The 72,089-nt window shown below is 42.4% G+C and overlaps 4 protein-coding genes across 4 annotated transcripts; 3 read left to right on the plus strand and 1 right to left on the minus strand.

Moving 5' to 3' along the window:
- Window positions 1–8,147: 8,147 nt before the first annotated feature.
- LOC141576305 (histone H2B-like) lies at window positions 8,148–10,986 on the plus strand. Its single transcript, XM_074359178.1, has one exon. The coding sequence runs from the start codon at window positions 10,498–10,500 to the stop codon at window positions 10,984–10,986; it is 489 nt and encodes a 162-aa protein (XP_074215279.1). The 5' UTR covers window positions 8,148–10,497.
- Window positions 10,987–32,099: 21,113 nt separating this feature from the next.
- Window positions 32,100–35,752, plus strand: LOC141576321 (histone H2B type F-M-like). The gene has a single exon (XM_074359238.1). It carries the CDS (start codon window positions 33,404–33,406, stop codon window positions 33,830–33,832), a length of 429 nt encoding a protein of 142 aa, XP_074215339.1. The 5' UTR covers window positions 32,100–33,403; the 3' UTR covers window positions 33,833–35,752.
- A 13,072-nt stretch (window positions 35,753–48,824) lies between these two features.
- On the minus strand, window positions 48,825–49,313 carry LOC141576239 (histone H2B-like). Its single transcript, XM_074358987.1, has one exon. The coding sequence runs from the start codon at window positions 49,311–49,313 to the stop codon at window positions 48,825–48,827; it is 489 nt and encodes a 162-aa protein (XP_074215088.1).
- Window positions 49,314–55,002: 5,689 nt separating this feature from the next.
- LOC141576240 (histone H2B-like) lies at window positions 55,003–57,841 on the plus strand. The gene has a single exon (XM_074358988.1). The coding sequence runs from the start codon at window positions 57,353–57,355 to the stop codon at window positions 57,839–57,841; it is 489 nt and encodes a 162-aa protein (XP_074215089.1). The 5' UTR covers window positions 55,003–57,352.
- Window positions 57,842–72,089: the final 14,248 nt, after the last annotated feature.

The raw sequence follows: 72,089 nt of genomic DNA on the forward strand, positions 1-72,089 counted from the left end.
CCATGATAGATTCAAAAACCTCTGTATTTGCACAGTAATCCAGCACAAGATTAGGCTCACCTCAGAGGGCCTAAAGGAAAGAATGAATATTGTCAGGGGAACTGGGGGTTGGATGATAATTCCCATTGTTCAGTAGCATCTGATAATCAACCCTTTCATTGCCATATTGATTTCATCCTGAACAGTGTAAGTATTAAACTGAGTGGTAACAGATGAGAGATACATGGTGGCAGATGAAAGACTAGTAGCTGCTAAATGAGCACTCATACATATATGAGACAGGAAAAACAACTGCTCACCTAGAGTAGTTATTCAGCATTTTTTATATATATGTGGGGGCTACACTTCTAGCCTGTCTAACCAGAGAAATACTTCCCCCCAATAGCCCACTATTAGCAGGGATTGAGATTTAGAGCTCTTAGCAAATGACAGACAACAAAACAAAACAAACCAAAACAAAACAAAACAAAATCCACACCAATTTCCTCCTCAGTCTCCAAGGATGAACACTAAGGAAGGCACTTATTGGTTCAACTCAGGTCACCTGCTCCTATTTTGAACCAATGGCTATGACTTATGGTATGCAGGTTCTTCATTGGCTGAGTCAGTGGAGGGTGGGTCTTGGGCTGCTCTGATTGGATCTCCTATCATCTGGTGATGCACATTTGCAGGTCATGAAGCTTTGTATTTTTGTTCAAAGAGTATAGACCAGAAAATAATAGAATTAGATAAATCTGAATGTGTTAGACTAGTTACTCCAGTTCCTAGGAAGCCTGAAAAAAATACCACTTCATGAACCATTTCATGATTTAGTTATTTCTGGACTCTGTTTGAACCCTCCATTATTTATTTAAATAAATTCCCACAATAGAAGTTACGTTGAAAAAGGTTTGTTTGGAGTATACTGTTTTATGAATAACATGCTCCTCAGTTTGATGTTTGTAATGTTATTTACAGCAATAATGCTATTTCCCTTATTCAGTCTTTTCTGTAACGCAACACCAGATTTATTCAATACTATTTCAAGTAAGATCTTTGTATCCTCATTTATAAATGAGACTGCTCAGAAATTTGTTTAGCATGCTCTCTTCAATTGATTTTATCATCATACTATATTTCTTGAAATAAAAAAAGTTTTTCCCTTCATAATCTGGAACATTTTATTAGCAGTAGAATTAACTCTTCCTTGAAGATCTGACCAGATACACCCTTGGAAGCTTGGCCATTTTCTTTCTTTCTTTCTTTCTTTTTTTCCTTCTTTGTTCTTCTTAGGACGTGTTTGAGCCTACATGACTACCAGTCTAAAGCTGAACACTCCCTGGTCACTTTCCACAACTATTTGAATGTTGAGCATTTTTATTTTGATCTTTTATTTCTCCTTCCTTTCTCTGTGACTGAAGGAGATACTCTGATTTCAATCCTTAGAAAGTAATATCATTGCTTCAAAAATAAATATTTTTTCAATTTTATTATGTTTTCCATTTGTGCTTTTAAAATAAGTCGTAATTTCCCCTATTGAATAAGATGTAGAAAGTGTAAAGGATATCATTCTCAGCCGAACAATTAGAATTAAACCTGGGTAAACTACAGAAACCAAACAGTTCCTGAGCCCCTCATAAGAGGGACAGGGCTCTGCAAGAGAGACAAAGCAAAAAGACTAATATTAGCACAGCCTCATGAGCTAAAGAGAAGGAGTGGGAACAAAGCAGGAGAGCCGAGAGAGAGCTTCCCTGAGTAATGAAGGCATGAAGAGGGTAAAGTCTTTTCTGGGACATTTTGTAAATGTCTCTGTTTATAGTCTAATGGGGAAGAACTCTAATGGGCCATTATACCTCCAGGGTTCTCCATGATATCTTTAAAGATTTAGGATTAAGGAGTCCCCTCATTAAGAATATTTATTATTATTCTGGAATATTAAAAAACTTTTATGAAAAGATTTAAAAAAATCTGATTCCCTAGGAGTGCAGTAAATACTACCGCAAAACCAACTACAGATAATTCTCTCTGGGGGTAGCTTGCTATGTTCTTATATATCCAGAACACAATGTTAGCTGGGAATAACTCATTGTAGAGACATCTCATTTTCAAACATAGAAATGTTTTCATGATAGGAACCATTTTTAGCAGTAGAACTAGCTGCTACTTGTAGCCCACACAAAATAGACCTGTAAGCCTGAATATTTGGATCATACCTCATTGAAGAAACATATTTCCTCAAATCTTCTTAACTTCTTTTTAGTTCAAAGTTTGTAACTTGTTTTTGTATACATACAATAAAAAAATGACTTTGATTATGTCATCATGGGTTTTTGAAAAAAATATTTACCGAATTTTAAATATTTAATTATCATTGATTATTCTTCTCTCATTCTGGTGATCTCTTAGAGAATCAGAGTAATCAATTTTTCAACTGACAGTTCAAGGAATTCTACACCAATTCAAGTATGTGTGGTAGTTTCAGGGAGCCTCAGGAATTTTCAAAATGATTTAAAATTTGGCAAATGTTCAATATTTTTAATATTTCTGTACAGGTATCCCACTTTTGTCACGGCCAATCTGCAGATCTGATTGGATAGGATGAGGGGCAGGGAGCCGTGTCGCTAAGGCAGGCCATGTCACGTGTCCTTGGTTGCCCCGCGGCTTGGCCGCACATCAACCAATCCGAGTGGCAATCTGGTGACCTTTAAACTTTCCGTGACCCCCACCAGGTGACCTGTAAACTTTCCACGACCTCCACCAGAAAAGCTTTGCAACACGCAAGTTCATGTCGAAAAATGACATCCGTTCCCCTCAGCTGCTTTATGCCTGCCAGTTATCCGCGAGAACTTTACAGAGAGGTCAAACCCACGTCTCCTACGCGGACGGAAAATCACTTTGATCTCCCTGAGAGGGTCTGACCTCCGCAACCCAAGTGAGTGCCGCCTCAGAATGAATGGGCCCCTGGGGGCCATTTGACTTGCACCCAGAACCTGCTCTCTCGGCGGCTGAGTGCGCGGCGGTGGCTTGAGGAGGAGCTGTCCGACTCGGTGAGCGGAGGGCGCCTCAAATTCGTAGACACGACTGACCAGCTCTTACCTGCAATTCTTATCAAAACCTTCAGTGAATCAGAAGAAAGAGAACGGCAAAACCGCATTCTCCACAGACGGAACCCTACAAAAGTGGGATACCTGTACAGAAATATTAAAAATATTTAGTATTTGCCAAATTTTTAATCGTTTTGTAAACATTCTTTAGGTTCGCCCCAAATACCACACATACTTGCATTGATAAAGAAACATAAGAGCTGTTAGTTCAAAAGTAGGATTTCCCTAATTCGCTAAAAAATCAACTTAGGTGGAAGATTGGAATCAATAAATGGAAATAGATTAAAATCAAAAGCGTATTTCTATGAAGGATACCTGACAATGGAGACAGAAGCATTTTTAAAATGTGTTTCCATACCAACAAATCGCCGAAATTGAGACAGAAAAGGGCTTAAGGGGAATGGCCAAAAACGGGGTCATCAACGTGGTTTCACCTGAAGTGGTCAGGATTCCAAATGTATTCCCATTTGGCATTTATGGGAATTTTACTTCTCATAAAATGGTTCCAATGATGAAGGGGGAAGTGCTCATTTTTATTACCGGAGAACATTGCGTGATGATGAAACCAGTCAAACCTTGGTTTTCTTGATTTTTGAAGAGTCCCATTTACCAGTGTGAATACAAAAGTCCCACCTGATGTATTACTATTTAAAGCTTTCCCTTTGTAGGATGCAATTTACAAGAGAGATATACCATATAATCTCTGAAATCGTATCATTAACTTAACCATGATTAAATCAAGGTAGCACACAAACAAACAACAGGGAAGGAATTCCTACAGTTTACTCCACCGTCTCCAGGGCTGAAACTCCCAGGAATGCTCTCACTGGTTCATCCTTGGTCACTTTCCCACACTTTGGGCCAAAGTTGTGGCTTAGAAGCTACCAGTCCACCACTGGCTGAATCAGTGCAGAATAGGACCTGAGCTGTTCTCACTGGGTATTTGCATCATCCAAGTGACGCATAACTGCAGTGTTTAGCTACGTCTTGTTTACTTGATTATTCAAAGGAACTATAATCATTATTGTCAACTTTTGTATACAGTCATTGCTTTACATTTACCTTTATTTGCTACTTTATTCTATTACCATTCCTATCTGCATCTCATATTATCTGTTGTGATCTTTTTCCATCTTCCTAAGTTACATTCTTTAGAAGTTCCTTTAACATGGTGTCAGCTGGTGTAAACACAGTAAGATATCACTTTTCTCAAAACTCTTTATTTCTGAGTTAAGATCTTGAGGGAAACCAGCCTTGATACGGGGCTAATTTTGCGGGAGTGTTGATCAGAATTAACATCTGAGGATGGGATGAGCCATATAGTTATACTTTCTCCTTGATCAGACATTGGATGTGACCATCTTGGGAAGTCCCTGACCTTGGGCACATTAGCTCTCCAAAGCTGAGGAAATACCCAAAAGGGCCAATGGCTGAGGACTGGCAACTGACTGTACTCTCAGCAGCCAGTGGAGCAATTCTTCCCTTGAATATGGTTTGGGCAGTCCATCTTCGTGTGTAGCACAGCTTCGTTATTAAATGATACTTTGTCTAGATACGCCACACTAGGATGACAGGTACTTTCCCTCAGCACTTGCTTTGGGCTTGAATTTATTCAGAAAAAGAGGTCTGCTGTCCCACTATTTGGTATTCTTTTTTTAGCCATCGTGTCTTTTTGTCGGCTATTTTGATCTCTAGGGTTACCTTTGCTGTTTACTATGATGTGTCAGGTCTGCTTCCTGAATGGAGGAACTTATGGCTTTCCCCAGTTCTGGGAAATCATCAATCATTTTTCTTTGATATTATTTCCCCCCTAGTTTCCCAATTTTATGCTCCTGGAATGCCCATGAGATACTTAAAACCTACTATTTCATTCTTAAGTCTCTTTGCACCACTTTAATCCTTTTTTTTTCTTTTACTTTCTGTGAAGAATTCTGTATTATTTCTATTGTTTTTTCTGTCTTCTACTTCACCAATCTTGTATCCAGCTATAACTCACTGGTTCTGTAAAATTTCTTTAATCTTTTTTTCTAGTGGTTATGATTTTTAGTTTAGAAAATTCATTTAACACTTTGTTGATAATTAGCTATTTCTACCTCATATTTTATATATCTCTTCATTTATATAAACATGCTAAATATACTTCTTAAGATTAGCATTTGGTAATACTTCTTCATTTCCATCTGGGTGTATTGTTTGCTTTGGCTGAGAGTGGCTTTTTTATTTTTTTATTTTTGGGGGATGATGTGTCTGTATATAGGAACTTAATCCGTAAGAATCTTGAAAAAGCCTCAATTAAGGTTAAAGCCCTCCAGAATGGATTAGATTTGCGTTTTCCTTATGTGTGGGTTGTGACTAGATATTATTTGGACCATGCTGATAGTGTTGATTTGAACCCCAGAGTTACATGAGGGAACTCTTGTGATTGCAAATTCTCAAGGAGAAACTTCTCTCATCCTTGCCGGAGCTAAGACTTGGAATAGAATTTTTCGTGGCATCTCTTTTTCCCAATAGAAAAGGTTCAGCTTTCACAAAGGGGGTAGTCATTCAATCATCTACAATTATAACAAAGTCTATTAGTTTCTGCCGCTGAATGCATAGCTGGGCTTTTGATGTTATGGGTTTTATCTTGTGAGAGCCCTGTGGTTAGAGTTTTGTTTTGCTTTGTTTTCAAACTGACCATTCAAATAGCCTGAGTTAAAATATGGGGACTAAGTCAAGGAAAATCATTTTAATGCTATTAATTTGTATTATTCTCTGACTTGATGAAACTGACAGGAGATATGTCCACTGACAGATCTGGATTCATATTTTTATGATCATGATTAAATGCATACAACTAATCAAAGAAAGAAAGAAACAGCAGGTAATGTATGATACCGGCTTCTCCCTCCGTCTCAAAGACTGAGTATCCAGTAAGACTCGTCACTTCAGTTTGAGTCACCTGATTGATCATCCACTGGGCCAAAGGCTGTGACTCAGTGGCTGCATAACCCTGATGGGTAAATTCAGAGCTAAATGAGGGTTGAGCTACTTTGATTAGATGCTTCATCAGCCTCACGAAGCCATTGTTCATATCGTGAATGTTTACGTTTTCAAACAGAATAGATTACAAACTTGGAAGGGGTAGATTCAGATTAATCTGAACGACTCAGAGTAGCAACTCCAGTTCCTTGGGAGCCTGGAATGGGTATTTTTTCCTTGAACTTTTAAATATTTTAAATGTCTGTACCATATTTGGGTTTTCTCTTATGTTTTCCAATAAATTCTATAACAAAGGTAATGTTGAGTAGATTTGACTGTGATACGTTTGCTATATTAATACTATTTTCCAGGGCTGTTGCTTTTAATTTGTAATTGAGGTAGTAAGCTTGTTTCTCCCACTTAGCCTTTTTATTATCGAGACATAATTGACATGTAACATTATATTAGTTTCAAGTGTACAACATAATAATTCAATATATGTATATATAGTTTCAAATGATTGCCCCAATAATTCTAGTTAACATCCACCACGAGACACAGATGCAAATTATTTTTTCCTCTCACGAGAACTTTTAAGAACTGCTTTCTTAGCAACACTCACATATACAATACAGTATTTAACTGCAGCCACTATGTCGTATGTTAGATCCCTGGGACGGACTTCTTTGTTTTAAAATTGGAAGTTTGAACCTTGCTTCAATTAGTCTTTACTGTTAACCATACCGTTAGAGAATAATTGCTCATCAGGTCCCCTTTACCTTCAATCACCTTCTGAGTAAATGATCAAATGTACTCACTTCAGCTTCCAGTCTTCACATCAAAACTCATTTTCCTCTCTCTCTCCTAGATTTCATATCAGTCATTCACCCCTGCACTCCCAGTCTTCGCTGTCTGTATGGTACATTTTAAATGTTGTTTCACTAATGCTTTTATTCGATTCCTGAAATTTTAGGTGCAAAACACACACAAAAACTATAAAAATGTCCTAAAGGACTCATTTTCTTAAAAATAAGTTCTCACATAAAACAATATGCAGGAGACTAGTAGGCAAGATCCAGGTTGGCAAAACATGTGTACGTCATATGGACAAACACTGGGATTTTGAAATAGCAGTAATGAGCATGATGGAAATGAAAGGACTTATGAAATGCTGTGCATTCAAATTGGTTCACAGTTCCATCTTTGAAAATGAGCATGATTTCCAAAGAGCCTTTGGCTCTCAAAGTTTTGTTCCCTATCTGTATGGCAATCTCGGAGGACTATTCAGAGGGATTTACTTGTAGTTGATTTCACGATCATTTTTCCTAGTCTCCTTGGGAAGAAAATCTTTTTTTTTTTCCAAATTCTTTAGTGAAATTTTTCTAATATTTCAGAATAATTTTAGCTAATGACCCTCATGAGGAGAGTGAATTTATCCTAAATCTTTACTCTAATGATCCCAAGGAGAACTCTGGAAGTATAGTAGCACATCAGAGATCTTCCACATTGGACAGAACAAGAAACAAACAGGTTTGTACACAGTCCTGGATCAGGAATTGCTTTCCTTCATGCCTGCACTACTTAGTAAAGCAATTTTAGTACCCTGCCCTGCCCACACCCTTTCTCTTGAGTTAGTGCAGTCCTGCCAAAGATAAATAGATTTGCCTCTCTTAGACTTTCCTATGCCGCTTCTGATGGGCTTAAGGAAAGTTGTGATTTTGCAGATTATCCAGACTGTGTCTCTATGTTTGGCTCAAAGTGATATTCTTCACAGGGGAGATTACAAATTAATTTAAAAGTACAAAGACCATTCTTTAAAATATTGAACTAATTAGAGGTTTAAAGAAAATCATCAACCATTTCTAAGAATTGAAATCACAGAGTTACCTTCCCTCTTCACAGAGGTAGGAAGCTAGAAATGAAAAAAAAATATTCATAAATTAAGCAATGCATAGTCTGAGTACAAAGAGGATGAATGAGGTCACCTTTTTTCTCTTAATTGGAAATATGGAATAATCCATATTCCAAATTGGAATAATCAATATGATGGAAGAGGCAGCATATGTGCCGATCCACAGTTCAGGTTTCATATTACATATAAGTTGAATTGTGCCCTCCTGAAGTTCTTATATTGAAGTCCTAACCCCCAGTACCTCAGATATAATCTTGTTTGGAGATAAGATCATTAATGTGGAAATCAAAATAAATCTGATATTGAGATCAGTTTCTGGTAGAGTTTGTTTTAACATTTACTCATTTGATACATTCTCCTTTCTGTCCATCTGTATGTCGGTGTCTCTATGTCCAGGGACCCAGGGGTGGGAGGGAATGCCTACAATGGTCAGAAAACTCATGCCACTAGAGTGAAAACTCTGCCCTGGATTATAGGGATTCACTGCATGCCTGCGGTCACCCATATAGCAGTGAATAAAGTGGGAAAGTATTCCTTAGATTAACACTGAGGTGCAAGGATACCAGGACTTTGTGCTACGGATATATCATGTGTGTAGCACCCAGCAGCATCTCGAGAAGCATGTGTTGTATGATGCCTTTCATTGACTTCACAAAGGCTGCTTGTTCCTGGACGCTTCTCCAACGGAAAAGTCCTGTCTGTTTTCCCCTCTTTTTGACTCTGGTAGACCTGTAATGTCTTTGATCAATGGAGTATGGGAGAAGTGACGTTATGTCCATTACAGAACTAATCCTTAAGAGGACACATAACTTCTGCCTTGCTGCTTGAGAGTTCTGAGCCGACAAGTAAAAAGTCTGCCTGTCCTGCTGGACACACCCATGGAGGGGTACCTCCAGGGCACCAGTATGAGGGTCAGTTGTCTCTTAGGTTGCAGAGTAGTTTAAAGGGTCACTTGCCCTTCTAATTTGCTCAATAAATGGAAAAGAAAATGAGAACATTTTCCATTTAAAACATGAAAAATAACTTGACAAAAGTATTCATATATATTCATTAAAACGCTCAGCTATGCGTGAAAAGTGACAGAAATTAGTAGTCCACTGAGACCTTTAATAAATGTAGTTACTAGAATGACTGCACCGTTAATGAAAAACAGGACATTTCTTAATGGAAAAGGCAGATGCCCCCCCCATCCCCAAAGAATTCTACTCCATGTCCTTGATTTTGGGTGAGGGAAAATATCTGCTTAAGAATTTGTAATCACAAGGGCGTCCTCCGAAAACGTTAGGGTTCACATTATCATCGTCATCACAGTCCAAATAATTCCCTGTTGCAAACTTTCTTCCATGGTTTTGTCTTCATATAATAGTTTCTAGTAATAAAAAACAGAATCTTTCCTTTCATGACGGGAGCTACCTTATTAGAGGTAGAATTAACCGTTCATTTCTTGAAGGTCCCACAGGACACTTGGGAGCATGAGCATTAGGATCATAGCTCATTGAAGACTTCTAGTTCTTCAGTTATTCCTAAGTCCTCTTTGGTTCAATATCTGTAATTTATTTCTCTATAAAGACGTTAAAGATGTGTTTTGCTTGAATTCTTACTGATTTTTGAAAGGAATATATTTTTAATTTTTTAAAAAGTTCCCTTTAATTGACTATTTTCCTCTCACTCTAAAGGTTTCTAAGGAATTACAAAAATAGCTCCTTTCAACTGAGAGCTCATAGTTTTTTCAGCAAATCAACTACGTGTGGTATTTGGGGGGAACGTAGGGAATGTTTACAAAACGATTAAAAATTTGGCAAATACTAAATATTTTTAATATTTCTGTACAGGTATCCCACTTTTGTAGGGTTCCGTCTGTGGAGAATGCGGTTTTGCCGTTCTCTTTCTTCTGATTCACTGAAGGTTTTGATAAGAATTGCAGGTAAGAGCTGGTCAGTCGTGTCTACGAGTTTGAGGCGCCCTCCGCTCACCGAGTCGGACAGCTCCTCCTCAAGCCACCGCCGCGCACTCAGCCGCCGAGAGAGCAGGTTCTGGGTGCAAGTCAAATGGCCCCCAGGGGGCCAGTCATTCTGAGGCGTCACGCACTTGGGTTGCGGAGGTCAGACCCTCTCAGGGAGATCAAAGTGATTTTCCGTCCGCGTAGGAGACGTGGGTTTGACCTCTCTGTAAAGTTCTCGCGGATAACTGGCAGGCATAAAGCAGCTGAGGGGAACGGATGTCATTTTTCGACATGAACTTGCGTGTTGCAAAGCTTTTCTGGTGGAGGTCGTGGAAAGTTTACAGGTCACCTGGTGGGGGTCACGGAAAGTTTAAAGGTCACCAGATTGCCACTCGGATTGGTTGATGTGCGGCCAAGCCGCGGGGCAACCAAGGACACGTGACATGGCCTGCCTTAGCGACACGGCTCCCTGCCCCGCATCCTATCCAATCAGATCTGCAGATTGGCCGTGACGTCAGGCAAGGCAGGCTTGATAAACCGGTCCTCGCAGCTGCCGTTGCCCTTCCTTCTGAGCTGTGGGGGAGGCGAGACACTCCGACATGGCTGAGCCGCGGTCCGCCCACACTTCGGAGGAGATCGTGGACACCGAGGAGCGCAAAGAAGCTGAGTCCAAGAGCCCAGAGCAGAAGGCGCCGAAGCAGAAGGCGCCAAAGGAGAAGGCGCCGAAGCAGAAGGCGCCGAAGCAGAAGACGCTGAAGCAGAAGACACCCGTACGCCGCCAACGCCGCCGCCGCCGCCCAGCAGGCGACTTCACCAGTTTCGCCACTTACTTCCGCAGGGTGCTGAAGCGGGTGCACACAGGCCTGAGCCTCTCGCAGGAGGCCGTGAGCATCATGGATTCGTTCGTTAAGGACATCTTTGAGCGCATAGCCAGCGAGGCCGCGCGCCTGGCCCGCTCTAACAAGAGCCTCACCATCACCTCCAGGGAGATCCACACCTCAGTGTGCCTGCTGCTGCCCGGGGAGATCGGCGAGTACGCCATATCCGAGGGCACCAAGGCTGTCATCAGGTACACCATGTGCGAATGAGCTGCCTCAGGACCACCTGAGCATCGCAAACCAAAGGCTCTTTTCAGAGCCACTCACTTGGCGGGAAAAGACCTGTAGCACTGAAAAGTCCGAGCCACTCTGGTTTGTCGACCTCTGCCACTCTGTCCATGTGTAAAGCGTTTCTTCCCTGAGGGAAACATTATGAACCTTATCAACTCCACTTGAGTGTACGTCTGTAGAGCCATGGGTTCCATGGAAACCCGTGCATTTTCTTAACCATACTGCACGTCTTCCCCTCCTAAATGGTCATTTCTATTAGTTATATCTCTAGGTCAGCCTTTTTAGGGATCTTTACTGCCAAAGTTATCTCCCTAACAATTTAATTTGCCTTTTTAGGTTGTCATTCTTCCCCGTGGATGTAGCAGTATCATCCAGGATTTTTAATGTGTGAAATAGGGACAGAGAAAGTTCGGTAGCAGATATAAAAATCAAACTTGCCCATTCACACTCCTTCAACATATTTGAAATCTCAGTGCCATTCAATACATAAAATAATAGGACCCAAACACACTGCCAAAAGAGATAAAGCAACTTTTCTAGACTCACTGGGTGACTCAAGCGCCATACCTTTGGAAATTTCTCTTCTACCTAATTTATAATGATCTGAGTCTATTTTTCTGCAGCCTGTAACTTTTCACTTTTGAAGCAAGTCTTGACTGAACTGCAATTTTGCACGGATGCTGGGAGTGTCCGATGAGACCAGCGACAGCCGCAGTCTCCGCTAGCAGCAGCCAGTGAGGGACTCGCACCCCTTGGGGGCACCGCAATTGGCCCAAAGTGTGGTGGGGTGACCAGGACCGAATGTATAAGAGGCTTCCTGTGATACTCAGCCCGCAGATTTAGGGGGAATGTGGTGTGATACTTTGCCTGGAGTTTTTCCTTCCACTACTTGCTTTTAACCATAGTGATAAAAGTATAGGCCTCCTGATCTGCTAGTGAGACTTGTGTCTACGTCCTGGCATCAAAATAAGAGGGGGATGTTGGGCATCAAGAGAACAAGATGCCTCCTTCCTCGACCTCACGTGATTTCAGGGTTAATGCCTATGATGATATTAATTTAATTTAATATCCATTATTTTTTCTTCTTGGTGCATTGTCTTCTTTATCTTTCGTTTCTCTGTAGGTATGTTGCTGAATTTCAAAATACTCAGTGATTTTCCAATTCCTTTCCTTTTAACTTAATTTCTAGCTTCCTACATTGGTAGAGGGAGCACCCACTGTGGGATTTCAATCCTTTGAAATTTACTGTGGTTTACATTAGAACTCAGGATTTCATCATATTTTAAAGGGCTCATTTTGCACCTTGTAATTGCACAAGAAGGAAATGCTGAACAGCACAGGGAAATATTGCCATTATTTTGTAGAAATTTTAAACAGTGTCATCTATAAAACTGTTGAATCTCTATGTTGTGCATCCAAAACTAATATATAATATTCTCACAGCTATACTTTAATAAATGAATTGAAAAAACTTTTCAGTACCCGTTGATTTGGATGTAGGAAACTGTATAGAACATGACTCTGAGGCAAACCATGAGATAAAAGCAAGAGAAACTACTGAAATCCAACTTTTCCTTGAGCCCAGGTTTAGTGCTTTCTCTAGGTCAGCATTTATAGCTTTCTGAAAGGTTGCAATTGGCTTTGTATCATTTTCATTTCCCATTTTCTTCTCCTTCTCCCGCGAGTGCACTATGGACAATTTCAGAAGTATCTTGTGTGTGATATGCAATAGATAGATGAAGCGAAGGAGCAGACACAGCCATCAACTACGCCTGTTACCTTTTTCAAAGTATCCCAGTTTAAGCATACATTGAACTATACAAATGGGGACTGGTGTTTAGTACAGAAATTGCTAAATGGAAGTTTTCAGACACATTTCACTTTTCTAAGTCCCGGGTTTTTGAAATTACTTTTCAAGTCCTTTCAGAGGTAGCCAATCAATTCTTCCCAGGCAGACAAACTTTTGATATTTTAAAACACACATTTTCATGACTGGCAATTTTTTTAGATCCATTGAAGAGTGTCCAGTGAGAGCAGCTCAAGCTCCTGGCCCCGCTGTTCCAGACAATGGGGGACTGGCAGTCTGTGAACCATAGTCATTGGCTCAAAGTGTGGTCCAGTGAGCAGAGCTGAACACATCATAGGCTTTCTATAAAAATCAGCCTAGAGATTAAGGGGGAAGGAACTGTGGTAATTTGCCTGATCTTTTTGGTTCCTTACTTGGATTGAATCCTGGGGATTTAAGGACATGAATCCAGGCAGATCCTGTGTTCAGTGTTGGCATCAGTTTAGAGCAGGATTAGGAGCAATATCAGAAGTGAGATGTCCCCTTTGCCCTCTAGTGGTTTGAATGTTCATATTCATGTTGGGATGCATATGTTTTCTTTTCCATCGTTTGTTCTTCATGGCCCGTGAAGATTACTTTTCGATTTTTATTGGTATCGTTTTTCTATAAATGTATTGCTGAATTTCAAAGAAGTTGCCAGTTTTCTATTACTTTTGTTTTTAAACAGATTTCTAGCTTCCAACATCTGTGGAGAGAGAACACACTGTGGGATTTCAGTCCTCTCCAATGTACCACAGTTTGCCCTAAAGCCCAGTATTTCATCATGACGGTTAAGTGTTTATTTGGGCATTTAAAATAAGATGTGGGTATAACCCTTTTGACTAGGATGTAGAAATTTATAAAGGATATTTCTATCTCAGCCAGATACAGAAACAATAGCTATATGAACTAGGAAATTCAAAACATTTCTTGGGCCCATTCTTCAGAGAGACCAAAAACAAAGTTTTCTACCTGGAGAGAGCTGAAGTGTAAAATAGGGTGCAGGACAGGACACTAGAGAGATTTCACAAAATACTGCAAGCATGAAGGAGGCCAATATTACATCCAGACCTCTTCTTCAGTTCAAAAGAAGGGGGATTAAGGTAAATGCGGCCTCTCAGGTGGTTCATTACTTATATTATTCTGGAGTGCTAAAAATTAATTAAAAGGATTTGAGAAAAGGAGCTTGCTGCACAAGTTGTCATTACAATCTGCAGCAAAATTTAGTGCTTACATTTTTGCATAGAAACTGAAAATTGTTGTCAACACAGGAGAAAATTTCTGAAGTCAAAACACCTTACAGAACCAAATGCATTTTAACATAAAGAAATGTAGCCTAGCTAGGGAAGAGCTGACTTCACAAAATCACCTAATTTGTATCATGCTAATGGCTGCAGCTTTAAATCCAAGTGTTTTTCAATATGATGCAGAGATATATCACCAAAGTTATTTTTGCATGCTGGTCCCTTACTTATGGTACCATGTAAAAATAATTCGAAGAAATCTAATACACTGAGACCGTGTTATCTTGCTTGGGGGGACAGATGCGTTTGTAAACTCAGAAATGAAATAAGAGCATTAGTGAAACACGGTATAAATGCTGCATAATGGGTCTGGAGAGTGAAGACTGAGGGCGCAAGGGTGAGTGGCACCTATAAAATCGAGAAAGTAAAGGAAAAATGGAATTTTGTGTATGCGTGTGAAGATGGGGACGGGGAACCTGGGATCGTGATTATTCCCTTCAGTGGGTGAATCGGAAAGCATGGCTCCCAGAGAACAATCGAGACCTAATGATGTTATTTATGCAAAGCTGAACTTCAGCGAAAGGAATCGCAGCTTAATCAACAAATTAGAAAGATCAACGCATGGGACACAGTATTGACAGGACCGATATATGCCATTCGAACTCATTTCTCCATTACCCACATTATGGAATTTGCTTATGCCTTGGATCCGAACACAGCAAACGAATAACGAAATCAAAAAGTTCAAGGAGAAAATTCTGTTACAGACTCGAATCTACCCGGAAGAAACTTAACTTTCTAACTGAAGGTACCAGGCTGACTTGTTCAAGACACCTCTTGCAACTTTTTTCCAGGATTTACTCTTCCGCTACTGAAACCGCAAACCTTCCTGTTATGAGGCTCGGATGATGCGAGGTCCAATCAGGGAAGCTCAAAAACCACTCGGCTCGTAGTCAGCCAATGAGAGACCGGCACCGGAGAGCCACAGCCATTGGTCCGATGTGCAAGCCGGTTTCCTGGGCTGAACAAGCAAGTGCCTTGCTGGGATGCTCAGCCTTGAGCGGGTATCAGGTACGATTATTTGGCTGCTCTTTGTTTCTTTGCTTGATTGACTGTATGATTCTAATGGGGATCACTTAAGACTGTTCTGTTTGCTGCCTACAAAATATACACTTTGCTGATGTGCAAAATGCCAGAGCTTGGCTTTCTCGAACAACACGAAACTAATGTCTCCTGCATGCGGAGGCTGGAAGTCCACATCAAGGTGTCAGCTTCTTTGTTGCCTTCAGCCTCATGTGAAGAAAGCAGCTGTTCCAGGCCTCTCTCCTTGGCTTGTAGACATGGCAGAGACCTCCCTGTACCGGTTCCTATTTTCCCCCCTCCATGCGAGTCTCGGTGTCCCCATTGCCCCTTTATATATGGGCACAAGTCATTTTGCATTAGGGCCCATGTAATGAGTATATGTTCCCTTGATTCCGCCAATAAAGATCCTATCTCCATAGCAGATCGTGTATGATGTCGTAAGGTTTAGGACTTCAGCGTGTGAGTTTTAGGGGAAAAGAATTCAACCCACAGGAGATACGAATTTTGAGTGAGCGGATCTCCTGATTCTTCCAGTATAAGAGGACACTGATTCTTCTCACACTTAAATGCTGGTGTCGTGTTCACTAGGAGGAGTAGTTCCAGGTTTAAAGCCTTGCAACACATATAAGCATAGACTATGGACGGGAAGTCCTACTTGAAGAGATTTTCTGATTCATCAAAGCCTCCAATTCCCTGAGCAATCCAGAAAGTTTTGAGTTTTTTAAATAGTGTACCATGTTTTAGCTATTGCTGCCTGGTAAACCACCTCAAAACTTAGTGGATTAAAGCAGCATGTATTACTTATCATGTACCTCTGTGCCATCTGAATGCTCCTCCTGGTCTTGGTGGTGTTTGTGTGAATTCTCATGTAGCCTTCCTCTCTTTCTTCATGGCCCCTGATACAGTTCATATCACACCACTTCAAAATAAACAGTTTACAGGTCTCTTCTCTGTGTGTCAATACCGATGTTGGCTCATAAGCCATGCTTTTACATACTCATAAAGAAAAAAGGGAGAGGACACTGGTGACTACTCATGGGAAAATAAGGTGACCCTTCTCATGCAATTTACCTCAGTTATTTGAACAGTGAATAATTTTATTCATTTTTTTAACAAAATTCCTGACTTTCCATCTTTGTGAAGAGAGAACATGCTCTTCCATTTTTCCCTATGAATGCACTATTTTTGCTGCAAACACCAATATTTATTCAGTTTTATTTCCTCTTCCTTTTACAGTTTTTAAAGCGGGTGTAAATGTCCCTATTGATTAGGCTGGAGAGCCCTGAAAAGGATGTGACTCTCAGCCAAGCCGTGAGACAAAATATGGACAAACTACAGAAATCAAAACTTTTCTTCAGGACCTGAGAGGAGGGACAGCACCATCTAGGAGAGACAAAAGAGAAAGCCTACTTAAACATTTCCAGAACCCCACAGGCTCAGGAAAAAAGAGAGAGCAAGCAAGGCAGGACATGAGAGAGAAACGAAATACTCTGATTTCTGTGCCTCTGGAGGTGGGAGGCAAATTGCCTGATGGAGGAGGCCTGGAAAGCTCTTCTTGTTTTCCCAACCAATGTAGGAGAACTCTGATGGGCCATTACCCCTGAAGAACTGTCTTTGGGATCCTTAGCCTAAGAGTTTGGAAGAAATGAACCTTTGAATGGAATAGTAATTATTTTTATTCTTGAAGATCAGAAACATCTCATGAAAATATTTGGCAAAAGGAATTTGATTCCCAAAGAGACTAGGAAAATCTACCACCCAATCACCTGCAAGTAACTCAGTTTGTGTGGTGACTTGGGAACTAAAGTTTGGATGAGAAGAGCTCTTGGTAAAGCTCTGTGCATTTTCAAAGACAGCATTATGGGCCAGTTTGAAAACACAGCACTTTGAGTAAGTCTTTATTTTCTATCACACTCAGTGTTGCAACTTCAAATTGACAGTGTTTGCACGTGTGACATAGAGAAATCTTTCTCGAACTCGTTCTTGCACACTAGTCGCATACACACTGAATTCTGTGAGTAGTCATTTCAGGAAACTTACAACACTAAGATATCTTTAATTGTGCTTGGAGGTTGTGCATCTGTAAATTCAGAAATCAAACAGGAGCAGTATTAAACAATGTTCAAGATGCACCGTGACTGGGTTGTGAAGACTGGGAGCTCAAGGGCGACTGACGCCCTGGGAATCGAAGGAAGACAGGAACGACGGGGTCTGGTGTTGAAGAGGATGAGGCCAAATAAGTACATGTGCTTACTCACTTCAGAAAGTGATTAAGGGGAAAGGGCACCTAGTGAGCAGTCATGATCTAGCAGGGTGCTTTACTGTAGTGTCAAACTAAGGGAAAGGGCTTATGGCTTAAATAGCAAATGATAATCATCAACTCAGAGAAAAGAGAAGCAATAGGACAAAGGTACCCCATTCAAGCTTCTTCAACATTACTCGTGTCGTGGAAATCATTTGCAGACATAAGCGAGGACCCAAACACAGTACTGAAATCATTAAACCGAACTGTTCAGGAAACAGTACCTACCCAAGGTGGGGGGAAATGAAGGTACTAGTCTGACTGGGTCAGATTTATCCTTTGGTTTTTTTTTTTTTTTTTTTTTTTTTCTCTCCAGAGCACGGTCTCTTGTGTTTGAACACGGAAAGCTTCACGACTTGCAACTCAGCATCGTGGGGACGCTAGATGCGTCCAGAGCAGCCCAAGCGTCAATCTGGACCGGCTCAGCCAAAGAAAACCCTGCTACCCCTGAGGCACGGCCATTGACTGAAAGTGTCAACAGTTGTCCTGGGCTGAATCAAAAGGAATCTTTATTCTATGTTCAGCCTGGGAGATTGCGGGGTGGGTTAGGGATGGGATACCTTGCCCTTCAAGATTATTAAAAAATTTCCTTGAGTTTTAGTGGGATGTACACCAGAGCTGTGACTGGTAGCATTCTTTGATGTTTAAAAACATTTTTATGGGGAGAAAACAAATCCAAATTTCAATTCTATTTGAAGGTATGATTTTAGCGCAATTTCTTCCAGGAAATATGAATTTTGCTTAACTACACTGCATTTCATCACGTTCCTAAACTGTTGTATCTGTTAGTTCTTTCCTTAGGTCAACCTTTAAGGGGGTGTTTTTGTTACAGAAACCTGAATCCCATCCAGAGACCAAGCGACACTCGGAGGGTTGGAGAACTCTGGTTTATTATGCTGGCGGACCCAGAGGAGTTAACACTCCCAGCTCTGGACCACGTCTGTAGGTTTACACAGGCTTTTATATGGTTTTTGGTTTCGATTAAACTCATGCCATATGCAAATGAGGTGTTAGAAATGGACCAACCAGGAGTGAGCTTTTGGGAACCAAAGGGATTTTGGGGGTAAGTTTCATTTACCTAGAAGCAAGCCGTTTTATAGAAGCGGAAACGTGGTAAGGCAATGGCCCTGCCTGGGAGGTCTTGCAGGCCCCTTTGTGGGTTTTGCCCCTTTATTTTCTTTTGCTGATACCTTTTACACTCTGATTCTCTCACGAGGGTACAGTGGCTTTTTCCACAAGTCCTTTTTTCTCAGATGGTCACACAGTGCAGAAGCACGTATGTGAATCCCTCTGGATTCTGTTGGGCCGTATATTAAGGAGATTTTCAAATGCCTAAAGTAATGTCAATCTTCTCTCCACTTTTCAGAAAAGTTATTTTTCATTTCATTTTGTAGTCTATGTTAACATGATGTAATGAGTTTTTATTATATTTTTAAATGATTTTTAAAAAAAGAATGAACATTTCAGTTGTAATGTTTTGTAGAAGAAATATTGGCAGATATAATGCACGTAAAAGATCTTTGGGTCCTAACATATGGTGAAAAAAATAGAACACGAATATAGGTATGTTCATGTATGACTGAAGTATTACGCTGCACACCAGAAATTGACACAACATTGTAAACTGACTATACTTCACTAAATATATAGAGACAGATATATACAACTATATATACACACACACAAAAAAAAGATCTTTGGGTCCCTATTGATTTTTAGATGTGTAAAGTTGTCTTGAGGCCAAAAAGGGGTCTAGATTTTTAGTGATTTGTGGTGCCAGTAGAGGAATTGAAAATAGCCTCCTTTTCAGTGGTTTTAAGCTTTTTCAAACTCACTATCTAATATTCAGCAAGACTTGGAAATCATAGTGTCGATAGGAAGCTTTCCCATCATCTTCCTCACTCTAATAAGAATGACAGTAGCATTGCATCAACAAACGCGATCTAGAGCTTTCATTTGTGGCCTTTGTGTTCCCAATAACATCTTTGATTTCTGAGCATTTTAGGCAACATGACATATATCAAATATTCACTTAAGCCATCTTAGCAACTTTCGAAATTAACATGATTTTTAATGTTTCGTTTGCTCATATAAATCACAGTAATAGATTTTCCACTATTAGATCACGCTAGAATTCTGGGAAGCAAATCCCTTCCTCCTGGGTAGGTTTCCTTGGCCATTATTTAGGTCCTTTCCTATGCAGACTCAAGAGCACAATCACCAGTATGATAGAGCTCTGATTTATCATGACGTCTGCTTCCTTGGTCCCTTGCTTCCTTCAACTGTCCCCTAAGCCATACTGCGTCTTGGGAGCATCACTTTCCCAGAAGCAGCCCAGGCCCAGCACTTAGCTGGGCCCTGCACTGTGGTTTAAGGCAAAACAGGGGCTAGGGGAGTGGGCTTGACCTAATAAGTAACCTTTCTTTCAGCTGTTCCTATCTGAGTCTCCAACGCTCTGCACGCCTCAGATTTGAGGCACAGCTGTGCTGAGAAGGCAGCTGTGCTCAACCCCACTTGCTCCCAACAAGGGAAGTTCTGCATTCCAAGCATTCCTCTACCCCTGTTTCTTGACCACTCCAGGACCAACAACTGGAATGTAGTGAGAATGTCCTCCAAAGCTCACTTATAGTTTGTTTATTCCTTACTCCATCCTACTCCTCCCTGGTCGAACTCCACCCTCACTCAGGGGAGCTGCAGATCATGGCCCAACAGGTGTGTGAGCCTCGCAAAAAGCCCTGATGTGTGAGCCTGCTTGGCCTCTTCATAGGTAAGGGGATCGTACGTTCTCTTGTCCAATCCATGCAGACCCTTTGAAGAGTGAAAGGGCCACTGTGAATAATTGTGCTGGGACAACAGCAAAACCAGGATGTGTGGATACCATTTAAGGGGAAAAGAAGTGGGGAGAGAGTGAGGATATCTCTTGGGGCTTGGGAATTTGCAGAGCGCAAAGCTTAGTGGGAATATGAGAGTGCACCATCCTTTTCATGATTTGTTCTCTTCAGAGTTCTGGTGCCTTTGTTTTCTGGAGACAGTGTCGAGAGGCTGCATGAACAGGGGAAAGAGACACAGCATGGGGATAGTGTCTGTTTGGGTCCTGTAACTGCTGTGAGCTAGTGAGACGAGGCTTTACAGCACGAGTGATTAGGGACAGGATTGGCAGTCGGATTAGACCTGGGTTCACACTCTAGCCGTGTCCCTTACGTGCTGTGGTGCTTTGGGTAAGCGACTTGTCCTCTCTGAGCCCCAGGTTCCCCCTCTGTAGAATAGGACCTACAAGATTGTTGCGAGGATTCGGTGAGATAATACAGACAGAGGGCCCAAGGAATGGAGGCTATGATTATTCTCAGTGCTGAGATTCATGCTGTCAGGCAACTCGAGGGGTGGGGGTACGATTTGGTGCCCAACAGCTGTATGGACATGCTCTCCTGGCTGCCTTGGCCCGATCTGTTTGCTTAGGGCTGACAATGAGATAAGGGTGGATGACCTTTCCCTCCGGAGCCTCCCATTAGTGAGGCGGCAGAGATAACGCGGCTCTGAGTTGCGATGGGAAGTTGCTAGGAAGCAGTTGGGAAGTGCCTTGCTACCTTGCTGGCTCTGGGCATTGCTGACTCAGGGCTTTGTGGGCCAGCTGTTCCTCCGCACTCCCATGAAACCCCGGCCCCTCACCCTCTCCCTATCTGAATCCTATTCACGTTTCAAGTCTTGGCTCAAATCCTGCCTCCTCTGTGAGGATGACTTGACCATCCCAGCTTACAGTGACTTGCTCTTCTGGAGCCTCAGGACCCTCCATTGTAAAATAGACATACTATTAGGACTGCCCCTGCCGAAGGGCTGTGACCAGCACTGAATGGGAGAATAGACGTAGCATGCCAGGTGCAGTGTCTGGTATAAGCCTATGGTGAGTTCCCTGCCTCTTTCCCCTCCTACTCTCTGGACCCCCACGATGCACACTTTGCGGTCTTGATCAGGTGCAGCGTTCTACTGGCAATCGTTCAGGAGTATGACTGTGCTAGCTCCCCGCTCAACTGTCATGTCGTGGAGGTTGGGGTCCACATTTTATCCCTCCTTACCTTTGAGTATCCAGCTCTACACCAATCACCATAGTAACCATTTTAAACTGGGCACTTTGTGATTCTATGTGTCAGACACACTGCTGCATATGTTATACATATGGGTCTAGTCTTTACTCTTTGCCCCTATATTTTCTTCCCAGGACAGGCAAGCATAATTATCCCTGTCAAGGAGAGTGAGACTCAGAGAGGCTGCGTTAACTACCAACCAAGCTTGCATGGCTGAGTAAGTGGCCTAGCCAGGAATCACATGAGTTTGTCTTCAACGCTAGATTCAGATTCAATGAATAGGTCTGAATGAGTGAGATGGGCAAGAGGATGGACAGGAGTTGAACCCAGAATAGGAGTGCCTGCACCCTTCTTGGACTTTATAGAGGGAACCTGCTTGAGTAAATCCTGTAGGTCATAAAGATCTGGGATTCAGGGGATCCCCAAGCTTAGTTAAGGATACAGTGCCACTCGGACAGGAGAAGAGGGGAGAGGATGATGATGAGTCAAGCTACACCACAGGGTAGTTTGTTTTAACATTTTTCTTTATTGAGTTACAGTCATTTTACAGTGCTGTGTCAAATTCCAGTGTAGAGCACAATTTTTCAGTTATACATGAACATACATACATTCACTGTCACATTCTCTTTCGCTGTGAGCCACCACAAGATCCTGCATATATTTCCCTGTGCTACACAGTACAATCTTGTTTATCTATTCTACATTTTGAAATCCCAATCTGTCCCTTTCCACCCCGCATCCCCCTGGCAACCACAAGTTTGTATTCTATGTCTATGAGACTCTTTCGGTTTTGTACTGATTTTTTTTTTTTTTTTTTTTTTTTTTTTTTTTTTTTAGAGTCCGCATATGAGCGACCTCATACGGTAATTTTCTTTCTCCTTCTGGCTTACTTCACTTAGAATGACATTCTCCAGTAACATCCATGTTGCTGCAAATGGCGTTACGTTGTCAATTTTTATGGCTGAATTGTATTCCACTGTATAAATATATCACATCTTTATCCAGTCATCTGTTGATGGACATTTAGGTTGTTTCCATGTCTTGGCTATTGTAAAACCACAGGGTAATTATCCCAGGGAATTCCTTTCTGGCTCCAAGATCCCAAAAATCTGCATTTGAGGACCCACCCACTGGCCATTCTCAAGGCGAACTGTAGAATAAGCACGAGTCAAACAGACCTCCTTTGAAGAGAATTATTTACCTAGAAAGGTTTGAATTTCCTTGGAGTCAAGGCTGGGCTTTTCACTCAAATAGGTCCTCGGTCAAATCCAGGACAGAATATCAAGTCTGCAATGTAGGATGAAGTGCGGAGATAACCTCTGCTATGCTGTTGTATCTGGTGCAGTGATAGGGAGGGCAGAGGGAGTTTGACAGTTAATTCAGCAGACACCAAGGCTCCTATGGCCTGAGAGTGGCCTGGGAACCCACGGTAACGACCTCACAGGCTAGAAGGCTGTTAACCCTAGCCAAACACTGTGCCCAAACCTCTGTCCCTGGGCCTGAGCAAATCAGGGTGGTGGGACTGTGCTCCGCGAGGCTATGCCTGGGTTCAGTAGAGGTAGGTCTCCTACAGGTAAGAGATTTGGGGGTTTATGAGCTGTCTCCTTGGTCCTCCCAGACCTTCCAGAAGCCTCACTGACTCAGACCAGAGGGAAAACCTTTCTCTGGCCGAGCTCCAGAATTTCCAGCTGTCCAGCTGTCCTGGCTCCCAAAGATTTGAATTTGGGAATCCCCAGCGAGGGAGCGGGGAACATCCTGGCTCTCCCACTTGTCTCAACTGGCCTGGCACGGGAGCTTCCCAACACACTCTCTGCTTCCACTCACAGGTACCCTCCCCCCTGCTCAGTTCAGGGAGGTGTCATGGTACAAGGAGCGAGAATCCGGGCTCGGGTGTCCGGTAGAGCTGAGGTCTAATCCCGCCTCACCTGCTTCCTGAGCGGTGTGATGCATGGCAGTTGACTCGACATTCTACCGTAGCGTATTTTTTGGCCATTGGCATTAGAATCAGTCCTTAACTCACAGGGTGTTAGAGATCCGCTAAGGAGGTTATCATCTGCCCCCTCCCAATTTCCCAAAAGTGGTGAAAAGCAAAATATTAGAAACTCAACAAGACTGTCAAATCTGTGTGGAACCATCCATGTAAACTGTACAACATAACAGAATATGTTGTTGTTGTTGCTGTTCTGGGCAACAGGATAAAATTGGTGACTGCTTGTTAATATAGAAGAAAACAGACAAACCGACCTTGTATTGCCACTTATGAGTAATTTCTAGTTCACCAACCTCAGATTTTAGCCATCCTACCCTCACAAAGGTTGAGGAAATATCATGTTAGGGTTTACAACACAGCCTGCGTTCATCTATTCATTTACTCAACTAACATTTACTGAATATCGAATACATCAGGCACTGCTAGGTGCTGGGAATCACAGATGCATAAGCCGAGGGCCCATAAACTGGTTACAGTCTAATGAGAGGAGGTAGATACCTTAGACATATATTTATACCATGTTAAGGGTTTTGAAAGAGATGTGCACACGTTATTTGGGGAGCCTAGAGGACAGGGATCCAACCCAGCCAGGGGGTAGTCAGGAAACTCTTTCTGGGAGAAGTACAGACTAAGATATGTGTGTTTATGTACCAGTGTTTCCACTGTTCTGCATCTTTACTATGATGTGTCCGGGTGTGTGTCTGGAATCTAGGGAATCAAGGCTATCTTCCATCTAGAAAATTACCAACCATTTCTTCTTAGAATATTATTCTTTCCCACTATCTCCTTCACAGAGTCCCACGAGCAACATTTTCTATGCTTCTGATCCGTGCCTTATGTCTCTTGGCCTTTCTTTCTTCCTTCCTTCTCCTTATCTTTCTAGGAAGCAGTCTTCATAATTTCCTTCATCTGTCTTCCAGTATGCTAATTTTCTATCTAGGTGAGTCTAATTGGTTATTTTCAATTATATTAACTTTTTCTTTCACATGTTCTGTTTTTTGCCCTCAGGAATTTTACTCCATTCTTTGTAATACTTGGTTGTTTCTCCCTTTCAATGGTTTATATCCTCCCACTAGCTTAAACATGCTAATCGCATTTGCAATACTTTGCTAAGTCTTTGGAGGCATCTATACATATTTTGCTTTTTTAAAATTGTGAGCATGTTTGGGAAGTCTTTATCTCTGGGAACCTTCTTAAAGCCTCAGTTAAGGGAGGGCTCCTCCAGTAAGGATGTGACTTGCATGTGACTGATATCTGGGCTTCCACCAGAGTTACCTGAGCTGTATTGATTGTAACAATTGGAACTCTCAAGCTACCTGAGGATAGAACTGTGATTTCAAAATTTCAAAGCAGCCTTTTCACCCACATCAGACCCAAGTTAGAGAGATACACGTTTCCTTGTATCTCCTATCATCCTAGGAAAAAGGCCGAATTTTGACTGAGAGAGTTTTCATTCAAGCGCCTGGGATTGATACAGGGGTCTCAGTTGCCTATTAATCTCTGGCTCTTTTGCAGCTCATCCAAGCATTTAAAATAATGTTTATGATCATTTTGTTTCAAGTATCTATATCTAGTTGAAATGGGAGGTTTTCCACTAATCTACTGCCAATAGTGTCCAAATAAGAGAAGTAAGTGTCCTTGAGAAGTCTAAACCAGATTAGGGTCACACTGTAGTGTTCAGCCAACTTCTAAGCTACTCTGCAAGGTTTGAGACAACTTACATTCACGTGTCTCCCGCCTTGAAGGGGCTGGTTGCAGGGCTGCCTTCAGCTGGGCTCCTGTCCTATCCCACTGAGTCTCACAATCTCTTCATATGCTGTCTCCAGTAGGAAAGGCAGACTTCCTACCTGGCAGATCAGAGCTCTCAAGGAAGAAGGCAGAATCTATCTTAAAGATTGGATCTGTAATCGGCATAACATCATTTCCACTATGCTCCATTGCTCAAAGCAATCACATGCCTGCCCAGAGTCAAGAGCGTGGGGAAAGAGACAGGGCCAACCACTTGGAGGAGTGTCAAAAATTGAGGCGCCTTCCTGAACCTGACACACAGCGCCAGGCAGCATGTATGTCTCAAGATGCTACTTGGCGCCTCACACTGGGTATGCCCATATAACAAAGCCCTTGGTTCCCAGGTCCAGAGTGGTAAACTCTGGAAAAGTTTTCCACTTGACTTGCCCCTAGTAAGGTTACCCAGCCCATGTAGTGGATCTCTCTGATCCAGGGCAGAGCTTTCACACCAAGGAAGCATGAAGTTTCTAACCTTTGCACACATCTTCTCTCACTTGTTGGTCTCTGGACATAGACACACAGACGCACAGAAAGACAGAAAGAAGTGTATGTTGAGTGAAAACTAGGTTGAAGGAACTTCACCAGAACTTGGTACCAGTATCTGATTTTCCTGCCTTGAGACCACCAAGTTTGCCATATTCAGCGTGGTCCTCTTCTTTCAGGGATCCCCAAACTCCAGGCACTTCAATTGCAATCCATACCTCTCCATCATGTCTGTAATGCTACATACCCACAGAGTCATATGGGGTAGGCTTGAGGTCAGAGAAAGAACTTAGGGAGAAGGGAAGCAGAAGTGACCGCCAACGTCTGCCGTGCCATGCTGGAGATGGAGGGAGAGGTAGGAGAAGCAATCAAGGTTGCAGTTCCTTTTATTTTCAACCACTTCCTGTCAAGTAGGGTTCTTCATTGAAGCACAGATTTTAGGAGCCTCTGATAAGGTCTGGCAATGAAAGGCTTTTAACAGACGCTGGAGTGAGGTTCCAGAGATCACCGAGGTTCCTGGTGTCAAATCTAGCCAGTAGCTACTCACCTATTCTAAGGCCCTTTACCTCTCTGGGAATCTCCAATCGGGGAAAAGTCACTGAGTTCCAAGAAGGAACACAATTCACTATGCTAGTCCAATTGTGATAAGCAGCATAGTACTTATGAACGTGATTCGTCCATAAAACAGAATTCCCAATGGTCCATGTAAAATACCTGAATAAGCATCATGCCCTCCCAAAGTCAAATAGTATTTGAGTAACCCCAGCACCCAAGACCTGACACTGTCCACCACTGCCCCTCTGTAGGAAGATGTTGCAAGCTCAGCAGTTACATTATGGATAGCTTTTAGGATTTCAGAAGACTCCTAATGCAGCAGCAGAGGCCATGAGGGTGGTACTGGCCATGTCACAAACCCAGCTGGCAAGGACTGGATTCATGGCCTGCTAACAGGGAATTTGGGTGCTTTCATGTCCCACTAATGTCCACCAGCGATTCTAGATTTTTTAAACTTCCTTCAATAAGGAGAAAACATAAATGAATAGGCTTTCAAGGTTACTCTTCCGCTACTCCATACTCATTCTCTTCTAGTCCAGGAGTGACAGGAGGATGAGAACCACTATGCATCATGAAGCAGGACCAGGCAATTACATTGGCCCGTGTCCTGGAAGCTGGGTGTTCTCTCTGCCAAGACATCCTGGTGACCATTTGTCAGGCTGATTGCTTGGAGGAGGAAAAAACTTTTTCCAATAGCTAGAGAAAGATAACACAGTCAGAGTAGGGAAATTGTTTTAGTAATCTTGAAGGGCAAGGTATAACATCCCTAACCCTCCCCGCAATCTCCCAGGCAGAACATAGAAGAAAGACTCCTTATGATTCAGCCCAGGACAACTGTTGACACTTTCAGTCAATGGCTGTACCTCAGGGGTTGCAGTGTTTTCTTTGGCTGAGCTGGTTAAGAGTGGCACATGGGCTGCTGTGATTGGAGGAACAGTAATGAGATTATTCCATTTCTCTATCATGTCCTGCCTTGCTTGCTCTCTCTTTTTTCCTGAGCCTGTGGGGTTCTGGAAATGTTTAAGTAGGCTTTCTCTTTTGTCTCTCCTAGATGGTGCTGTCCCTCCTCTCAGGTCCTGAAGAAAAGTTTTGATTTCTGTAGTTTGTCCATATTTTGTCTCACGGCTTGGCTGAGAGTCACATCCTTTTCAGGGCTCTCCAGCCTAATCAATAGGGACATTTACACCCGCTTTAAAAACTGTAAAAGGAAGAGGAAATAAAACTGAATAAATATTGGTGTTTGCAGCAAAAATAGTGCATTCATAGGGAAAAATGAAAGAGCATGTTCTCTCTTCACAAAGATGGAAAGTCAGGAATTTTGTTAAAAAAATGAATAAAATTATTCACTGTTCAAATAACTGAGGTAAATTGCATGAGAAGGGTCACCTTATTTTCCCATGAGTAGTCACCAGTGTCCTCTCCCTTTTTTCTTTATGAGTATGTAAAAGCATGGCTTATGAGCCAACATCGGTATTGACACACAGAGAAGAGACCTGTAATCTGTTCATTTTGAAGTGGTGTGATATGAACCGTACCAGGGGCCATGAAGAAAGAGAGGAAGGCTACATGAGAATTCACACAAACACCACCAAGACCAGGAGGAGCATTCAGATGGCACAGAGGTACATGATAAGTAATACATGCTGCTTTAATCCACTAAGTTTTGAGGTGGTTTACCAGGCAGCAATAGCTAAAACATGGTACACTATTTAAAAAACTCAAAACTTTCTGGATTGCTCAGGGAATTGGAGGCTTTGATGAATCAGAAAATCTCTTCAAGTAGGACTTCCCGTTCATAGTCTATGCTTATATGTGTTGCAAGGCTTTAAACCTGGAACTACTCCTAGTGAACACGACACCAGCATTTAAGTGTGAGAAGAATCAGTGTCCTCTTATACTGGAAGAATCAGGAGATCCGCTCACTCAAAATTCGTATCTCCTGTGGGTTGAATTCTTTTCCCCTAAAACTCACACGCTGAAGTCCTAAACCTTACGACCTCATACACGATCTGCTATGGAGATAGGATCTTTATTGGCGGAATCAAGGGAACATATACTCATTACATGGGCCCTAATGCAAAATGACTTGTGCCCATATATAAAGGGGCAATGGGGACACCGAGACTCGCACGGAGGGGGGAAAATAGGAACCGGTACAGGGAGGTCTCTGCCATGTCTACAAGCCAAGGAGAGAGGCCTGGAACAGCTGCTTTCTTCACATGAGGCTGAAGGCAACAAAGAAGCTGACACCTTGATGTGGACTTCCAGCCTCCGCATGCAGGAGACATTAGTTTCGTGTTGTTCGAGAAAGCCAAGCTCTGGCATTTTGCACATCAGCAAAGTGTATATTTTGTAGGCAGCAAACAGAACAGTCTTAAGTGATCCCCATTAGAATCATACAGTCAATCAAGCAAAGAAACAAAGAGCAGCCTAATAATCGTACCTGATACCCGCTCAAGGCTGAGCATCCCAGCAAGGCACTTGCTTGTTCAGCCCAGGAAACCGGCTTGCACATCGGACCAATGGCTGTGGCTCTCCGGTGCCGGTCCCTCATTGGCTGACTACGAGCCGAGTGGTGTTTGAGCTTCCCTGATTTGACCTCGCATTATCCGAGCCTCATAAGACGAAAGTTTGCAGTTTCAATAGCGGAAGAGTAAAGCCTGGAAAAGAGTTGCAAGAGGTGTCCTGAACTAGTCAGCCTGGTACCTTCAGTTAGAAAGTTAAGTTTCTTCCGGGTAGATTCGAGTCTGTAACAGAATTTTCTCCTTGAACTTTTTGATTTAGTTATTCGTTTGCTGTGCTCGGATCCAAGCCATAAGCGAATTCCATAATTTAGGTAGTGGAGAAAAGAGTTCGAATGGCATATATCGGTCCTATCAATACTGTGTCCCATGCGTTGATCTTTCTAATTTGTTGATTAAGCTGCGATTCCTTTCGCACAAGTTCAACTTTGCATAAACAACAGCGTTAGATCGCGATTGTGCTCTGGGTGCCATGCTTTCCGATTCACCCACTGAAGGGAATAATCACGATCCCGGGTTCCCCGTCCCCATCTTCACACGCATACACAAAATTCCATTTTTCCTTTACTTTCTCGATTTTATAGGTGCCACTCACCCTTGCACCCTCGGTCTTCACTCTCCAGACCCATTACGCAAATTTCTTTTTCCTCTCATGAGAACTGTTAAGAACTGCTTTCTTAGCAACACTCACATATACAATACAGTATTTAACTGCAGCCACTATGTCGTATGTTAGATCCCTGGGACTTCTTTGTTTTAAAATTGGAGGTTTGAACCTTGCTTCAATTAGTCTTTACTGTTAACCATACCGTTAGAGAATAATTGCTCATCAGGTCCCCTTTACCTTCAATCACCTTCTGAGTAAATGATCAAGTGTACTCACTTCAGCTTTCAGTCTTCACATCAAAACTCATTTTCCTCTCTCTCTCCTAGATTTCATATCAGTGATTCACCCCTGCACTCCCAGTCTTCGCTGTCTGTATGGTACATTTTAAATGTTGTTTCACTAATGCTTTTATTCGATTTCTGAAATTTTAGGTGCAAAACACACACAAAAACTATAAAAATGTCCTAAAGGACTCATTTTCTTAAAAATAAGTTCTCACATAAAACAATATGCAGGAGACTAGTAGGCAAGATCCAGGTTGGCAAAACATGTGTACGTCATATGGACAAACACTGGGATTTTGAAATAGCAGTAATGAGCATGATGGAAATGAAAGGACTTATGAAATGCTGTGCATTCAAATTGGTTCACAGTTCCATCTTTGAAAATGAGCATGATTTCCAAAGAGCCTTTGGCTCTCAAAGTTTTGTTCCCTATCTGTATGGCAATCTCGGAGGACTATTCAGAGGGATTTACTTGTAGTTGATTTCACGATCATTTTTCCTAGTCTCCTTGGGAAGAAAATCTTTTTTTTTTTTTTCAAATTCTTTAGTGACATTTTTCTAATATTTCAGAATAATTTTAGCTAATGACCCTCATGAGGAGAGTGCATTTATCCTAAATCCTTACTCTAATGATCCCAAGGAGAACTCTGAAGTATAGTAGCTCATCAGAGATCTTCCACATTGGACAGAACAAGAAACAAACAGGTTTGTACACAGTCCTGGATCAGGAATTGCTTTCCTTCATGCCTGCACTACTTAGTAAAGCAATTTTAGTACCCTGCCCTGCCCACACCCTTTCTCTTGAGTTAGTGCAGTCCTGCCAAAGATAAATAGATTTGCCTCTCTTAGACTTTCCTATCCCTCTTCTGATGGGCTCAAGGAAAGTTTAGATTTTGCAGATTATCCAGACTGTGTCTCTATGTTTGGCTCAAAGTGATATTCTTCACAGGGGAGATTACAAATTAATTTAAAAGTACAAAGACCATTCTTTAAAATATTGAACTAATTAGAGGTTTAAAGAAAATCATCAACCATTTCTAAGAATTGAAATCACAGAGTTACCTTCCCTCTTCACAGAGGTAGGAAGCTAGAAATGAAAAAAAAATATTCATAAATTAAGCAATGCATAGTCTGAGTACAAAGAGGATGATTGAGGTCACCTTTTTTCTCTTAATTGGAAATACGGAACAATCCATATTCCAAGTTGGAATAATCAATATGATGGAAGAGGCAGCATATGTGCCGATCCACAGTTCAGGTTTCATATTACATATAAGTTGAATTGTGCCCTCCTGAAGTTCTTATATTGAAGTCCTAACCCCCAGTACCTCAGATATAATCTTGTTTGGAGATAAGATCATTAATGTGGAAATCAAAATAAATCTGATATTGAGATCAGTTTCTGGTAGAGTTTGTTTTAACATTTACTCATTTGATACATTCTCCTTTCTGTCCATCTGTATGTCGGTGTCTCTATGTCCAGGGACCCAGGGGTGGGAGGGAATGCCTACAATGGTCAGAAAACTCATGCCACTAGAGTGAAAACTCTGCCCTGGATTATAGGGATTCACTGCATGCCTGCGGTCACCCATATAGCAGTGAATAAAGTGGGAAAGTATTCCTTAGATTAACACTGAGGTGCAAGGATACCAGGACTTTGTGCTACGGATATATCATGTGTGTAGCACCCAGCAGCATCTCGAGAAGCATGTGTTGTATGATGCCTTTCATTGACTTCACAAAGGCTGCTTGTTCCTAGACGCTTCTCCAACGGAAAAGTCCTGTCTGTTTTCCCCTCTTTTTGACTCTGGTAGACCTGTAATGTCTTTGATCAATGGAGTATGGGAGAAGTGACGTTATGTCCATTACAGAACTAATCCTTAAGAGGACACATAACTTCTGCCTTGCTGCTTGAGAGTTCTGAGCCGACAAGTAAAAAGTCTGCCTGTCCTGCTGGACACACCCATGGAGGGGTACCTCCAGGGCACCAGTATGAGGGTCAGTTGTCTCTTAGGTTGCAGAGTAGTTTAAAGGGTCACTTGCCCTTCTAATTTGCTCAATAAATGGAAAAGAAAATGAGAACATTTTCCATTTAAAACATGAAAAATAACTTGACAAAAGTATTCGTATATATTCATTAAAACGCTCAGCTATGTGTGAAAAGTGACAGAAATTAGTAGTCCACTGAGACCTTTAATAAATGTAGTTACTAGAATGACTGCACCGTTAATGAAAAACAGGACATTTCTTAATGGAAAAGGCAGATGCCCCCCCCCCCCCCATCCCCAAAGAATTCTACTCCATGTCCTTGATTTTGGGTGAGGGAAAATATCTGCTTAAGAATTTGTAATCACAAGGGCGTCCTCCGAAAACGTTAGGGTTCACATTATCATCGTCATCACAGTCCAAATAATTCCCTGTTGCAAACTTTCTTCCATGGTTTTGTCTTCATATAATAGTTTCTAGTAATAAAAAACAGAATCTTTCCTTTCATGACGGGAGCTACCTTATTAGAGGTAGAATTAACCGTTCATTTCTTGAAGGTCCCACAGGACACTTGGGAGCATGAGCATTAGGATCATAGCTCATTGAAGACTTCTAGTTCTTCAGTTATTCCTAAGTCCTCTTTGGTTCAATATCTGTAATTTATTTCTCTATAAAGACGTTAAAGATGTGTTTTGCTTGAATTCTTACTGATTTTTGAAAGGAATATATTTTTAATTTTTTAAAAAGTTCCCTTTAATTGACTATTTTCCTCTCACTCTAAAGGTTTCTAAGGAATTACAAAAATAGCTCCTTTCAACTGAGAGCTCATAGTTTTTTCAGCAAATCAACTACGTGTGGTATTTGGGGGGAACGTAGGGAATGTTTACAAAACGATTAAAAATTTGGCAAATACTAAATATTTTTAATATTTCTGTACAGGTATCCCACTTTTGTAGGGTTCCGTCTGTGGAGAATGCGGTTTTGCCGTTCTCTTTCTTCTGATTCACTGAAGGTTTTGATAAGAATTGCAGGTAAGAGCTGGTCAGTCGTGTCTACGAGTTTGAGGCGCCCTCCGCTCACCGAGTCGGACAGCTCCTCCTCAAGCCACCGCCGCGCACTCAGCCGCCGAGAGAGCAGGTTCTGGGTGCAAGTCAAATGGCCCCCAGGGGGCCAGTCATTCTGAGGCGTCACGCACTTGGGTTGCGGAGGTCAGACCCTCTCAGGGAGATCAAAGTGATTTTCCGTCCGCGTAGGAGACGTGGGTTTGACCTCTCTGTAAAGTTCTCGCGGATAACTGGCAGGCATAAAGCAGCTGAGGGGAACGGATGTCATTTTTCGACATGAACTTGCGTGTTGCAAAGCTTTTCTGGTGGAGGTCGTGGAAAGTTTACAGGTCACCTGGTGGGGGTCACGGAAAGTTTAAAGGTCACCAGATTGCCACTCGGATTGGTTGATGTGCGGCCAAGCCGCGGGGCAACCAAGGACACGTGACATGGCCTGCCTTAGCGACACGGCTCCCTGCCCCGCATCCTATCCAATCAGATCTGCAGATTGGCCGTGACGTCAGGCAAGGCAGGCTTGATAAACCGGTCCTCGCAGCTGCCGTTGCCCTTCCTTCTGAGCTGTGGGGGAGGCGAGACACTCCGACATGGCTGAGCCGCGGTCCGCCCACACTTCGGAGGAGATCGTGGACACCGGGGAGCCCAAAGAAGCCGAGTGCAAGAGCCCAGAGCAGAAGACGCCGAAGCAGAAGACACCCGTGCGCCGCCAACGCCGCCGCCGCCGCCCAGCAGACGACTTCGCCAGTTTCGCCACTTACTTCCGCAGGGTGCTGAAGCGGGTGCACACAGGCCTGAGCCTCTCGCAGGAGGCCGTGAGCGTCATGGATTCGATCGTTAAGGACATCTTCGAGCGCATCGCCAGCGAGGCCGCGCGCCTGGCCCGCTCCAAAAAGCGCGTCACCATCACCTACGAAGACATCCAGACCTCGGTGTGCCTGCTGCTGCCTGGGAAGATCGGCAAGTTTGCCGTGTCCAAGGGCACTAACGCTCTCATCAAGTACATCTTGTGCGAATGAGCTGCCTCAGGACCACCTGAGCATCGCAAGCCAAAGGCTCTTTTCAGAGCCACTCACTTGGCGGGAAAAGACCTGTGGCACTGAAAAGTCCGAGCCACTCTGGTTTGTCGACCTGTGCCACTCTATTCATCCTTAAAGCGTTTCTTCCCTGAGGGAAACATTATGAACCTTATCAACTCCACTTGAGTGTACGTCTGTAGAGCCATGGGTTCCATGGAAACCCGTGCATTTTTCTTAATCATACTGCACGTCCTCCCTTCCTAAATGGTCATTTCTATTAGTTATATCTCTAGGTCAGCCTTTTTAGGGATCTTTACTGCCAAAGTTATCTCCCTAACAATTTAATTTGCCTTTTTAGGTTGTCATTCTTCCCCGTGGATGTAGCAGTATCATCCAGGATTTTTAATGTGTGAAATAGGGACAGAGAAAGTTCGGTAGCAGATATAAAAATCAAACTTGCCCATTCACACTCCTTCAACATACTTCAAATCTCAATGCCATTCAATACGTGAAATAATAGGACCCAAACACAGCGTAAAAAGAGATAAAGCAAATTTTCTAGACTCACTGGGTGACTCAAGCGCCATACCTATGGAAATTTCTCTTCTACCTAATTTATAATGATCTGATGCTATTTTTTTGCACCCATAACTTTTCACTTTTGAAGCCAGAGTCTTCACTGAAGTGCAATTTTGCACAGATGCTGGGAGCGTCCGATGAGACCAGCTGCAACCACAGTCTCCACTAGCAGCAGCCAGTGAGGGACTCGCACCCCTTGGGGGCACAGCAATTGGCCCAAAGTGTGGTGGGGTGACCAGGACCGAAATTATAAGAGGCTCCCTGTGATACTCGGCCTGCAGATTGAGGGAGAAGCAGGTGTGATAGTGTCCCTGAAGGTTTTCCTTCAACGACTTGCATTTAACCATGGGGAGTTAAGTCTAGGCCTCCCGATCTGGTAGTGAGACATGTCTCTATCTCCTGGCATCAAAATAAGAGGGGGATGTCGGCCAATTAAGCGAACTAAGATGCCTCCTTCCTCGACCTCAGGTGATTTCAGTGTTAATGCCTATGATGATATTAATTTAATTTAATATGCATTATGTTTTCTTCCTGGTGCATTGTCTTCTTTTTCTTTCGTTTCTCTGTAGGTATGTTGCTGAATTTCAAAGTACTCAGTGATTTTCCAATTCCTTTCCTTTTAATTTAATTTCTAGCTTCGTACATTGGTGGAGGGAGCACCCACTGTGGGATTTCAATCCTTTGAAACTTACTGTGGGTTTTCATTAGAACTCAGGGTGTCATCATATTTTAAAGGGCTCATTTTGCACCTTGTAATTGCACAACAAGGAAAAGCTGAACAGCACAGGGAAATATTTTCATTATTTTGTAGAAATTTTAAACAGAGTGTCTTCTATAAAACTGTTAAATCACTATGTTGTAAATCCAAAACAAATATATAATATTGGCACAACTATACTTCAATAAATATGTTTAAAAAAAAAAACTTTTCAGTACCCGTTGATTTGGATGTATGAAGCTGTGATGAACGTAACTCTCAGTCAAATCATGAGCTAAAACCTAGAGAAACTACAGAAATCCAACTTTTTCTTGAACCCACGTTTAGTGCTTTCTCTAGGTCAGCATTTATAGCGTTCTGTAAGGTTGAAATTAGCTTTGTATCACTTTCATTTCCCATTTTCTTCTCCTTCTCCCGCGAGTGCACTATGGACAATTTCAGAAGTATCTTGTGTGTGATATGCAATAGATAGATGAAGCGAGGGAGCAGACACAGCCATCAACTACCCCTGTTATATTTTTCAAAGTATCCCAGTTTAAGCATACATTGAACTATACAAATGGGGACTGGTGTTTAGTACAGAAATTGCAAAACACAAGTTTTCAGACACATTTCACTTTTCTAAGTCCGTGGTGTTTGAAATTACTTTTCAAGTCCTTTCAGAGTTAGCCAGTCAATTCTTCTCAGGCAGACAATCTTTTGATATTTTAAAACACGCATTTTTCATGACCGGCGATTTTAGATCCATTGAAGAGTGTCCAGTGAGAGCAGCTCAAGCTCCTGGCTCTGCTGTTCCAGACAATGGGGGACTGGCAGCCTGTGAGCCACAGTCATTGGCTCAAAGTGTGGTCCAGTGAGCAGAACTGAACACATCATTGCCTTTCTATAAAAATCAGCCTAGAGATTAAGGGGGAGGGGTCTGTGACAATTTGCCTGTTCTTTTTGATTCCTTACTTAGACTGAACCCAGGGGATTTAAGGACGTGAATCCAGGCAGATCCTCTGTTCAGCGTTGGAATCAATTTCGAGAAGGATTAGGAGCAATATCAGAAGTGAGATGTCCCCTTTCCCCTCCAGTGGTTTGAATGTTCATATTCATGTTTGGATGCATATATTTTCTTTTCCATCGTTTTTTCTTCATGGCCCATGAAGATTACTTTTCCATTTTCATTGGTATCATTTTTCTATAAATGTATTGCTGAATTTCAAAGAAGTTGCCGGTTTTCTATTACTTTTCTTCTTAAACAGATTTCTAGCTTCCAGAATCTATGGAGAGAGAACACACTGTGGGATTTCAGTCCTTTGAAATGTATCACGGTTTGCCCAAAAGCCCAGTATTTAATCATGACGGTTAAGTGTTTCATTTGGGCTTTAAAATAAGATGTAGTTAGGTGAAGTAAGACAGAAAGAGGAAGAAAAATACCATATGAGATCGCTCCTATGAGGAATCTAAAAAGGAAAACAAACATTAATACAAAACAGAAAGAGACTCTTAGACATAAAATACAATCTTGTGGTTGCCAAAGGGGCGGGGGGTGGGAAGGGACAGACTGAGATTTTAAAATGCAGAATCGATTAAAAAAGTATACTGTATACTTCAGGGAAATATATACAAGATCTTGTGGTACCTCATAGCAAAGAAATAAAATGTGACAATGTATATATATATGTTCGTGTATAACTGAAAAATTGTGCTCTACACTAGAATTTGACACAACATTGTAAAATGTCTATCACTCAATAAAAAATGTAAAAAAAAAATAAGATGCAGTTATAACCTTTTTGACTAGGATGTACAAACTTGTAATCGATGTCTCTCTCTCTCTCTCTCAACCAGATAAGGAGACATAGGTATTTGAACTAGGAAATTCAATACGTTTCTTGGGCCCATTTCTCAGAGAGACCAAACACAAAGTATTCGACCTTGGACAGAGCTCAAGCATAAAATAGGGTGCAGGACAGGACACTAGGGAGATTTCACAAACGGTTGCAAGCTTCAAGGGGGCCAATGTTACATCCAGAGCTCTTGTTGAGGTCAAGAGAAGCGGGATTAAGGCAAATAAGCCCCCTCATGTGGTTCACAACTTATTGTAATCTGAAAACTTAAAAATTCATATAAAAGGAATTGGTAAAAAAAAAAAAAAAAAGCTCACTTCACAAGTTGTCTTTAAAATCAAATGAAAAATAAAGAGCTTACATTTTTGTGTAGCAACTCTAAATTTCTGAAGTCAAAACACCTTGCAGAGCCAAATGCATTTTCTGAGAAATACGTGTGGATTAGTTAGAAAGCAGCTAACTGCAGAAAAATCACTAAATTTCTACCGTGCTAATGGTTGCGGCTTCAAAATCCAAGTTTTTTTTTTTTTTTTTAATATGACGCTAAGATGTACCACCAGTCATTTTTGCATGCTGCTACCTAAGCTATCTTATCACGTAAGAAGTAACTCTAAGAAATCTAACACATCAGGCTACTGTTATCTTGCTTTGAGGGGGGTATGTTTGTAAATTCAGACATGAAATAAGAGCGTTAGTGAAACACGGCACAAATGCTGCATAATGGGTCTGCAGAGTGAAGACTGAAGGCGCAAGGGTGAGTGGCACCTATAAAATCGAGAAAGTAAAAGAAAAATGGAATTTTGGGTATGCGTGTGAAGATGGGGACGGGGAACGTGGGATCGTGATTATTCCCTTCAGTGGGTGAATCGGAAAGCATGGCACCCAGAGCACAATCGCGATCTAACGCTGTTGTTTATGCAAAGGTGAACTTGAGTGAAAGGAATCGCAGCTTAATCAACAAATTATAAAGATCAACGCATGGGACACAGTATTGATAGGACCGATATATGCCGTTCGAACTCTTTTCTCCACTACCCACATTATGGAATTCGCTTATGCCTTGGATCCGAACACAGCAAACGAATAACTAAATCAAAAAGTTCAAGGAGAAAATTCTGTAACAGACTCGAATCTACCCGGAAGAAACTTAATTTTCTAACTAAAGGTACTACGCAGACTTGTTCAGGACACCTCTTGCAACTCTTTTCCAGGCTTTACTGTTCTGCTATTGAAACCGCAAACCTTCGTCTTATGAGGCTCGGATGATTCGAGGTCCAATCAGAGAAGCTCAAACACCACTCGGCTCGGAGTCAGCCAATGAGAGACCGGCACCGGAGAGCCACAGCCATTGGTCCGATGTGCAAGCCGGTTTCCTGGGCTGAACAAGCAAGTGCCTTGCTAGGATGCTCAGCCTTGAGCGGGTATCAGGTACGATTATTTGGCTGCTCTTTGTTTCTTTGCTTGATTGACTGTATGATTCTAATGGGGATCACTTAAGACTGTTCTGTTTGCTGCCTACAAAATATACACTTTGCTGATGTGCAAAATGCCAGAGCTTGGCTTTCTCGAACAACACGAAACTAATGTCTCCTGCATGCGGAGGCTGGAAGTCCACATCAAGGTGTCAGCTTCTTTGTTGCCTTCAGCCTCATGTGAAGAAAGCAGCTGTTCCAGGCCTCTCTCCTTGGCTTGTAGAGATGGCAGAGACATCCCTGTACCGGTTCCCATTTTCCCGCCACCGTGATTTAATAGTGGAAACAGCTGGCCCACAAAGCCCTGAGTCAGCAATGCCCAGAGCCAGCAAGGTAGCAAGGCACTTCCCAACTGCTTCCTAGCAACTTCCCATCGCAACTCAGAGCCGCGTTATCTCTGCCGCCTCACTAATGGGAGGCTCCGGAGGGAAAGGTCATCCACCCTTATCTCATTGTCAGCCCTAAGCAAACAGATCGGGCCAAGGCAGCCAGGAGAGCATGTCCATACAGCTGTTGGGCACCAAATCGTACCCCCACCCCTCGAGTTGCCTGACAGCATGAATCTCAGCACTGAGAATAATCATAGCCTCCATTCCTTGGGCCCTCTGTCTGTATTATCTCACCGAATCCTCGCAACAATCTTGTAGGTCCTATTCTACAGAGGGGGAACCTGGGGCTCAGAGAGGACAAGTCGCTTACCCAAAGCACCACAGCACGTAAGGGACACGGCTAGAGTGTGAACCCAGGTCTAATCCGACTGCCAATCCTGTCCCTAATCACTCGTGCTGTAAAGCCTCGTCTCACTAGCTCACAGCAGTTACAGGACCCAAACAGACACTATCCCCATGCTGTGTCTCTTTCCCCTGTTCATGCAGCCTCTCGACACTGTCTCCAGAAAACAAAGGCACCAGAACTCTGAAGAGAACAAATCATGAAAAGGATGGTGCACTCTCATATTCCCACTAAGCTTTGCGCTCTGCAAATTCCCAAGCCCCAAGAGATATCCTCACTCTCTCCCCACTTCTTTTCCCCTTAAATGGTATCCACACATCCTGGTTTTGCTGTTGTCCCAGCACAATTATTCACAGTGGCCCTTTCACTCTTCAAAGGGTCTGCATGGATTGGACAAGAGAACGTACGATCCCCTTACCTATGAAGAGGCCAAGCAGGCTCACACATCAGGGCTTTTTGCGAGGCTCACACACCTGTTGGGCCATGATCTGCAGCTCCCCTGAGTGAGGGTGGAGTTCGACCAGGGAGGAGTAGGATGGAGTAAGGAATAAACAAACTATAAGTGAGCTTTGGAGGACATTCTCACTACATTCCAGTTGTTGGTCCTGGAGTGGTCAAGAAACAGGGGTAGAGGAATGCTTGGAATGCAGAACTTCCCTTGTTGGGAGCAAGTGGGGTTGAGCACAGCTGCCTTCTCAGCACAGCTGTGCCTCAAATCTGAGGCGTGCAGAGCGTTGGAGACTCAGATAGGAACAGCTGAAAGAAAGGTTACTTATTAGGTCAAGCCCACTCCCCTAGCCCCTGTTTTGCCTTAAACCACAGTGCAGGGCCCAGCTAAGTGCTGGGCCTGGGCTGCTTCTGGGAAAGTGATGCTCCCAAGATGCAGTATGGCTTAGGGGACAGTTGAAGGAAGCAAGGGACCAAGGAAGCAGACGTCATGATAAATCAGAGCTCTATCATACTGGTGATTGTGCTCTTGAGTCTGCATAGGAAAGGACCTAAATAATGGCCAAGGAAACCTACCCAGGAGGAAGGGATTTGCTTCCCAGAATTCTAGCGTGATCTAATAGTGGAAAATCTATTACTGTGATTTATATGAGCAAACGAAACATTAAAAATCATGTTAATTTTGAAAGTTGCTAAGATGGCTTAAGTGAATATTTGATATATGTCATGTTGCCTAAAATGCTCAGAAATCAAAGATGTTATTGGGAACACAAAGGCCACAAATGAAAGCTCTAGATCGCGTTTGTTGATGCAATGCTACTGTCATTCTTATTAGAGTGAGGAAGATGATGGGAAAGCTTCCTATCGACACTATGATTTCCAAGTCTTGCTGAATATTAGATAGTGAGTTTGAAAAAGCTTAAAACCACTGAAAAGGAGGCTATTTTCAATTCCTCTACTGGCACCACAAATCACTAAAAATCTAGACCCCTTTTTGGCCTCAAGACAACTTTACACATCTAAAAATCAATAGGGACCCAAAGATCTTTTTTTTGTGTGTGTGTATATATAGTTGTATATATCTGTCTCTATATATTTAGTGAAGTATAGTCAGTTTACAATGTTGTGTCAATTTCTGGTGTGCAGCGTAATACTTCAGTCATACATGAACATACCTATATTCGTGTTCTATTTTTTTCACCATATGTTAGGACCCAAAGATCTTTTACGTGCATTATATCTGCCAATATTTCTTCTACAAAACATTACAACTGAAATGTTCATTCTTTTTTTAAAAATCATTTAAAAATATAATAAAAACTCATTACATCATGTTAACATAGACTACAAAATGAAATGAAAAATAACTTTTCTGAAAAGTGGAGAGAAGATTGACATTACTTTAGGCATTTGAAAATCTCCTTAATATACGGCCCAACAGAATCCAGAGGGATTCACATACGTGCTTCTGCACCGTGTGACCATCTGAGAAAAAAGGACTTGTGGAAAAAGCCACTGTACCCTCGTGAGAGAATCAGAGTGTAAAAGGTATCAGCAAAAGAAAATAAAGGGGCAAAACCCACAAAGGGGCCTGCAAGACCTCCCAGGCAGGGCCATTGCCTTACCACGTTTCCGCTTCTATAAAACGGCTTGCTTCTAGGTAAATGAAACTTACCCCCAAAATCCCTTTGGTTCCCAAAAGCTCACTCCTGGTTGGTCCATTTCTAACACCTCATTTGCATATGGCATGAGTTTAATCGAAACCAAAAACCATATAAAAGCCTGTGTAAACCTACAGACGTGGTCCAGAGCTGGGAGTGTTAACTCCTCTGGGTCCGCCAGCATAATAAACCAGAGTTCTCCAACCCTCCGAGTGTCGCTTGGTCTCTGGATGGGATTCAGGTTTCTGTAACAAAAACACCCCCTTAAAGGTTGACCTAAGGAAAGAACTAACAGATACAACAGTTTAGGAACGTGATGAAATGCAGTGTAGTTAAGCAAAATTCATATTTCCTGGAAGAAATTGCGCTAAAATCATACCTTCAAATAGAATTGAAATTTGGATTTGTTTTCTCCCCATAAAAATGTTTTTAAACATCAAAGAATGCTACCAGTCACAGCTCTGGTGTACATCCCACTAAAACTCAAGGAAATTTTTTAATAATCTTGAAGGGCAAGGTATCCCATCCCTAACCCACCCCGCAATCTCCCAGGCTGAACATAGAATAAAGATTCCTTTTGATTCAGCCCAGGACAACTGTTGACACTTTCAGTCAATGGCCGTGCCTCAGGGGTAGCAGGGTTTTCTTTGGCTGAGCCGGTCCAGATTGACGCTTGGGCTGCTCTGGACGCATCTAGCGTCCCCACGATGCTGAGTTGCAAGTCGTGAAGCTTTCCGTGTTCAAACACAAGAGACCGTGCTCTGGAGAGAAGAAAAAAAAAAAAAAAAACCAAAGGATAAATCTGACCCAGTCAGACTAGTACCTTCATTTCCCCCCACCTTGGGTAGGTACTGTTTCCTGAACAGTTCGGTTTAATGATTTCAGTACTGTGTTTGGGTCCTCGCTTATGTCTGCAAATGATTTCCACGACACGAGTAATGTTGAAGAAGCTTGAATGGGGTACCTTTGTCCTATTGCTTCTCTTTTCTCTGAGTTGATGATTATCATTTGCTATTTAAGCCATAAGCCCTTTCCCTTAGTTTGACACTACAGTAAAGCACCCTGTTAGATCATGAATGCTCACTAGGTGCCCTTTCCCCTTAATCACTTTCTAAAGTGAGTAAGCACATGTAGTTATTTGGCCTCATCCTCTTCAACATCAGACCCCGTCGTTCTTGTCTTCCTTTGATTCCCAGGGCGTCAGTCGCCCTTGAGCTCCCAGTCTTCACAACCCAGTCACGGTGCATCTTGAACATTGTTTAATACTGCTCCTGTTTGATTTCTGAATTTACAGATGCACAACCTCCAAGCACAATTAAAGATATCTTAGTGTTGTAAGTTTCCTGAAATGACTACTCACAGAATTCAGTGTGTATGAGACTAGTGTGCAAGAACGAGTTCGAGAAAGATTTCTCTATGTCACACGTGCAAACACTGTCAATTTGAAGTTGCAACGCTGAGTGTGATAGAAAATAAACGACTTACTCAAAGTGCTGTGTTTTCAAACTGGCCCATAATGCTGTCTTTGAAAATGCACAGAGCTTTACCAAGAGCTCTTCTCATCCAAACTTTAGTTCCCAAGTCACCACACAAACTGAGTTACTTGCAGGTGATTGGGTGGTAGTTTTTCCTAGTCTCTTTGGGAATCAAATTCCTTTTGCCAAATATTTTCATGAGATGTTTCTGATCTTCAAGAATAAAAATAATTACTATCCCATTCAAAGGTTCATTTCTTCCAAACTCTTAGGCTAAGGATCCCAAAGACAGTTCTTCAGGGGTAATGGCCCATCAGAGTTCTCCTACATTGGTTGGGAAAACAAGAAGAGCTTTCCAGGCCTCCTCCATTAGGCAATTTGCCTCCCACCTCCAGAGGCACAGAAATCAGAGTATTTCGTTTCTCTCTCATGTCCTGCCTTGCTTGCTCTCTCTTTTTTCCTGAGCCTGTGGGGTTCTGGAAATGTTTAAGTAGGCTTTCTCTTTTGTCTCTCCTAGATGGTGCTGTCCCTCCTCTCAGGTCCTGAAGAAAAGTTTTGATTTCTGTAGTTTGTCCATATTTTGTCTCATGGCTTGGCTGAGAGTCACATCCTTTTCAGGGCTCTCCAGCCTAATCAATAGGGACATTTACACCCGCTTTAAAAACTGTAAAAGGAAGAGGAAATAAAACTGAATAAATATTGGTGTTTGCAGCAAAAATAGTGCATTCATAGGGAAAAATGAAAGAGCATGTTCTCTCTTCACAAAGATGGAAAGTCAGGAATTTTGTTAAAAAAATGAATAAAATTATTCACTGTTCAAATAACTGAGGTAAATTGCATGAGAAGGGTCACCTTATTTTCCCATGAGTAGTCACCAGTGTCCTCTCCCTTTTTTCTTTATGAGTATGTAAAAGCATGGCTTATGAGCCAACATCGGTATTGACACACAGAGAAGAGACCTGTAAACTGTTTATTTTGAAGTGGTGTGATATGAACTGTATCAGGGGCCATGAAGAAAGAGAGGAAGGCTACATGAGAATTCACACAAACACCACCAAGATCAGGAGGAGCATTCAGATGGCACAGAGGTACATGGTAAGTAATACATGCTGCTTTAATCCACTAAGTTTTGAGGTGGTTTACCAGGCAGCAATAGCTAAAACATGGTACACTATTTAAAAAACTCAAAACTTTCTGGATTGCTCAGGGAATTGGAGGCTTTGATGAATCAGAAAATCTCTTCAAGTAGGACTTCCCGTTCATAGTCTATGCTTATATGTGTTGCAAGGCTTTAAACCTGAAACTACTCCTCCTAGTGAACACGACACCAGCATTTAAGTGTGAGAAGAATCAGTGTCCTCTTATACTGGAAGAATCAGGAGATCCGCTCACTCAAAATTCGTACCTCCTGTGGGTTGAATTCTTTTCCCCTAAAACTCACACGCTGAAGTCCTAAACCTTACGACCTCATACACGATCTGCTATGGAGATAGGATCTTTATTGGCGGAATCAAGGGAACATATACTCATTACATGGGCCCTAATGCAAAATGACTTGTGCCCATATATAAAGGGGCAATGGGGACACCGAGACTCGCACGGAGGGGGGAAAATAGGAACCGGTACAGGGAGGTCTCTGCCATGTCTACAAGCCAAGGAGAGAGGCCTGGAACAGCTGCTTTCTTCACATGAGGCTGAAGGCAACAAAGAAGCTGACACCTTGATGTGGACTTCCAGCCTCCGCATGCAGGAGACATTAGTTTCGTGTTGTTCGAGAAAGCCAAGCTCTGGCATTTTGCACATCAGCAAAGTGTATATTTTGTAGGCAGCAAACAGAACAGTCTTAAGTGATCCCCATTAGAATCATACAGTCAATCAAGCAAAGAAACAAAGAGCAGCCAAATAATCGTACCTGATACCCGCTCAAGGCTGAGCATCCCAGCAAGGCACTTGCTTGTTCAGCCCAGGAAACCGGCTTGCACATCGGACCAATGGCTGTGGCTCTCCGGTGCCGGTCTCTCATTGGCTGACTACGAGCCGAGTGGTTTTTGAGCTTCCCTGATTGGACCTCGCATCATCCGAGCCTCATAACAGGAAGGTTTGCGGTTTCAGTAGCGGAAGAGTAAATCCTGGAAAAAAGTTGCAAGAGGTGTCTTGAACAAGTCAGCCTGGTACCTTCAGTTAGAAAGTTAAGTTTCTTCCGGGTAGATTCGAGTCTGTAACAGAATTTTCTCCTTGAACTTTTTGATTTCGTTATTCGTTTGCTGTGCTCGGATCCAAGCCATAAGCGAATTCCATAATTTAGGTAGTGGAGAAAAGAGTTCGAATGGCATATATCGGTCCTATCAATACTGTGTCCCATGCGTTGATCTTTCTAATTTGTTGATTAAGCTGCGATTCCTTTCGCTGAAGTTCAGCTTTGCATAAATAACATCATTAGGTCTCGATTGTTCTCTGGGAGCCATGCTTTCCGATTCACCCACTGAAGGGAATAATCACGATCCCAGGTTCCCCGTCCCCATCTTCACACGCATACACAAAATTCCATTTTTCCTTTACTTTCTCGATTTTATAGGTGCCACTCACCCTTGCGCCCTCAGTCTTCACTCTCCAGACCCATTATGCAGCATTTATACCGTGTTTCACTAATGCTCTTATTTCATTTCTGAGTTTACAAACGCATCTGTCCCCCCAAGCAAGATAACACGGTCTCAGTGTATTAGATTTCTTCGAATTATTTTTACATGGTACCATAAGTAAGGGACCAGCATGCAAAAATAACTTTGGTGATATATCTCTGCATCATATTGAAAAACACTTGGATTTAAAGCTGCAGCCATTAGCATGATACAAATTAGGTGATTTTGTGAAGTCAGCTCTTCCCTAGCTAGGCTACATTTCTTTATGTTAAAATGCATTTGGTTCTGTAAGGTGTTTTGACTTCAGAAATTTTCTCCTGTGTTGACAACAATTTTCAGTTTCTATGCAAAAATGTAAGCACTAAATTTTGCTGCAGATTGTAATGACAACTTGTGCAGCAAGCTCCTTTTCTCAAATCCTTTTAATTAATTTTTAGCACTCCAGAATAATATAAGTAATGAACCACCTGAGAGGCCGCATTTACCTTAATCCCCCTTCTTTTGAACTGAAGAAGAGGTCTGGATGTAATATTGGCCTCCTTCATGCTTGCAGTATTTTGTGAAATCTCTCTAGTGTCCTGTCCTGCACCCTATTTTACACTTCAGCTCTCTCCAGGTAGAAAACTTTGTTTTTGGTCTCTCTGAAGAATGGGCCCAAGAAATGTTTTGAATTTCCTAGTTCATATAGCTATTGTTTCTGTATCTGGCTGAGATAGAAATATCCTTTATAAATTTCTACATCCTAGTCAAAAGGGTTATACCCACATCTTATTTTAAATGCCCAAATAAACACTTAACCGTCATGATGAAATACTGGGCTTTAGGGCAAACTGTGGTACATTGGAGAGGACTGAAATCCCACAGTGTGTTCTCTCTCCACAGATGTTGGAAGCTAGAAATCTGTTTAAAAACAAAAGTAATAGAAAACTGGCAACTTCTTTGAAATTCAGCAATACATTTATAGAAAAACGATACCAATAAAAATCGAAAAGTAATCTTCACGGGCCATGAAGAACAAACGATGGAAAAGAAAACATATGCATCCCAACATGAATATGAACATTCAAACCACTGGAGGGCAAAGGGGACATCTCACTTCTGATATTGCTCCTAATCCTGCTCTAAACTGATGCCAACACTGAACACAGGATCTGCCTGGATTCATGTCCTTAAATCCCCAGGATTCAATCCAAGTAAGGAACCAAAAAGATCAGGCAAATTACCACAGTTCCTTCCCCCTTAATCTCTAGGCTGATTTTTATAGAAAGCCTATGATGTGTTCAGCTCTGCTCACTGGACCACACTTTGAGCCAATGACTATGGTTCACAGACTGCCAGTCCCCCATTGTCTGGAACAGCGGGGCCAGGAGCTTGAGCTGCTCTCACTGGACACTCTTCAATGGATCTAAAAAAATTGCCAGTCATGAAAATGTGTGTTTTAAAATATCAAAAGTTTGTCTGCCTGGGAAGAATCGATTGGCTACCTCTGAAAGGACTTGAAAAGTAATTTCAAAAACCCGGGACTTAGAAAAGTGAAATGTGTCTGAAAACTTCCATTTAGCAATTTCTGTACTAAACACCAGTCCCCATTTGTATAGTTCAATGTATGCTTAAACTGGGATACTTTGAAAAAGGTAACAGGCGTAGTTGATGGCTGTGTCTGCTCCTTCGCTTCATCTATCTATTGCATATCACACACAAGATACTTCTGAAATTGTCCATAGTGCACTCGCGGGAGAAGGAGAAGAAAATGGGAAATGAAAATGATACAAAGCCAATTGCAACCTTTCAGAAAGCTATAAATGCTGACCTGGAGAAAGCACTAAACCTGGGCTCAAGGAAAAGTTGGATTTCAGTAGTTTCTCTTGCTTTTATCTCATGGTTTGCCTCAGAGTCATGTTCTATACAGTTTCCTACATCCAAATCAACGGGTACTGAAAAGTTTTTTCAATTCATTTATTAAAGTATAGCTGTGAGAATATTATATATTAGTTTTGGATGCACAACATAGAGATTCAACAGTTTTATAGATGACACTGTTTAAAATTTCTACAAAATAATGGCAATATTTCCCTGTGCTGTTCAGCATTTCCTTCTTGTGCAATTACAAGGTGCAAAATGAGCCCTTTAAAATATGATGAAATCCTGAGTTCTAATGTAAACCACAGTAAATTTCAAAGGATTGAAATCCCACAGTGGGTGCTCCCTCTACCAATGTAGGAAGCTAGAAATTAAGTTAAAAGGAAAGGAATTGGAAAATCACTGAGTATTTTGAAATTCAGCAACATACCTACAGAGAAACGAAAGATAAAGAAGACAATGCACCAAGAAGAAAAAATAATGGATATTAAATTAAATTAATATCATCATAGGCATTAACCCTGAAATCACGTGAGGTCGAGGAAGGAGGCATCTTGTTCTCTTGATGCCCAACATCCCCCTCTTATTTTGATGCCAGGACGTAGACACAAGTCTCACTAGCAGATCAGGAGGCCTATACTTTTATCACTATGGTTAAAAGCAAGTAGTGGAAGGAAAAACTCCAGGCAAAGTATCACACCACATTCCCCCTAAATCTGCGGGCTGAGTATCACAGGAAGCCTCTTATACATTCGGTCCTGGTCACCCCACCACACTTTGGGCCAATTGCGGTGCCCCCAAGGGGTGCGAGTCCCTCACTGGCTGCTGCTAGTGGAGACTGCGGCTGTCGCTGGTCTCATCGGACACTCCCAGCATCCGTGCAAAATTGCAGTTCAGTCAAGACTTGCTTCAAAAGTGAAAAGTTACAGGCTGCAGAAAAATAGACTCAGATCATTATAAATTAGGTAGAAGAGAAATTTCCAAAGGTATGGCGCTTGAGTCACCCAGTGAGTCTAGAAAAGTTGTTTTATCTCTCTTGGCGGTGTGTTTGGGTCCTATTATTTTATGTATTGAATGGCACTGAGATTTCAAATATGTTGAAGGAGTGTGAATGGGCAAGTTTGATTTTTATATCTGCTACCGAACTTTCTCTGTCCCTATTTCACACATTAAAAATCCTGGATGATACTGCTACATCCACGGGGAAGAATGACAACCTAAAAAGGCAAATTAAATTGTTAGGGAGATAACTTTGGCAGTAAAGATCCCTAAAAAGGCTGACCTAGAGATATAACTAATAGAAATGACCATTTAGGAGGGGAAGACGTGCAGTATGGTTAAGAAAATGCACGGGTTTCCATGGAACCCATGGCTCTACAGACGTACACTCAAGTGGAGTTGATAAGGTTCATAATGTTTCCCTCAGGGAAGAAACGCTTTACACATGGACAGAGTGGCAGAGGTCGACAAACCAGAGTGGCTCGGACTTTTCAGTGCTACAGGTCTTTTCCCGCCAAGTGAGTGGCTCTGAAAAGAGCCTTTGGTTTGCGATGCTCAGGTGGTCCTGAGGCAGCTCATTCGCACATGGTGTACCTGATGACAGCCTTGGTGCCCTCGGATATGGCGTACTCGCCGATCTCCCCGGGCAGCAGCAGGCACACTGAGGTGTGGATCTCCCTGGAGGTGATGGTGAGGCTCTTGTTAGAGCGGGCCAGGCGCGCGGCCTCGCTGGCTATGCGCTCAAAGATGTCCTTAACGAACGAATCCATGATGCTCACGGCCTCCTGCGAGAGGCTCAGGCCTGTGTGCACCCGCTTCAGCACCCTGCGGAAGTAAGTGGCGAAACTGGTGAAGTCGCCTGCTGGGCGGCGGCGGCGGCGTTGGCGGCGTACGGGTGTCTTCTGCTTCAGCGTCTTCTGCTTCGGCGCCTTCTGCTTCGGCGCCTTCTCCTTTGGCGCCTTCTGCTTCGGCGCCTTCTGCTCTGGGCTCTTGGACTCAGCTTCTTTGCGCTCCTCGGTGTCCACGATCTCCTCCGAAGTGTGGGCGGACCGCGGCTCAGCCATGTCGGAGTGTCTCGCCTCCCCCACAGCTCAGAAGGAAGGGCAAAGGCAGCTGAGAGGACCGGTTTATCAAGCCTGCCTTGCCTGACGTCACGGCCAATCTGCAGATCTGATTGGATAGGATGCGGGGCAGGGAGCCGTGTCGCTAAGGTAGGCCATGTCACGTGTCCTTGGTTGCCCCGCGGCTTGGCCGCACATCAACCAATCCGAGTGGCAATCTGGTGACCTTTAAACTTTCCGTGACCCCCACCAGGTGACCTGTAAACTTTCCACGACCTCCACCAGAAAAGCTTTGCAACACGCAAGTTCATGTCGAAAAATGACATCCGTTCCCCTCAGCTGCTTTATGCCTGCCAGTTATCCGCGAGAACTTTACAGAGAGGTCAAACCCACGTCTCCTACGCGGACGGAAAATCACTTTGATCTCCCTGAGAGGGTCTGACCTCCGCAACCCAAGTGCGTGACGCCTCAGAATGACTGGCCCCCTGGGGGCCATTTGACTTGCACCCAGAACCTGCTCTCTCGGCGGCTGAGTGCGCGGCGGTGGCTTGAGGAGGAGCTGTCCGACTCGGTGAGCGGAGGGCGCCTCAAACTCGTAGACACGACTGACCAGCTCTTACCTGCAATTCTTATCAAAACCTTCAGTGAATCAGAAGAAAGAGAACGGCAAAACCGCATTCTCCACAGACGGAACCCTACAAAAGTGGGATACCTGTACAGAAATATTAAAAATATTTAGTATTTGCCAAATTTTTAATCGTTTTGTAAACATTCTTTAGGTTCGCCCCAAATACCACACATACTTGCATTGATAAAGAAACATAAGAGCTGTTAGTTCAAAAGTAGGATTTCCCTAATTCGCTAAAAAATCAACTTAGGTGGAAGATTGGAATCAATAAATGGAAATAGATTAAAATCAAAAGCGTATTTCTATGAAGGATACCTGACAATGGAGACAGAAGCATTTTTAAAATGTGTTTCCATACCAACAAATCGCCGAAATTGAGACAGTAAAGGGCTTAAGGGGAATGGCCAAAAACGGGGTCATCAACGTGGTTTCACCTGAAGTGGTCAGGATTCCAAATGTATTCCCATTTGGCATTTATGGGAATTTTACTTCTCATAAAATGGTTCCAATGATGAAGGGGGAAGTGCTCATTTTTATTACCGGAGAACATTGCGTGATGATGAAACCAGTCAAACCTTGGTTTTCTTGATTTTTGAAGAGTCCCATTTACCAGTGTGAATACAAAAGTCCCACCTGATGTATTACTATTTAAAGCTTTCCCTTTGTAGGATGCAATTTACAAGAGAGATATACCATATAATCTCTGAAATCGTATCATTAACTTAACCATGATTAAATCAAGGTAGCACACAAACAAACAACAGGGAAGGAATTCCTACAGTTTACTCCACCGTCTCCAGGGCTGAAACTCCCAGGAATGCTCTCACTGGTTCATCCTTGGTCACTTTCCCACACTTTGGGCCAAAGTTGTGGCTTAGAAGCTACCAGTCCACCACTGGCTGAATCAGTGCAGAATAGGACCTGAGCTGTTCTCACTGGGTATTTGCATCATCCAAGTGACGCATAACTGCAGTGTTTAGCTACGTCTTGTTTACTTGATTATTCAAAGGAACTATAATCATTATTGTCAACTTTTGTATACAGTCATTGCTTTACATTTACCTTTATTTGCTACTTTATTCTATTACCATTCCTATCTGCATCTCATATTATCTGTTGTGATCTTTTTCCATCTTCCTAAGTTACATTCTTTAGAAGTTCCTTTAACATGGTGTCAGCTGGTGTAAACACAGTAAGATATCACTTTTCTCAAAACTCTTTATTTCTGAGTTAAGATCTTGAGGGAAACCAGCCTTGATACGGGGCTAATTTTGCGGGAGTGTTGATCAGAATTAACATCTGAGGATGGGATGAGCCATATAGTTATACTTTCTCCTTGATCAGACATTGGATGTGACCATCTTGGGAAGTCCCTGACCTTGGGCACATTAGCTCTCCAAAGCTGAGGAAATACCCAAAAGGGCCAATGGCTGAGGACTGGCAACTGACTGTACTCTCAGCAGCCAGTGGAGCAATTCTTCCCTTGAATATGGTTTGGGCAGTCCATCTTCGTGTGTAGCACAGCTTCGTTATTAAATGATACTTTGTCTAGATACGCCACACTAGGATGACAGGTACTTTCCCTCAGCACTTGCTTTGGGCTTGAATTTATTCAGAAAAAGAGGTCTGCTGTCCCACTATTTGGTATTCTTTTTTTAGCCATCGTGTCTTTTTGTCGGCTATTTTGATCTCTAGGGTTACCTTTGCTGTTTACTATGATGTGTCAGGTCTGCTTCCTGAATGGAGGAACTTATGGCTTTCCCCAGTTCTGGGAAATCATCAATCATTTTTCTTTGATATTATTTCCCCCCTAGTTTCCCAATTTTATGCTCCTGGAATGCCCATGAGATACTTAAAACCTACTATTTCATTCTTAAGTCTCTTTGCACCACTTTAATCCTTTTTTTTTCTTTTACTTTCTGTGAAGAATTCTGTATTATTTCTATTGTTTTTTCTGTCTTCTACTTCACCAATCTTGTATCCAGCTATAACTCACTGGTTCTGTAAAATTTCTTTAATCTTTTTTTCTAGTGGTTATGATTTTTAGTTTAGAAAATTCATTTAACACTTTGTTGATAATTAGCTATTTCTACCTCATATTTTATATATCTCTTCATTTATATAAACATGCTAAATATACTTCTTAAGATTAGCATTTGGTAATACTTCTTCATTTCCATCTGGGTGTATTGTTTGCTTTGGCTGAGAGTGGCTTTTTTATTTTTTTATTTTTGGGGGATGATGTGTCTGTATATAGGAACTTAATCCGTAAGAATCTTGAAAAAGCCTCAATTAAGGTTAAAGCCCTCCAGAATGGATTAGATTTGCGTTTTCCTTATGTGTGGGTTGTGACTAGATATTATTTGGACCATGCTGATAGTGTTGATTTGAACCCCAGAGTTACATGAGGGAACTCTTGTGATTGCAAATTCTCAAGGAGAAACTTCTCTCATCCTTGCCGGAGCTAAGACTTGGAATAGAATTTTTCGTGGCATCTCTTTTTCCCAATAGAAAAGGTTCAGCTTTCACAAAGGGGGTAGTCATTCAATCATCTACAATTATAACAAAGTCTATTAGTTTCTGCCGCTGAATGCATAGCTGGGCTTTTGATGTTATGGGTTTTATCTTGTGAGAGCCCTGTGGTTAGAGTTTTGTTTTGCTTTGTTTTCAAACTGACCATTCAAATAGCCTGAGTTAAAATATGGGGACTAAGTCAAGGAAAATCATTTTAATGCTATTAATTTGTATTATTCTCTGACTTGATGAAACTGACAGGAGATATGTCCACTGACAGATCTGGATTCATATTTTTATGATCATGATTAAATGCATACAACTAATCAAAGAAAGAAAGAAACAGCAGGTAATGTATGATACCGGCTTCTCCCTCCGTCTCAAAGACTGAGTATCCAGTAAGACTCGTCACTTCAGTTTGAGTCACCTGATTGATCATCCACTGGGCCAAAGGCTGTGACTCAGTGGCTGCATAACCCTGATGGGTAAATTCAGAGCTAAATGAGGGTTGAGCTACTTTGATTAGATGCTTCATCAGCCTCACGAAGCCATTGTTCATATCGTGAATGTTTACGTTTTCAAACAGAATAGATTACAAACTTGGAAGGGGTAGATTCAGATTAATCTGAACGACTCAGAGTAGCAACTCCAGTTCCTTGGGAGCCTGGAATGGGTATTTTTTCCTTGAACTTTTAAATATTTTAAATGTCTGTACCATATTTGGGTTTTCTCTTATGTTTTCCAATAAATTCTATAACAAAGGTAATGTTGAGTAGATTTGACTGTGATACGTTTGCTATATTAATACTATTTTCCAGGGCTGTTGCTTTTAATTTGTAATTGAGGTAGTAAGCTTGTTTCTCCCACTTAGCCTTTTTATTATCGAGACATAATTGACATGTAACATTATATTAGTTTCAAGTGTACAACATAATAATTCAATATATGTATATATAGTTTCAAATGATTGCCCCAATAATTCTAGTTAACATCCACCACGAGACACAGATGCAAATTATTTTTTCCTCTCACGAGAACTTTTAAGAACTGCTTTCTTAGCAACACTCACATATACAATACAGTATTTAACTGCAGCCACTATGTCGTATGTTAGATCCCTGGGACGGACTTCTTTGTTTTAAAATTGGAAGTTTGAACCTTGCTTCAATTAGTCTTTACTGTTAACCATACCGTTAGAGAATAATTGCTCATCAGGTCCCCTTTACCTTCAATCACCTTCTGAGTAAATGATCAAATGTACTCACTTCAGCTTCCAGTCTTCACATCAAAACTCATTTTCCTCTCTCTCTCCTAGATTTCATATCAGTCATTCACCCCTGCACTCCCAGTCTTCGCTGTCTGTATGGTACATTTTAAATGTTGTTTCACTAATGCTTTTATTCGATTCCTGAAATTTTAGGTGCAAAACACACACAAAAACTATAAAAATGTCCTAAAGGACTCATTTTCTTAAAAATAAGTTCTCACATAAAACAATATGCAGGAGACTAGTAGGCAAGATCCAGGTTGGCAAAACATGTGTACGTCATATGGACAAACACTGGGATTTTGAAATAGCAGTAATGAGCATGATGGAAATGAAAGGACTTATGAAATGCTGTGCATTCAAATTGGTTCACAGTTCCATCTTTGAAAATGAGCATGATTTCCAAAGAGCCTTTGGCTCTCAAAGTTTTGTTCCCTATCTGTATGGCAATCTCGGAGGACTATTCAGAGGGATTTACTTGTAGTTGATTTCACGATCATTTTTCCTAGTCTCCTTGGGAAGAAAATCTTTTTTTTTTTCCAAATTCTTTAGTGAAATTTTTCTAATATTTCAGAATAATTTTAGCTAATGACCCTCATGAGGAGAGTGAATTTATCCTAAATCTTTACTCTAATGATCCCAAGGAGAACTCTGGAAGTATAGTAGCACATCAGAGATCTTCCACATTGGACAGAACAAGAAACAAACAGGTTTGTACACAGTCCTGGATCAGGAATTGCTTTCCTTCATGCCTGCACTACTTAGTAAAGCAATTTTAGTACCCTGCCCTGCCCACACCCTTTCTCTTGAGTTAGTGCAGTCCTGCCAAAGATAAATAGATTTGCCTCTCTTAGACTTTCCTATGCCGCTTCTGATGGGCTTAAGGAAAGTTGTGATTTTGCAGATTATCCAGACTGTGTCTCTATGTTTGGCTCAAAGTGATATTCTTCACAGGGGAGATTACAAATTAATTTAAAAGTACAAAGACCATTCTTTAAAATATTGAACTAATTAGAGGTTTAAAGAAAATCATCAACCATTTCTAAGAATTGAAATCACAGAGTTACCTTCCCTCTTCACAGAGGTAGGAAGCTAGAAATGAAAAAAAAATATTCATAAATTAAGCAATGCATAGTCTGAGTACAAAGAGGATGAATGAGGTCACCTTTTTTCTCTTAATTGGAAATATGGAATAATCCATATTCCAAATTGGAATAATCAATATGATGGAAGAGGCAGCATATGTGCCGATCCACAGTTCAGGTTTCATATTACATATAAGTTGAATTGTGCCCTCCTGAAGTTCTTATATTGAAGTCCTAACCCCCAGTACCTCAGATATAATCTTGTTTGGAGATAAGATCATTAATGTGGAAATCAAAATAAATCTGATATTGAGATCAGTTTCTGGTAGAGTTTGTTTTAACATTTACTCATTTGATACATTCTCCTTTCTGTCCATCTGTATGTCGGTGTCTCTATGTCCAGGGACCCAGGGGTGGGAGGGAATGCCTACAATGGTCAGAAAACTCATGCCACTAGAGTGAAAACTCTGCCCTGGATTATAGGGATTCACTGCATGCCTGCGGTCACCCATATAGCAGTGAATAAAGTGGGAAAGTATTCCTTAGATTAACACTGAGGTGCAAGGATACCAGGACTTTGTGCTACGGATATATCATGTGTGTAGCACCCAGCAGCATCTCGAGAAGCATGTGTTGTATGATGCCTTTCATTGACTTCACAAAGGCTGCTTGTTCCTGGACGCTTCTCCAACGGAAAAGTCCTGTCTGTTTTCCCCTCTTTTTGACTCTGGTAGACCTGTAATGTCTTTGATCAATGGAGTATGGGAGAAGTGACGTTATGTCCATTACAGAACTAATCCTTAAGAGGACACATAACTTCTGCCTTGCTGCTTGAGAGTTCTGAGCCGACAAGTAAAAAGTCTGCCTGTCCTGCTGGACACACCCATGGAGGGGTACCTCCAGGGCACCAGTATGAGGGTCAGTTGTCTCTTAGGTTGCAGAGTAGTTTAAAGGGTCACTTGCCCTTCTAATTTGCTCAATAAATGGAAAAGAAAATGAGAACATTTTCCATTTAAAACATGAAAAATAACTTGACAAAAGTATTCATATATATTCATTAAAACGCTCAGCTATGCGTGAAAAGTGACAGAAATTAGTAGTCCACTGAGACCTTTAATAAATGTAGTTACTAGAATGACTGCACCGTTAATGAAAAACAGGACATTTCTTAATGGAAAAGGCAGATGCCCCCCCCATCCCCAAAGAATTCTACTCCATGTCCTTGATTTTGGGTGAGGGAAAATATCTGCTTAAGAATTTGTAATCACAAGGGCGTCCTCCGAAAACGTTAGGGTTCACATTATCATCGTCATCACAGTCCAAATAATTCCCTGTTGCAAACTTTCTTCCATGGTTTTGTCTTCATATAATAGTTTCTAGTAATAAAAAACAGAATCTTTCCTTTCATGACGGGAGCTACCTTATTAGAGGTAGAATTAACCGTTCATTTCTTGAAGGTCCCACAGGACACTTGGGAGCATGAGCATTAGGATCATAGCTCATTGAAGACTTCTAGTTCTTCAGTTATTCCTAAGTCCTCTTTGGTTCAATATCTGTAATTTATTTCTCTATAAAGACGTTAAAGATGTGTTTTGCTTGAATTCTTACTGATTTTTGAAAGGAATATATTTTTAATTTTTTAAAAAGTTCCCTTTAATTGACTATTTTCCTCTCACTCTAAAGGTTTCTAAGGAATTACAAAAATAGCTCCTTTCAACTGAGAGCTCATAGTTTTTTCAGCAAATCAACTACGTGTGGTATTTGGGGGGAACGTAGGGAATGTTTACAAAACGATTAAAAATTTGGCAAATACTAAATATTTTTAATATTTCTGTACAGGTATCCCACTTTTGTAGGGTTCCGTCTGTGGAGAATGCGGTTTTGCCGTTCTCTTTCTTCTGATTCACTGAAGGTTTTGATAAGAATTGCAGGTAAGAGCTGGTCAGTCGTGTCTACGAGTTTGAGGCGCCCTCCGCTCACCGAGTCGGACAGCTCCTCCTCAAGCCACCGCCGCGCACTCAGCCGCCGAGAGAGCAGGTTCTGGGTGCAAGTCAAATGGCCCCCAGGGGGCCAGTCATTCTGAGGCGTCACGCACTTGGGTTGCGGAGGTCAGACCCTCTCAGGGAGATCAAAGTGATTTTCCGTCCGCGTAGGAGACGTGGGTTTGACCTCTCTGTAAAGTTCTCGCGGATAACTGGCAGGCATAAAGCAGCTGAGGGGAACGGATGTCATTTTTCGACATGAACTTGCGTGTTGCAAAGCTTTTCTGGTGGAGGTCGTGGAAAGTTTACAGGTCACCTGGTGGGGGTCACGGAAAGTTTAAAGGTCACCAGATTGCCACTCGGATTGGTTGATGTGCGGCCAAGCCGCGGGGCAACCAAGGACACGTGACATGGCCTGCCTTAGCGACACGGCTCCCTGCCCCGCATCCTATCCAATCAGATCTGCAGATTGGCCGTGACGTCAGGCAAGGCAGGCTTGATAAACCGGTCCTCGCAGCTGCCGTTGCCCTTCCTTCTGAGCTGTGGGGGAGGCGAGACACTCCGACATGGCTGAGCCGCGGTCCGCCCACACTTCGGAGGAGATCGTGGACACCGAGGAGCGCAAAGAAGCTGAGTCCAAGAGCCCAGAGCAGAAGGCGCCGAAGCAGAAGGCGCCAAAGGAGAAGGCGCCGAAGCAGAAGGCGCCGAAGCAGAAGACGCTGAAGCAGAAGACACCCGTACGCCGCCAACGCCGCCGCCGCCGCCCAGCAGGCGACTTCACCAGTTTCGCCACTTACTTCCGCAGGGTGCTGAAGCGGGTGCACACAGGCCTGAGCCTCTCGCAGGAGGCCGTGAGCATCATGGATTCGTTCGTTAAGGACATCTTTGAGCGCATAGCCAGCGAGGCCGCGCGCCTGGCCCGCTCTAACAAGAGCCTCACCATCACCTCCAGGGAGATCCACACCTCAGTGTGCCTGCTGCTGCCCGGGGAGATCGGCGAGTACGCCATATCCGAGGGCACCAAGGCTGTCATCAGGTACACCATGTGCGAATGAGCTGCCTCAGGACCACCTGAGCATCGCAAACCAAAGGCTCTTTTCAGAGCCACTCACTTGGCGGGAAAAGACCTGTAGCACTGAAAAGTCCGAGCCACTCTGGTTTGTCGACCTCTGCCACTCTGTCCATGTGTAAAGCGTTTCTTCCCTGAGGGAAACATTATGAACCTTATCAACTCCACTTGAGTGTACGTCTGTAGAGCCATGGGTTCCATGGAAACCCGTGCATTTTCTTAACCATACTGCACGTCTTCCCCTCCTAAATGGTCATTTCTATTAGTTATATCTCTAGGTCAGCCTTTTTAGGGATCTTTACTGCCAAAGTTATCTCCCTAACAATTTAATTTGCCTTTTTAGGTTGTCATTCTTCCCCGTGGATGTAGCAGTATCATCCAGGATTTTTAATGTGTGAAATAGGGACAGAGAAAGTTCGGTAGCAGATATAAAAATCAAACTTGCCCATTCACACTCCTTCAACATATTTGAAATCTCAGTGCCATTCAATACATAAAATAATAGGACCCAAACACACTGCCAAAAGAGATAAAGCAACTTTTCTAGACTCACTGGGTGACTCAAGCGCCATACCTTTGGAAATTTCTCTTCTACCTAATTTATAATGATCTGAGTCTATTTTTCTGCAGCCTGTAACTTTTCACTTTTGAAGCAAGTCTTGACTGAACTGCAATTTTGCACGGATGCTGGGAGTGTCCGATGAGACCAGCGACAGCCGCAGTCTCCGCTAGCAGCAGCCAGTGAGGGACTCGCACCCCTTGGGGGCACCGCAATTGGCCCAAAGTGTGGTGGGGTGACCAGGACCGAATGTATAAGAGGCTTCCTGTGATACTCAGCCCGCAGATTTAGGGGGAATGTGGTGTGATACTTTGCCTGGAGTTTTTCCTTCCACTACTTGCTTTTAACCATAGTGATAAAAGTATAGGCCTCCTGATCTGCTAGTGAGACTTGTGTCTACGTCCTGGCATCAAAATAAGAGGGGGATGTTGGGCATCAAGAGAACAAGATGCCTCCTTCCTCGACCTCACGTGATTTCAGGGTTAATGCCTATGATGATATTAATTTAATTTAATATCCATTATTTTTTCTTCTTGGTGCATTGTCTTCTTTATCTTTCGTTTCTCTGTAGGTATGTTGCTGAATTTCAAAATACTCAGTGATTTTCCAATTCCTTTCCTTTTAACTTAATTTCTAGCTTCCTACATTGGTAGAGGGAGCACCCACTGTGGGATTTCAATCCTTTGAAATTTACTGTGGTTTACATTAGAACTCAGGATTTCATCATATTTTAAAGGGCTCATTTTGCACCTTGTAATTGCACAAGAAGGAAATGCTGAACAGCACAGGGAAATATTGCCATTATTTTGTAGAAATTTTAAACAGTGTCATCTATAAAACTGTTGAATCTCTATGTTGTGCATCCAAAACTAATATATAATATTCTCACAGCTATACTTTAATAAATGAATTGAAAAAACTTTTCAGTACCCGTTGATTTGGATGTAGGAAACTGTATAGAACATGACTCTGAGGCAAACCATGAGATAAAAGCAAGAGAAACTACTGAAATCCAACTTTTCCTTGAGCCCAGGTTTAGTGCTTTCTCTAGGTCAGCATTTATAGCTTTCTGAAAGGTTGCAATTGGCTTTGTATCATTTTCATTTCCCATTTTCTTCTCCTTCTCCCGCGAGTGCACTATGGACAATTTCAGAAGTATCTTGTGTGTGATATGCAATAGATAGATGAAGCGAAGGAGCAGACACAGCCATCAACTACGCCTGTTACCTTTTTCAAAGTATCCCAGTTTAAGCATACATTGAACTATACAAATGGGGACTGGTGTTTAGTACAGAAATTGCTAAATGGAAGTTTTCAGACACATTTCACTTTTCTAAGTCCCGGGTTTTTGAAATTACTTTTCAAGTCCTTTCAGAGGTAGCCAATCAATTCTTCCCAGGCAGACAAACTTTTGATATTTTAAAACACACATTTTCATGACTGGCAATTTTTTTAGATCCATTGAAGAGTGTCCAGTGAGAGCAGCTCAAGCTCCTGGCCCCGCTGTTCCAGACAATGGGGGACTGGCAGTCTGTGAACCATAGTCATTGGCTCAAAGTGTGGTCCAGTGAGCAGAGCTGAACACATCATAGGCTTTCTATAAAAATCAGCCTAGAGATTAAGGGGGAAGGAACTGTGGTAATTTGCCTGATCTTTTTGGTTCCTTACTTGGATTGAATCCTGGGGATTTAAGGACATGAATCCAGGCAGATCCTGTGTTCAGTGTTGGCATCAGTTTAGAGCAGGATTAGGAGCAATATCAGAAGTGAGATGTCCCCTTTGCCCTCCAGTGGTTTGAATGTTCATATTCATGTTGGGATGCATATGTTTTCTTTTCCATCGTTTGTTCTTCATGGCCCGTGAAGATTACTTTTCGATTTTTATTGGTATCGTTTTTCTATAAATGTATTGCTGAATTTCAAAGAAGTTGCCAGTTTTCTATTACTTTTGTTTTTAAACAGATTTCTAGCTTCCAACATCTGTGGAGAGAGAACACACTGTGGGATTTCAGTCCTCTCCAATGTACCACAGTTTGCCCTAAAGCCCAGTATTTCATCATGACGGTTAAGTGTTTATTTGGGCATTTAAAATAAGATGTGGGTATAACCCTTTTGACTAGGATGTAGAAATTTATAAAGGATATTTCTATCTCAGCCAGATACAGAAACAATAGCTATATGAACTAGGAAATTCAAAACATTTCTTGGGCCCATTCTTCAGAGAGACCAAAAACAAAGTTTTCTACCTGGAGAGAGCTGAAGTGTAAAATAGGGTGCAGGACAGGACACTAGAGAGATTTCACAAAATACTGCAAGCATGAAGGAGGCCAATATTACATCCAGACCTCTTCTTCAGTTCAAAAGAAGGGGGATTAAGGTAAATGCGGCCTCTCAGGTGGTTCATTACTTATATTATTCTGGAGTGCTAAAAATTAATTAAAAGGATTTGAGAAAAGGAGCTTGCTGCACAAGTTGTCATTACAATCTGCAGCAAAATTTAGTGCTTACATTTTTGCATAGAAACTGAAAATTGTTGTCAACACAGGAGAAAATTTCTGAAGTCAAAACACCTTACAGAACCAAATGCATTTTAACATAAAGAAATGTAGCCTAGCTAGGGAAGAGCTGACTTCACAAAATCACCTAATTTGTATCATGCTAATGGCTGCAGCTTTAAATCCAAGTGTTTTTCAATATGATGCAGAGATATATCACCAAAGTTATTTTTGCATGCTGGTCCCTTACTTATGGTACCATGTAAAAATAATTCGAAGAAATCTAATACACTGAGACCGTGTTATCTTGCTTGGGGGGACAGATGCGTTTGTAAACTCAGAAATGAAATAAGAGCATTAGTGAAACACGGTATAAATGCTGCATAATGGGTCTGGAGAGTGAAGACTGAGGGCGCAAGGGTGAGTGGCACCTATAAAATCGAGAAAGTAAAGGAAAAATGGAATTTTGTGTATGCGTGTGAAGATGGGGACGGGGAACCTGGGATCGTGATTATTCCCTTCAGTGGGTGAATCGGAAAGCATGGCTCCCAGAGAACAATCGAGACCTAATGATGTTATTTATGCAAAGCTGAACTTCAGCGAAAGGAATCGCAGCTTAATCAACAAATTAGAAAGATCAACGCATGGGACACAGTATTGACAGGACCGATATATGCCATTCGAACTCATTTCTCCATTACCCACATTATGGAATTTGCTTATGCCTTGGATCCGAACACAGCAAACGAATAACGAAATCAAAAAGTTCAAGGAGAAAATTCTGTTACAGACTCGAATCTACCCGGAAGAAACTTAACTTTCTAACTGAAGGTACCAGGCTGACTTGTTCAAGACACCTCTTGCAACTTTTTTCCAGGATTTACTCTTCCGCTACTGAAACCGCAAACCTTCCTGTTATGAGGCTCGGATGATGCGAGGTCCAATCAGGGAAGCTCAAAAACCACTCGGCTCGTAGTCAGCCAATGAGAGACCGGCACCGGAGAGCCACAGCCATTGGTCCGATGTGCAAGCCGGTTTCCTGGGCTGAACAAGCAAGTGCCTTGCTGGGATGCTCAGCCTTGAGCGGGTATCAGGTACGATTATTTGGCTGCTCTTTGTTTCTTTGCTTGATTGACTGTATGATTCTAATGGGGATCACTTAAGACTGTTCTGTTTGCTGCCTACAAAATATACACTTTGCTGATGTGCAAAATGCCAGAGCTTGGCTTTCTCGAACAACACGAAACTAATGTCTCCTGCATGCGGAGGCTGGAAGTCCACATCAAGGTGTCAGCTTCTTTGTTGCCTTCAGCCTCATGTGAAGAAAGCAGCTGTTCCAGGCCTCTCTCCTTGGCTTGTAGACATGGCAGAGACCTCCCTGTACCGGTTCCTATTTTCCCCCCTCCATGCGAGTCTCGGTGTCCCCATTGCCCCTTTATATATGGGCACAAGTCATTTTGCATTAGGGCCCATGTAATGAGTATATGTTCCCTTGATTCCGCCAATAAAGATCCTATCTCCATAGCAGATCGTGTATGATGTCGTAAGGTTTAGGACTTCAGCGTGTGAGTTTTAGGGGAAAAGAATTCAACCCACAGGAGATACGAATTTTGAGTGAGCGGATCTCCTGATTCTTCCAGTATAAGAGGACACTGATTCTTCTCACACTTAAATGCTGGTGTCGTGTTCACTAGGAGGAGTAGTTCCAGGTTTAAAGCCTTGCAACACATATAAGCATAGACTATGGACGGGAAGTCCTACTTGAAGAGATTTTCTGATTCATCAAAGCCTCCAATTCCCTGAGCAATCCAGAAAGTTTTGAGTTTTTTAAATAGTGTACCATGTTTTAGCTATTGCTGCCTGGTAAACCACCTCAAAACTTAGTGGATTAAAGCAGCATGTATTACTTATCATGTACCTCTGTGCCATCTGAATGCTCCTCCTGGTCTTGGTGGTGTTTGTGTGAATTCTCATGTAGCCTTCCTCTCTTTCTTCATGGCCCCTGATACAGTTCATATCACACCACTTCAAAATAAACAGTTTACAGGTCTCTTCTCTGTGTGTCAATACCGATGTTGGCTCATAAGCCATGCTTTTACATACTCATAAAGAAAAAAGGGAGAGGACACTGGTGACTACTCATGGGAAAATAAGGTGACCCTTCTCATGCAATTTACCTCAGTTATTTGAACAGTGAATAATTTTATTCATTTTTTTAACAAAATTCCTGACTTTCCATCTTTGTGAAGAGAGAACATGCTCTTCCATTTTTCCCTATGAATGCACTATTTTTGCTGCAAACACCAATATTTATTCAGTTTTATTTCCTCTTCCTTTTACAGTTTTTAAAGCGGGTGTAAATGTCCCTATTGATTAGGCTGGAGAGCCCTGAAAAGGATGTGACTCTCAGCCAAGCCGTGAGACAAAATATGGACAAACTACAGAAATCAAAACTTTTCTTCAGGACCTGAGAGGAGGGACAGCACCATCTAGGAGAGACAAAAGAGAAAGCCTACTTAAACATTTCCAGAACCCCACAGGCTCAGGAAAAAAGAGAGAGCAAGCAAGGCAGGACATGAGAGAGAAACGAAATACTCTGATTTCTGTGCCTCTGGAGGTGGGAGGCAAATTGCCTGATGGAGGAGGCCTGGAAAGCTCTTCTTGTTTTCCCAACCAATGTAGGAGAACTCTGATGGGCCATTACCCCTGAAGAACTGTCTTTGGGATCCTTAGCCTAAGAGTTTGGAAGAAATGAACCTTTGAATGGAATAGTAATTATTTTTATTCTTGAAGATCAGAAACATCTCATGAAAATATTTGGCAAAAGGAATTTGATTCCCAAAGAGACTAGGAAAATCTACCACCCAATCACCTGCAAGTAACTCAGTTTGTGTGGTGACTTGGGAACTAAAGTTTGGATGAGAAGAGCTCTTGGTAAAGCTCTGTGCATTTTCAAAGACAGCATTATGGGCCAGTTTGAAAACACAGCACTTTGAGTAAGTCTTTATTTTCTATCACACTCAGTGTTGCAACTTCAAATTGACAGTGTTTGCACGTGTGACATAGAGAAATCTTTCTCGAACTCGTTCTTGCACACTAGTCGCATACACACTGAATTCTGTGAGTAGTCATTTCAGGAAACTTACAACACTAAGATATCTTTAATTGTGCTTGGAGGTTGTGCATCTGTAAATTCAGAAATCAAACAGGAGCAGTATTAAACAATGTTCAAGATGCACCGTGACTGGGTTGTGAAGACTGGGAGCTCAAGGGCGACTGACGCCCTGGGAATCGAAGGAAGACAGGAACGACGGGGTCTGGTGTTGAAGAGGATGAGGCCAAATAAGTACATGTGCTTACTCACTTCAGAAAGTGATTAAGGGGAAAGGGCACCTAGTGAGCAGTCATGATCTAGCAGGGTGCTTTACTGTAGTGTCAAACTAAGGGAAAGGGCTTATGGCTTAAATAGCAAATGATAATCATCAACTCAGAGAAAAGAGAAGCAATAGGACAAAGGTACCCCATTCAAGCTTCTTCAACATTACTCGTGTCGTGGAAATCATTTGCAGACATAAGCGAGGACCCAAACACAGTACTGAAATCATTAAACCGAACTGTTCAGGAAACAGTACCTACCCAAGGTGGGGGGAAATGAAGGTACTAGTCTGACTGGGTCAGATTTATCCTTTGGTTTTTTTTTTTTTTTTTTTTTTTTTCTCTCCAGAGCACGGTCTCTTGTGTTTGAACACGGAAAGCTTCACGACTTGCAACTCAGCATCGTGGGGACGCTAGATGCGTCCAGAGCAGCCCAAGCGTCAATCTGGACCGGCTCAGCCAAAGAAAACCCTGCTACCCCTGAGGCACGGCCATTGACTGAAAGTGTCAACAGTTGTCCTGGGCTGAATCAAAAGGAATCTTTATTCTATGTTCAGCCTGGGAGATTGCGGGGTGGGTTAGGGATGGGATACCTTGCCCTTCAAGATTATTAAAAAATTTCCTTGAGTTTTAGTGGGATGTACACCAGAGCTGTGACTGGTAGCATTCTTTGATGTTTAAAAACATTTTTATGGGGAGAAAACAAATCCAAATTTCAATTCTATTTGAAGGTATGATTTTAGCGCAATTTCTTCCAGGAAATATGAATTTTGCTTAACTACACTGCATTTCATCACGTTCCTAAACTGTTGTATCTGTTAGTTCTTTCCTTAGGTCAACCTTTAAGGGGGTGTTTTTGTTACAGAAACCTGAATCCCATCCAGAGACCAAGCGACACTCGGAGGGTTGGAGAACTCTGGTTTATTATGCTGGCGGACCCAGAGGAGTTAACACTCCCAGCTCTGGACCACGTCTGTAGGTTTACACAGGCTTTTATATGGTTTTTGGTTTCGATTAAACTCATGCCATATGCAAATGAGGTGTTAGAAATGGACCAACCAGGAGTGAGCTTTTGGGAACCAAAGGGATTTTGGGGGTAAGTTTCATTTACCTAGAAGCAAGCCGTTTTATAGAAGCGGAAACGTGGTAAGGCAATGGCCCTGCCTGGGAGGTCTTGCAGGCCCCTTTGTGGGTTTTGCCCCTTTATTTTCTTTTGCTGATACCTTTTACACTCTGATTCTCTCACGAGGGTACAGTGGCTTTTTCCACAAGTCCTTTTTTCTCAGATGGTCACACAGTGCAGAAGCACGTATGTGAATCCCTCTGGATTCTGTTGGGCCGTATATTAAGGAGATTTTCAAATGCCTAAAGTAATGTCAATCTTCTCTCCACTTTTCAGAAAAGTTATTTTTCATTTCATTTTGTAGTCTATGTTAACATGATGTAATGAGTTTTTATTATATTTTTAAATGATTTTTAAAAAAAGAATGAACATTTCAGTTGTAATGTTTTGTAGAAGAAATATTGGCAGATATAATGCACGTAAAAGATCTTTGGGTCCTAACATATGTTGAAAAAAATAGAACACGAATATAGGTATGTTCATGTATGACTGAAGTATTACGCTGCACACCAGAAATTGACACAACATTGTAAACTGACTATACTTCACTAAATATATAGAGACAGATATATACAACTATATATACACACACACAAAAAAAAGATCTTTGGGTCCCTATTGATTTTTAGATGTGTAAAGTTGTCTTGAGGCCAAAAAGGGGTCTAGATTTTTAGTGATTTGTGGTGCCAGTAGAGGAATTGAAAATAGCCTCCTTTTCAGTGGTTTTAAGCTTTTTCAAACTCACTATCTAATATTCAGCAAGACTTGGAAATCATAGTGTCGATAGGAAGCTTTCCCATCATCTTCCTCACTCTAATAAGAATGACAGTAGCATTGCATCAACAAACGCGATCTAGAGCTTTCATTTGTGGCCTTTGTGTTCCCAATAACATCTTTGATTTCTGAGCATTTTAGGCAACATGACATATATCAAATATTCACTTAAGCCATCTTAGCAACTTTCGAAATTAACATGATTTTTAATGTTTCGTTTGCTCATATAAATCACAGTAATAGATTTTCCACTATTAGATCACGCTAGAATTCTGGGAAGCAAATCCCTTCCTCCTGGGTAGGTTTCCTTGGCCATTATTTAGGTCCTTTCCTATGCAGACTCAAGAGCACAATCACCAGTATGATAGAGCTCTGATTTATCATGACGTCTGCTTCCTTGGTCCCTTGCTTCCTTCAACTGTCCCCTAAGCCATACTGCGTCTTGGGAGCATCACTTTCCCAGAAGCAGCCCAGGCCCAGCACTTAGCTGGGCCCTGCACTGTGGTTTAAGGCAAAACAGGGGCTAGGGGAGTGGGCTTGACCTAATAAGTAACCTTTCTTTCAGCTGTTCCTATCTGAGTCTCCAACGCTCTGCACGCCTCAGATTTGAGGCACAGCTGTGCTGAGAAGGCAGCTGTGCTCAACCCCACTTGCTCCCAACAAGGGAAGTTCTGCATTCCAAGCATTCCTCTACCCCTGTTTCTTGACCACTCCAGGACCAACAACTGGAATGTAGTGAGAATGTCCTCCAAAGCTCACTTATAGTTTGTTTATTCCTTACTCCATCCTACTCCTCCCTGGTCGAACTCCACCCTCACTCAGGGGAGCTGCAGATCATGGCCCAACAGGTGTGTGAGCCTCGCAAAAAGCCCTGATGTGTGAGCCTGCTTGGCCTCTTCATAGGTAAGGGGATCGTACGTTCTCTTGTCCAATCCATGCAGACCCTTTGAAGAGTGAAAGGGCCACTGTGAATAATTGTGCTGGGACAACAGCAAAACCAGGATGTGTGGATACCATTTAAGGGGAAAAGAAGTGGGGAGAGAGTGAGGATATCTCTTGGGGCTTGGGAATTTGCAGAGCGCAAAGCTTAGTGGGAATATGAGAGTGCACCATCCTTTTCATGATTTGTTCTCTTCAGAGTTCTGGTGCCTTTGTTTTCTGGAGACAGTGTCGAGAGGCTGCATGAACAGGGGAAAGAGACACAGCATGGGGATAGTGTCTGTTTGGGTCCTGTAACTGCTGTGAGCTAGTGAGACGAGGCTTTACAGCACGAGTGATTAGGGACAGGATTGGCAGTCGGATTAGACCTGGGTTCACACTCTAGCCGTGTCCCTTACGTGCTGTGGTGCTTTGGGTAAGCGACTTGTCCTCTCTGAGCCCCAGGTTCCCCCTCTGTAGAATAGGACCTACAAGATTGTTGCGAGGATTCGGTGAGATAATACAGACAGAGGGCCCAAGGAATGGAGGCTATGATTATTCTCAGTGCTGAGATTCATGCTGTCAGGCAACTCGAGGGGTGGGGGTACGATTTGGTGCCCAACAGCTGTATGGACATGCTCTCCTGGCTGCCTTGGCCCGATCTGTTTGCTTAGGGCTGACAATGAGATAAGGGTGGATGACCTTTCCCTCCGGAGCCTCCCATTAGTGAGGCGGCAGAGATAACGCGGCTCTGAGTTGCGATGGGAAGTTGCTAGGAAGCAGTTGGGAAGTGCCTTGCTACCTTGCTGGCTCTGGGCATTGCTGACTCAGGGCTTTGTGGGCCAGCTGTTCCTCCGCACTCCCATGAAACCCCGGCCCCTCACCCTCTCCCTATCTGAATCCTATTCACGTTTCAAGTCTTGGCTCAAATCCTGCCTCCTCTGTGAGGATGACTTGACCATCCCAGCTTACAGTGACTTGCTCTTCTGGAGCCTCAGGACCCTCCATTGTAAAATAGACATACTATTAGGACTGCCCCTGCCGAAGGGCTGTGACCAGCACTGAATGGGAGAATAGACGTAGCATGCCAGGTGCAGTGTCTGGTATAAGCCTATGGTGAGTTCCCTGCCTCTTTCCCCTCCTACTCTCTGGACCCCCACGATGCACACTTTGCGGTCTTGATCAGGTGCAGCGTTCTACTGGCAATCGTTCAGGAGTATGACTGTGCTAGCTCCCCGCTCAACTGTCATGTCGTGGAGGTTGGGGTCCACATTTTATCCCTCCTTACCTTTGAGTATCCAGCTCTACACCAATCACCATAGTAACCATTTTAAACTGGGCACTTTGTGATTCTATGTGTCAGACACACTGCTGCATATGTTATACATATGGGTCTAGTCTTTACTCTTTGCCCCTATATTTTCTTCCCAGGACAGGCAAGCATAATTATCCCTGTCAAGGAGAGTGAGACTCAGAGAGGCTGCGTTAACTACCAACCAAGCTTGCATGGCTGAGTAAGTGGCCTAGCCAGGAATCACATGAGTTTGTCTTCAACGCTAGATTCAGATTCAATGAATAGGTCTGAATGAGTGAGATGGGCAAGAGGATGGACAGGAGTTGAACCCAGAATAGGAGTGCCTGCACCCTTCTTGGACTTTATAGAGGGAACCTGCTTGAGTAAATCCTGTAGGTCATAAAGATCTGGGATTCAGGGGATCCCCAAGCTTAGTTAAGGATACAGTGCCACTCGGACAGGAGAAGAGGGGAGAGGATGATGATGAGTCAAGCTACACCACAGGGTAGTTTGTTTTAACATTTTTCTTTATTGAGTTACAGTCATTTTACAGTGCTGTGTCAAATTCCAGTGTAGAGCACAATTTTTCAGTTATACATGAACATACATACATTCACTGTCACATTCTCTTTCGCTGTGAGCCACCACAAGATCCTGCATATATTTCCCTGTGCTACACAGTACAATCTTGTTTATCTATTCTACATTTTGAAATCCCAATCTGTCCCTTTCCACCCCGCATCCCCCTGGCAACCACAAGTTTGTATTCTATGTCTATGAGACTCTTTCGGTTTTGTACTGATTTTTTTTTTTTTTTTTTTTTTTTTTTTTTTTAGAGTCCGCATATGAGCGACCTCATACGGTAATTTTCTTTCTCCTTCTGGCTTACTTCACTTAGAATGACATTCTCCAGTAACATCCATGTTGCTGCAAATGGCGTTACGTTGTCAATTTTTATGGCTGAATTGTATTCCACTGTATAAATATATCACATCTTTATCCAGTCATCTGTTGATGGACATTTAGGTTGTTTCCATGTCTTGGCTATTGTAAAACCACAGGGTAATTATCCCAGGGAATTCCTTTCTGGCTCCAAGATCCCAAAAATCTGCATTTGAGGACCCACCCACTGGCCATTCTCAAGGCGAACTGTAGAATAAGCACGAGTCAAACAGACCTCCTTTGAAGAGAATTATTTACCTAGAAAGGTTTGAATTTCCTTGGAGTCAAGGCTGGGCTTTTCACTCAAATAGGTCCTCGGTCAAATCCAGGACAGAATATCAAGTCTGCAATGTAGGATGAAGTGCGGAGATAACCTCTGCTATGCTGTTGTATCTGGTGCAGTGATAGGGAGGGCAGAGGGAGTTTGACAGTTAATTCAGCAGACACCAAGGCTCCTATGGCCTGAGAGTGGCCTGGGAACCCACGGTAACGACCTCACAGGCTAGAAGGCTGTTAACCCTAGCCAAACACTGTGCCCAAACCTCTGTCCCTGGGCCTGAGCAAATCAGGGTGGTGGGACTGTGCTCCGCGAGGCTATGCCTGGGTTCAGTAGAGGTAGGTCTCCTACAGGTAAGAGATTTGGGGGTTTATGAGCTGTCTCCTTGGTCCTCCCAGACCTTCCAGAAGCCTCACTGACTCAGACCAGAGGGAAAACCTTTCTCTGGCCGAGCTCCAGAATTTCCAGCTGTCCAGCTGTCCTGGCTCCCAAAGATTTGAATTTGGGAATCCCCAGCGAGGGAGCGGGGAACATCCTGGCTCTCCCACTTGTCTCAACTGGCCTGGCACGGGAGCTTCCCAACACACTCTCTGCTTCCACTCACAGGTACCCTCCCCCCTGCTCAGTTCAGGGAGGTGTCATGGTACAAGGAGCGAGAATCCGGGCTCGGGTGTCCGGTAGAGCTGAGGTCTAATCCCGCCTCACCTGCTTCCTGAGCGGTGTGATGCATGGCAGTTGACTCGACATTCTACCGTAGCGTATTTTTTGGCCATTGGCATTAGAATCAGTCCTTAACTCACAGGGTGTTAGAGATCCGCTAAGGAGGTTATCATCTGCCCCCTCCCAATTTCCCAAAAGTGGTGAAAAGCAAAATATTAGAAACTCAACAAGACTGTCAAATCTGTGTGGAACCATCCATGTAAACTGTACAACATAACAGAATATGTTGTTGTTGTTGCTGTTCTGGGCAACAGGATAAAATTGGTGACTGCTTGTTAATATAGAAGAAAACAGACAAACCGACCTTGTATTGCCACTTATGAGTAATTTCTAGTTCACCAACCTCAGATTTTAGCCATCCTACCCTCACAAAGGTTGAGGAAATATCATGTTAGGGTTTACAACACAGCCTGCGTTCATCTATTCATTTACTCAACTAACATTTACTGAATATCGAATACATCAGGCACTGCTAGGTGCTGGGAATCACAGATGCATAAGCCGAGGGCCCATAAACTGGTTACAGTCTAATGAGAGGAGGTAGATACCTTAGACATATATTTATACCATGTTAAGGGTTTTGAAAGAGATGTGCACACGTTATTTGGGGAGCCTAGAGGACAGGGATCCAACCCAGCCAGGGGGTAGTCAGGAAACTCTTTCTGGGAGAAGTACAGACTAAGATATGTGTGTTTATGTACCAGTGTTTCCACTGTTCTGCATCTTTACTATGATGTGTCCGGGTGTGTGTCTGGAATCTAGGGAATCAAGGCTATCTTCCATCTAGAAAATTACCAACCATTTCTTCTTAGAATATTATTCTTTCCCACTATCTCCTTCACAGAGTCCCACGAGCAACATTTTCTATGCTTCTGATCCGTGCCTTATGTCTCTTGACCTTTCTTTCTTCCTTCCTTCTCCTTATCTTTCTAGGAAGCAGTCTTCATAATTTCCTTCATCTGTCTTCCAGTATGCTAATTTTCTATCTAGGTGAGTCTAATTGGTTATTTTCAATTATATTAACTTTTTCTTTCACATGTTCTGTTTTTTGCCCTCAGGAATTTTACTCCATTCTTTGTAATACTTGGTTGTTTCTCCCTTTCAATGGTTTATATCCTCCCACTAGCTTAAACATGCTAATCGCATTTGCAATACTTTGCTAAGTCTTTGGAGGCATCTATACATATTTTGCTTTTTTAAAATTGTGAGCATGTTTGGGAAGTCTTTATCTCTGGGAACCTTCTTAAAGCCTCAGTTAAGGGAGGGCTCCTCCAGTAAGGATGTGACTTGCATGTGACTGATATCTGGGCTTCCACCAGAGTTACCTGAGCTGTATTGATTGTAACAATTGGAACTCTCAAGCTACCTGAGGATAGAACTGTGATTTCAAAATTTCAAAGCAGCCTTTTCACCCACATCAGACCCAAGTTAGAGAGATACACGTTTCCTTGTATCTCCTATCATCCTAGGAAAAAGGCCGAATTTTGACTGAGAGAGTTTTCATTCAAGCGCCTGGGATTGATACAGGGGTCTCAGTTGCCTATTAATCTCTGGCTCTTTTGCAGCTCATCCAAGCATTTAAAATAATGTTTATGATCATTTTGTTTCAAGTATCTATATCTAGTTGAAATGGGAGGTTTTCCACTAATCTACTGCCAATAGTGTCCAAATAAGAGAAGTAAGTGTCCTTGAGAAGTCTAAACCAGATTAGGGTCACACTGTAGTGTTCAGCCAACTTCTAAGCTACTCTGCAAGGTT

This window comes from Camelus bactrianus, chromosome X, assembly GCF_048773025.1.
Source record: "Camelus bactrianus isolate YW-2024 breed Bactrian camel chromosome X, ASM4877302v1, whole genome shotgun sequence".
Classification (NCBI taxonomy): domain Eukaryota; kingdom Metazoa; phylum Chordata; class Mammalia; order Artiodactyla; family Camelidae; genus Camelus; species Camelus bactrianus.

What these genes read in the sequence shown, in the direction of transcription:
- LOC141576305 (XM_074359178.1), top strand. Translation starts at nt 10,498, where the DNA reads ATGGCTGAGCCGCGGTCCGCCCACACTTCGGAGGAGATCGTGGACACC.
- LOC141576321 (XM_074359238.1), top strand. Translation starts at nt 33,404, where the DNA reads ATGGCTGAGCCGCGGTCCGCCCACACTTCGGAGGAGATCGTGGACACC.
- LOC141576239 (XM_074358987.1), bottom strand. Translation starts at nt 49,313, where the DNA reads ATGGCTGAGCCGCGGTCCGCCCACACTTCGGAGGAGATCGTGGACACC.
- LOC141576240 (XM_074358988.1), top strand. Translation starts at nt 57,353, where the DNA reads ATGGCTGAGCCGCGGTCCGCCCACACTTCGGAGGAGATCGTGGACACC.